The 72,089-nt window shown below is 39.6% G+C and overlaps 4 protein-coding genes across 21 annotated transcripts in view; 3 read left to right on the top strand and 1 right to left on the bottom strand.

Moving 5' to 3' along the window:
• Positions 1–14,658: 14,658 nt before the first annotated feature.
• LOC123754954 (immediate early response 3-interacting protein 1) lies at positions 14,659–18,264 on the top strand. Its single transcript, XM_045737302.2, has 3 exons — positions 14,659–14,791; positions 16,522–16,623; positions 18,060–18,264. Exons 1-3 carry the CDS (start codon positions 14,701–14,703, stop codon positions 18,113–18,115), a joined length of 249 nt encoding a protein of 82 aa, XP_045593258.1. The 5' UTR covers positions 14,659–14,700; the 3' UTR covers positions 18,116–18,264.
• Positions 18,265–23,189: 4,925 nt separating this feature from the next.
• Positions 23,190–35,282, bottom strand: LOC123754953 (ubiquitin domain-containing protein UBFD1). Of its 2 annotated transcripts, none has more exons than XM_045737300.2 (7): positions 35,146–35,282; positions 33,500–33,660; positions 31,749–31,875; positions 31,278–31,429; positions 30,263–30,391; positions 27,919–28,107; positions 23,190–27,374 (listed from the first exon to the last, which is right to left on the bottom strand). In XM_045737300.2, exons 1-7 carry the CDS (start codon positions 35,165–35,167, stop codon positions 27,273–27,275), a joined length of 882 nt encoding a protein of 293 aa, XP_045593256.1. In that variant the 5' UTR covers positions 35,168–35,282; the 3' UTR covers positions 23,190–27,272. The 2 variants fall into 2 exon arrangements, with proteins under 2 accessions (XP_045593256.1, XP_045593257.1); XM_045737301.2 differs by having other exon boundaries at positions 27,130–27,374; positions 35,033–35,160.
• Positions 35,283–35,339: 57 nt separating this feature from the next.
• On the top strand, positions 35,340–52,750 carry LOC123754951 (uncharacterized). 17 transcript variants are annotated; one of them, XM_069332895.1, is made up of 13 exons: positions 35,340–35,492; positions 37,469–37,562; positions 38,299–38,457; positions 39,089–39,158; positions 41,201–41,462; positions 43,179–43,407; positions 43,925–44,061; positions 44,327–44,450; positions 44,970–45,112; positions 45,550–45,690; positions 47,158–47,399; positions 51,641–51,667; positions 52,092–52,750. In XM_069332895.1, the coding sequence occupies exons 1-11, from the start codon at positions 35,422–35,424 to the stop codon at positions 47,381–47,383; spliced, it is 1,656 nt and encodes a 551-aa protein (XP_069188996.1). In that variant the 5' UTR covers positions 35,340–35,421; the 3' UTR covers positions 47,384–47,399; positions 51,641–51,667; positions 52,092–52,750. The 17 variants fall into 17 exon arrangements, with proteins under 17 accessions (XP_069188996.1, XP_045593251.1, XP_045593250.1 ...); XM_045737295.2 differs by having other exon boundaries at positions 43,173–43,407; XM_045737294.2 differs by having other exon boundaries at positions 38,284–38,457.
• An 8,775-nt stretch (positions 52,751–61,525) lies between these two features.
• The window catches only part of LOC123754950 (uncharacterized), a 33,847-nt gene continuing 23,283 nt past the window's right edge, over positions 61,526–72,089 (top strand). Inside the window, exons 1-3 of the mRNA XM_045737291.2 lie at positions 61,526–61,713; positions 66,836–67,036; positions 67,205–67,982. Of these exons, the coding sequence (XP_045593247.1) occupies positions 61,666–61,713; positions 66,836–67,036; positions 67,205–67,982 (1,027 nt within the window). The 5' untranslated portion in view covers positions 61,526–61,665. The remainder of the gene's footprint in view (positions 61,714–66,835; positions 67,037–67,204; positions 67,983–72,089) is intronic.

The raw sequence follows: 72,089 nt of genomic DNA, 5'->3' as shown, positions 1-72,089 counted from the left end.
CCTCCAACTGGGGCCTTCATCACGCATACCAACCCCTCCAACTGGGGCCTTCATCACGCATACCAACCCCTCCAACTGGGGCCTTCATCACGCATACCAACCCCTCCGACTGGGGCCTTCATCACGCATACCAACCCCTCCAACTGGTGCCTTCATCACGCATACCAACCCCTCCAACTGGTGCCTTTATCACGCATACCAACCCCTCCAACTGGTGCCTTCATCACGCATACCAACCCTTCCAACTGGGGCCTTCATCACGCATACCAACCCTCCAACTGGGACCTTCATCACGCATACCAACCCCCTCCAACTGGTGCCTTCATCACGCATACCAACCCTCATTTTGGGGCCTTCATCACGCATACCAACCCTTCCAACTGGGGCCTTCATCACGCATACCAACCCTCCAACTGGTGCCTTCATCACGCATACCAACTCTTCCAACTGGGGCCTTCATCACGCATACCAATCCCTCCGACTGGGGCCTTCATCACGCATACCAACCCCTCCAACTGGGGCCTTCATCACGCATACCAACCCCTCCAACTGGGGCCTTCATCACGCATACCAACCCCTCCGACTGGGGCCTTCATCACGCATACCAACCCCTCCAACTGGGGCTTTCATCACGCATACCAACCCCTCCAACTGGGGCCTTCATCACGCATTCCAACCCCTCCGACTGGGCCCTTCATCACGCATACCAACCCCTCCGACTGGGCCCTTCATCACGCATACCAACCGTGCAACAGATCATTGATGGTCCGCTGACATTACTGGTTACGCATCACCCAAAGGTCAGTCTGTACACACATGTACACACTCACAAGAACTGTACACACACACACACACACACACACACACACACACACACACACACACACACACACACACACACACACACACACACACACACACACACACACACACACACACACACACACACACACACACACACACACTCAGGACAGCTGGTATACCTTGCAAGAAAAAATAAAATTACTCTACAGTCACCAAAGATTATTTGAGAAAGGATTTCTGGACTAATGGTGACAAATGGCGGGTTAAGAGGGCCGGAAAGAAGCGAGAAGACCTCAGATACAGGGTGTTGGCCCACGAAGCAGTTACGCAAGTACTTACGAACCTGTTCATCTTTTCTCAATCTTTGGCGGCTTGGTTTACAATTATTAAACAATTAATGAGCTCCGAAATACCAGGAGGATGTTTATAACAATAACAACAGTTGAATGGCAAGTTTTCATGCTTGTAAACTGTTTAATAAATGTAATCAAAGCCGTTAAAGATTGAGGAAAGATGTACACGTTCGTAAGTGCTTGCGTAACTGCTTTCGTGAGTCTGGCCCCTGGAAGACTTGGGGCTAGCCATGAGCCGCTCTGACACCAGAGACACACATCACCAGGACAAAGATGGCAACATATTCCTTACTGGTAGATCCTTCACAAACTTGGCCAAAGGACCATTCAGAGCGAAGAATATATCTTATATGGGTCTATTCTTGAGAAGGTTGACCTTCCATGGAATCCCTGCCGAAAGAAACATTAGAAAAAATCAAAGGATGTGGAACAAGGCTCGTTCTGAAGCTAAGAAGACTAGAGTATTAAGAAAGACTGAGGGAACTGGACATTATTACACTGGGGGAAAGAACATGATAACATGATGGGTAGACATGATAACGACATTACAAGATTTTAAGAGTAATTGGCCACGTAGAATGAAGAGCTATATACAAATTCAGGAACGGTAGAAGGTGGGAACATGTTAGAAACCGGAGACACACGCGAGTCCCAAAGTTGTCAGATAAAACGTTTTTCAGTCCAAGAGTCGTAAATAATGAATGGTGCTTCAGTCTTAACATTAGTTGATAGCAACCCTGGCAAGATAGACATGGAAAACACAGACACTCAAGACAGAAACATGGCTAGCTGATCTACTAGACACAACACCGAGAAACTCTCCGAGCCACACGAAGGAGGTGATATAACAAGGCAGTTAGAATAGACATTAATTTTGGGTCAGACTTAACGAATGTCAAAGTCGATGGTCCTTGGGATCGATCACTGTGTGTTGATCTTCACGTGTCGTATGTAAATGACAGCGAGGAGGACCGAGGGAGGAAGAGGAGCAAGAAGAAGGACGTAGTGAAGAGACCACTCCTAGTGGTTGATTCTTACAGGAGTTAGCAATGAGACTGAGCAGAGGTGTGGAAATATTTACAAATATGTGCAAGGAAGCGTGCAAGGAACTATGTCCAGGAGGCCTTCACAACACAGCATGACCGAGCTGTCAGAAATGGAAGACAAATAACTATTAGATATACAGCAAGACAATACTTCCTGAAACTTAATACTGTGAGGACTATGGAACCAGACAAGACCTCGACATGACTACTAAGAGAGAGATGAAGTCCTGTACCGGCCATTCTCAAAGATAACAAGTGACTTGAAAAAGGTGATTTACTAGAAAGCTATTAAACAACCAACATAGTGCCAATATATCTAAAATGAAAATAGGAATTAAATTCAAGGACAGTATCATTTACATGTATACAATGCAGTTGACGGAAAAGATAGTAGGCCTAAGAGAGGGATTAGAGAAAATCCAGCATAGGTTAAGTGAGGAGAGAGAGAGAGAGAGAGAGAGAGAGAGAGAGAGAGAGAGAGAGAGAGAGAGAGAGAGAGAGAGAGAGAGAGAGAGAGAGAGAGAGAGAGAGAGAGAGAGAGAGAGAGAGAGAGAGGTGATCATCCCAGGTAAGTATTGGTCTACGTTCTACATTACTGCGCAGTTGTTCATCTCTGAACAAGGTCACGTCATCAATGTTTATATAGCCCTTTTGGGAGAGTGATGTTGGATAGTGTAGCGTGTTGTGCATGGTGACTGATACTGTAGCAGTATGCTCATACATGCTCATACAAGAAGACTCATTTATGCCAATGTTTGTAGATGATGAAAGTTGTTATATAAAATTATGTCTGGAGAGGAGGCATATATAGGCATATATCTGGAGAGGAGGCATATAAGATTGGCATATATACAGGTGAACAACATCCAAAAGTCTTTGCGGACTCTGAGCAAGGAGGCATTAAGGTAATTATTTAACAGGTGTGTGTGAGGACACTGCTGGAGTATGCAGCACCGGCACGGACTCCCCTACATGAAAACTCACACATAAAACATCAACAAAAAGTTGAGACACATTCCTCAAGATTGGCTCTATGAGCGGGAGTCCTCGACCAAGAGGAAATGACCGCGAGAAATATATATCTTGCTACACTACCTTGAGGTTACCTTGAGGTGCTTCCGGGGCTTAGCGTCCTCGCGGCCCGGTCGTCGACCAGACCTCCTCCCACTAGAGAAGAGAGAGTGTAGTGATCGCGACATGGACGTTCCTTAGACGGTATACTAGAACCAGTGAAGACATTGAACACGACCAAGAACAGCAGAGGTCCTAGACGGAGGAAAGGAACGGTGTCCAATCACTTGGACCATCGGGGATCGAACGCTATTCTGCAAGAAGCGGGGTCATAAAGAAACTATCAATGGAAGTCGCCAAATCGGTAAGACTATATGTACCAATCCTAAAGAAAATATGATGAAAACAGAAGGCCGGGAGCTAATATATATTACACAACAGACAATTGATAGGACGGGGACCAATAGCTAAGGTTCGACCCAGGAACCTCTAAGCTTCCCAAGACCACACACACACTCTACAGTCACGACTCGTCAACCTCTAAGATGCAACGATCGTTTGACGAACTGTGAAGCCGCCATATTGACGGTAGTTGGTATTCAAGGCGCCAGACGGGTATCCAGCACATGTGTTGACACACCTGCTACCTCACACAGGTGTTCTGTACATGTGGAAGCACACGTGTCGCACCATATACACGTGTGGTGTCGCTAGGTGTCTGGATTACTAAGCCATTTAACTTGCATATAATTTATTTACTAGGCTAGTATACTGGCAAGCTGGTGGACTGGTAACCTATTGGAATAGTAACCTGTTGGACTCGAAAGGTGGTTCTAGTAAGCTAGTGAACTGGTAAGTTGGTTGTCTGGTAACTTGGTAAGGTGCTTATATGGTAAGTTGGTGAATTGTAAGTTAATCGTCTGATAAACTGGTGGATTGGTAACTGGTGGACTGGTAACTGGTGGACTAGTAAGCTGGTGGAGCTGCAAGCTGGTAGATTTTCCGGTTCGACATACACAGCATACCATCAATAAAATATACCGCTATCATACATCTCTCTCAGATGAAGAAATGCATTTGAAATACAATAAGCCAATAACAAAAGTGTTATTACCCAAGCACCGTCGAAACCAGTGGATCAGGAGCGGGTCCTAGCCTCAAGTATTAACATTAAATGAGATTATCGCTCATTGAGACACCTTAACCAGTCCCTGTTCGAATGAGCACTTCCCAACGGCGACAAATTACCAAATGTCACGTCAGTGTTTACAAAGGTTGATGCCCCAAAATGCCAAATAGCTATACCACTGAGCCTCATGTCTGTGCTGGGGGGAAAAGTTGTAGAAATCTATTGAGAGAGACAATAGGTGTTTTACAAGGTAAGGTAATTATGAGGAGAGGATTGGTAAGTCTCTTATGAGCACTGGGAAGGGATACGAGGACAAGGAGCTACGAGGAAGGTTGCTGGAAATCCTCTCACTCACACACTTAGTCCATTGGGGGATCGAACGCTGGTCCTGAAAGATATAAAGCCGTCGCTCTACCGACCAGTCCAAGTGGTGTGCTAGGATTTCAAAATATAAAATGAGGGACAATAATAATAATAATTTAGCCACAAGACGGTACATTAGGTTGGTAAGATTACGTAAATTTGATATTAGTCATTGTTGTAAAGCCTCTAAGACGCATAACGCTTGTGGCAGGTCAATAATCTAACACATCAGGTTAAGATGAAAGAGAACATTGCAGCAAGGTTATACATCAACAAATAACTACAGTATCAATTGAGAGCGGCGATTACACAGGTAAGGATATATGGCATAAGTACTAATATTGGGGGAAGTGTAGGTCAGGTTAGGTTAGGATACAGTGTGAGGTTTGAACCACAAGTTAGGAAACTATGAGGATGAAATTAGGTACTTTTTGGTTTTACTTTTCAATAGGGTATGGATTGGAATTTTTTTAAATTCATCAGAGAGTGAGTTCCATAGATCTGGGTCCTTTATTATGCATGGAGTGTTTGCACAGATTTAGTCTGACTCTGGGGAGTCAGACAAAGATAAGAGGACACAAAGATATATTCAGATATATCTGAATATATTTTAAGATATCAAAGATATATTTATTTCTGGTGTGGTGCTCATGGGTTCTATTACACCTATTAAGGAAAACTTTCAGATCAAGATTAGCATTTAGGAACAAGGTTTTCTACCTGTACTTTTCTACCTTTTATAGCACAAGAGAATGTGTGGAGTGAGTGTATGTTTAGCATGTTAAGGGACTTAAACAGAGGGGGGGGGGCTGTGAGTTGTTTGAGAACAATTTGTTATAGTTCTGATAACGTCAAGATAAAAAGTCTTCGTTATTCATTCTTTATAAATGAATAACGGAAGCTAGTCGTTAAAATACGTGTCAAAACGTTTAAAAAAACAAGACAAGGAATGTGTAAATATAGAGAGAAAAGATGGAACACGGACACAGTAGATTGTGACAGGTGATATAAATATATTTATATACCGTATATATATATATATATATATATATATATATATATATATATATATATATATATATATATATATATATATATATATATATATATATTCCTGGAAAACACCTGGTGACACAAATACCTGTTCCAGGGAAAGATAATATGTGAGTGCAAGAGTTCCAGGGGATATTCCGGTGCTACCGGACCCCTGGATACGAGTCCCAGAGGACTTCTAGTATATGGACTCGAACCGGAGTCACCACCACCACCTTGGATCTTCATATACCCAATCTGGAAGCGTTTAGGACCCTGGTGGAGCCCTCTTGGACCACTCTGCACTTCTCAGTGAGCCCTGTCCGACCATTAGAGCCCTGTTGGACCACCGTGGTACCGGTGGGGGCGTTGTGGCTCAGATTTTGCTACTCAGAACGAAGTGTCCATGTAGCACGGGCTATGGTGAGCCCGTAGGGTTTACCGGTGGGGGCGTTGTGGCTCAGATATAGGGCTCTTGGACAGGTGTGTGGGGTTGTGGGGGCCAGATGTGGTTTGTTGAATAGGTGTGGGGTTGTTAGATAGGTGGTTTGGTTGTGGGCCAGTTATGGGCTAAGGCCAGGTGTGGAGGTGGATGGGTTGTATGACAGGTGTGTGTGGAAGAGTAATTACAGCAGGTGATTTCAAGTTTGATTCGAGTGATGAATGTTGAGCACATGTGTGTTGAGCACAAGTGTGTGTGTGTGTGTGTGTGTGTGTGTGTGTGTGTGTGTGTGTGTGTGTGTGTGTGTGTGTGTGTGTGTGTGTGTGTGTGTGTGTGTGTGTGTGTGTACTCACCTAGTTGTGTTTGCGGGGGTTGAGCTCTGGCTCTTTGGTCCCGCCTCTCAACCGTCAATCAACAGGTGTACAGGTTCCTGAGCCTATTGGGCTCTATCATATCAACACTTGAAACTGTGTATGGAGTCAGCCTCCACCACATCACTTCCTAATGCATTCCATTTGTCTACCACTCTGACACTGAAAAAATTGTTTCTAATATCTCTGTGGCTCATTTAGGCACTCAGTTTCCACCTGTGTCCCCTAGTGCGTGTGCCCCTTGTGTTAAATAGTCTGTCTTTATCTACCCTATCAATTCCTCTGAGAATCTTGTATGTGATGATCATGTCATCCCCTAACTCTTCTCTCTCCCAGTGATGTGAGGTTTAATTCCCGTAGTCTCTCCTCGTAGCTAGGTGCTAAACACGCAACTTGGACAAAGAATTCATCAACGACTTAAATATTCACTTACGAAACCTGTACATCTTTGCTCAATCATAACAACTTAGTTTGTATTTACGAGACAACTTACGCGCTCCGACGCGCTACGAGGTTGTAAGTAACAACAATAATCTTGGGACGGGAACGACCTCGTAAACTGTATTATAAAAACAGCCGATATAATTGAGAAAAGATTTTGTACCCGATGTGCAGGCTTTGTAAGTGAACACTTAAGTGCTTGACGAGTCCGAGAAGATACTTACAACATACGTGAGACCGTCGCTAGTGTATGCAGTCCCGGTATGGAACGCCGAATAGAAAATAATGGTGTTGGTAGTGTGGGAGCGGGCCCGTGTGGTAGCGGACCGGGAGCCGTCACCCCCCTGGTGGGAGAGGCTACGTCAGCCTACCCACTAATGGGTCACATATGTGTAGTTACCTGCGTCACATGTGTAGTTACCTGCGTCACATGTGTAGTTACCTGCGTCACATGTGTAGTTACCTGCGTCACATGTGTAGTTACCTGCGTCACATGTGTAGTTACCTGCGTCACATGTGCAGTTACCTGCGTCACATGTGCAGTTACCTGCGTCACATGTGTAGTTACCTGCGTCACATGTGCAGTTACCTGCGTCACATGTGTAGTTACCTGCGTCACATGTGTAGTTACCTGCGTCACATGTGTAGTTACCTGCGTCACATGTGCAGTTACCTGCGTCACATGTGTAGTTACCTGCGTCACATATGTGTAGTTACCTGCGTCACATGTGCAGTTACCTGCGTCACATGTGTAGTTACCTGCGTCACATGTGTAGTTACCTGCGTCACATGTGCAGTTACCTGCGTCACATGTGTAGTTACCTGCGTCACATATATGTAGTTACCTGCGTCACATGTGCAGTTACCTGCGTCACATGTGCAGTTACCTGCGTCACATATGTGTAGTTACCTGCGTCACATGTGCAGTTACCTGCGTCACATGTGCAGTTACCTGCGTCACATGTGCAGTTACCTGCGTCACATATGTGTAGTTACCTGCGTCACATGTGCAGTTACCTGCGTCACATGTGTAGTTACCTGCGTCACATGTGCAGTTACCTGCGTCACATGTGCAGTTACCTGCGTCATATGTGCAGTTACCTGCGTCACATGTGCAGTTACCTGCGTCACATGTGTAGTTACCTGCGTCATATGTGTAGTTACCTGCGTCACATGTGTAGTTACCTGCGTCACATGTGTAGTTACCTGCGTCACATGTGTAGTTACCTGCGTCACATGTGTAGTTACCTGCATCACATGTGTAGTTACCTGCGTCACATGTGTAGTTACCTGCGTCACATGTGTAGTTACCTGCGTCACATGTGTAGTTACCTGCGTCACACACCCGTCCTCACGCGCCCCGGACCCCAAACACCCATTCATCAATGTTAATGTCATATTTATCCCAAGTTGGTATTCCTCAATGATAAGTTATATGATTATAAGTATGTCTAAATTTGCTTAGGTTAGGTGTTTATGTTCTGTTGGGAATTATTTATATTTGAAGTACGCGGGTGAAGCATTTACAAGCCTGAGATTCGAACAGAGGTCGTCAGTGAAGCAGTGTTCGATACATGTTTAAACGTGTTTGATACATGTTCAAACGTCATCAGTTGTGAGTCACGAGCGGTCCGTCTTCATCAACAAATGCCAAATTTCATTCCAGCCAGCCGCCAAATTTCCCAGTTTATTAAAAAAAAAAACGCTTTACACCCGGCTCACAACTCGCAGGGTGAAGTCGCACCTCCACAGATCTCCAGTATCAGCTCTTGATACTGGTAATGGCTCAAAAGGGCCACCCCTTGCGGGCTATTCATGCCCGTGCCACCTCTTGGGTGGCTTAATCTTTATCAATCATCGGCTCACAACTGATGAAGTTCGAACATGTCTCGAACAGGGCTTCGCTGGCGACCTCTGTTCGAATCTCAGGCTTGTAAATGCTTCACCCACGTACTTCAAATATAAATAATTGTCAACGGAGCCTAAACACCTAAGTTAATCTTGGCCTAACTATACACCAAATACTGATTTACATGCCCGTGCCACCTCTTGGGTGGCACGGGCATGAATAACCCGTAACTCCTACCAGCCACACCGCCTGGTCATGTACCACCCAGCCACCCACACCCTCCCAGGGGAACATTGCCTTGCTTGACCAGACCACACACTAGAAGGTGAAGGGACGACGACGTTTCGGTCCGTCCTGGACCATTCTCAAGTCAATGGTTTACAATCTTCCTCCTCGACGCATACAATATCGACACACAATTCCGCGAATGGCGCCTACGATGTCCTCGTCCTCCTCCTCCTGTTGCTCGTGGTGTGGAGACATGTCTTGTGGGGTACCGCTGCCAGCCTGGTTAACCTAATTCCCTCCAAAAAGGAACTGAGTTTACACACGAGTCGCGACTCTTTTTATATATATAGTTACTGGTAGACGAGACATAATGTTGACGCCAGCATAATAACATGCGTGATTCTTGGGGAGATACGAAACACGTGCAGGGGGGAAGAGGGTGACGAACGCATGCGAGGGCGGGAACACAACAAGGACACACAGGGAACAAAAGGACACACAGGGAACACAACAAGGACACACAGGGAACACAACAAGGACACACAGGGAACACAACAAGGACACACAGGGAACAAAAGGACACACAGGGAACACAACAAGGACACACAGGGAACACAACAAGGACACACAGGGAACAAAAGGACACACAGGGAACACAACAATGACACACAGGGAACTAAACAAGGACACACACAGGGACCTAAACAAGGACACACAGGGAACACATGCAGGCACTGGCCGAGAGCGACACAATACATATTTCATATTAAGGTGTTAGCTGCGGAAAATTAACCTCTGGCAGACGCCGGGAGCAGCCCGCCGGCGCCCTCCACCAATCACCGACCACCACGTGGGCTTCGGGGCCGCCTATCGATCACCGACACACACAAAACTGGTTCGCCGGTTCGCACGCCCTCACTCGTCCATGGGATGCCAGAGAGGGCGGAGGTATATATATTGGCTGCGGAAGCCTCTTTACGGGCTCGCCATAGCCCGTGCTACATGGACATTTCGTTCTGAGTAGATACATCTACAACATCAACAACCTTGTTAGCCACGAGGTTGTACTTATAAGGGGTTTCTAATTGAATTCATTAAACAGTGAATTGACTATGATTGAACCTGTGTTCTGCTTTTAATATGAATAAAACTGTTGTACCATACTCATCCTGTGAGTGGTAGTTTATTGTGTACCCCATACTTCTCCTGTGAGTGGTAGTTTATTGTGCACCCCATACTCATCCTGTGAGTGGTAGTTTATTGTGCACCCCATACTCATCCTGTGAGTGGTAGTTTATTGTGTACCCCATACTTCTCCTGTGAGTGGTAGTTTATTGTGCACCCCATACTCATCCTGTGAGTGGTAGTTTACTGTGCACCCCATACTCATCCTGTGAGTGGTAGTTTATTGTGCACCACATACTCATCCTGTGAGTGGTAGTTTATTGTGCACCCCATACTCATCCTGTGAGTGGTAGTTTATTGTGCACCCCATACTCCTCCTGTGAGTGGTAGTTTATTGTGTACCCCATACTCCATCCTGTGAGCGGTAGTGCAAAAAATAGATTACAAAAGACGAGAACGTTTGGGTCTGTTCTGGACAATTATCAAGACAATTGTCTTGATAATGGTAGTAGAAGATGGTGTTGAAGATCACACACACACACACACACACACACACACACACACACACACACACACACACACACACACACACACACACACACACACACACACACACACACAGTGATAGACTTGTACTGTGATTGTCAGCTACCTGGTAATTGGTAATGGGGTCATACTGGTGAGTAGAAGGCTCGTTATGATGTGTAATGGTTCGCAGTGACACAGGTTTCGTAATGGGTGGAAAATGGGGGTTCATAGAGGGGGGGAGATAATGTTTGGCTATCGATGTGTCTGTGACAACTATTGATTTTTACCCCTTTATGCCTAAAGAATAATATTGTTTAAACTTGCAAGACAAGCAACTGTAAATTGAGCATTGGCAGAGATGGAGGATTTGTGGCGTGGGTACAAGAATGTGTGTGTGTGTCGTAATGGTGGCAGGGAGTCACCGCCTGCTAACGCCAATGTCCTCAATATCACACGTTTGTGTGTGTGTGTGTGTGTGTGTGTGTGTGTATGTGTGTGTGTGTGTGTGTGTGTGTGTGTGTGTGTGTGTGTGTGTGTGTCACGAAAATAAACACGTGATTAAAAATGTGACAGTGTCAGACCACGGAGGAAAATTGGAACAGGAATTTCCCCCTAAGTACTTTCGTATATTAATACAAAATACTTCAGACTCCTTCTGAGGATGTATTAATATACGAAAGTACTTAGGGAAATTCCTGTTTCAATTTTCCTCCGTGGTCTGACACTGTCATATATATATATATTTCGGGCAGGTCTTTAATCTAAATTTTCACACACTCACACACACCCAGCCTGTAACAGCTGTCTTAACACCCAGGTACCTATTTACTGCTAGGTGAACAGGAGTATCACGATGAAAGAAACTCTACCCATTTGTTTCCGCCTCTGCCGGGTATCGAACCCGGGACTACAGGATCACAAGTCCAGCGTGCTGTCCGCTCGGCCGGCCAGCTCCCATGGCTCCTGTGGAAGGTAAAAGTCCACTATGGGCTCACCACAGCCCCACTGTGGACTAAGGGTCCACAGTGGGGCTGTGGTTTGCCCCAATTGTGGGGCATACCAGAGGACCCTAAGTTAAGGATCCTCTGGTATGTTAGGTGAGCAGGACATTCTCATAAAGTTTCAAAACTTCATGAAAAACGTTAATTGAAAGTTTACTCTTCTAACCTTACCGAGTAAGCCGGACGACTCAAGCAGAAAACGGGACAGTACGTCACTTTTGTGAGTCGATTTCATTTCAAATTACGAGGCGAGTACACACAGTGATGCAATGCTTCTGGTATAGTATGATATGCTGTGGTATGATATTGTATAGTATGCTGTTAACCAGGCTGGAAGTCTCTTTAGAAGTCGAGGTTCCCTACCCAAGGGCAAGGTTGTCCGGCGGTCACCCATCCGCCGCTGGTCTTAACAGTGACAATGTCACTGACGGCGCTGAGGGGTAACTCAACAGGACATTCCACAGCTGCGCCACATCACTCACACCAACACAGACATTACCCCTCACGGTGACGACACAAGTGGATGGGAGGGAGGAACCGGGAGAAAAGATAGGGGGGGGGGAAGAAAGTGAGGAAAAAGAGGGAAGAGGAGGACAGTGAGAGGAGGTGAGGAAAGTGAGGGGTGAGATGAAGGTGTGCAGTGAGGTACTAGACATACCGTGTGGGAGGTACTGGACAAATGATCGATACTCACACCTGTATTATTGGACAGTGTAGCCAATTAATTGTTTACGGATTGGTAGTCTAGTGGGATGGAGTGTGTAGCCTTGAGGGTATTCACCTAGTCACCTAGTTATCACCTAGTTGTCTCCTAGTTGTTCTTGTAGGGATTAACTACAATGCTTAGGTCCCGCCTCTCATTCCTTAATGGACTGGTATATGGTATATGGACTTTTCCCTCTACTCCTTCACTTCTCTGAGTACTCCCTTTGTTTACTATTCTGACGCTGAAAAATGATTTAAAATAGTCTCTGTTGCTCACCATAAATTGCTTCCCTTACGAACTGTTGAGAACCAGTTCTTGAACCATTTGTGCTATCAAGAACTATTGATATACACATTAAACTGTGTAACTAGCTTATTAAGAATGCTGCTTGCTTAGCTAAATAAATTTAAGGGGTTCAGTTCAATGCAATTTAATTTCTTTCTTTATTATGCACCCCATACCCATCCCGTGGGCGGTGGTGTAAAGGATTACAGAGGCACATAATCGGTTCAGGAACTGAACCCTCTAGTTCGTTTAGCTAAGCAAATAACAATCTTTTGACGCTAGTTACACAATTATTAATGTTATATATACATGTACACACTCTCATACATACATGTACATATATATATATATAAATATATATACGTATACATATATACATACACATACATATTTAATCACACACATCAATAATATTTTGTGCCACAAGTGATCAACAAGAGGCTCACAACAGTCACTATACAAGGCACTTTACATCTATAGTGAGTCACACAGTTACTAGTCTTGCCTGCACACCCACCCAACTGGGCGGCAGGTGAAAGGAAATGTGCCCAATTATTTCTGTCCCGCCCGGGATTCGAACCCTGAATTTTCGATTATGCGTCGAGAACGAAGCCGACTGTACTAGAGGGACCGTCATGGGGGAAGGGAGACAGGAGAAGTGATCTAGTGTACACCATAAAGGGAAGGTAACTTCAGGAACATAAGAACAAAGGCAACTGCAGAAGGCCTATTGGCCCATACGAGGCAGCTCCTATTTAAAACCACCCAATCCCACTCATATACATGTCCAACCCACGCTTGAAACAATCGAGGGACCCCAGGAGTCTGAGAGAGAAAAAAGGATCTGCGAGAGGATATAATTCCAAAAATGTCTCCAAAGGCATACATAAACAGGATAACACTGGCAGCATGTGAGATGCTGACAAATTAGAACGTCATTTAAAAGGCTAAACTAGGGACCTTTCAAGCACGGGAGACATCTCCCGTCACGCAGAATGCAGTCGCACCTCCACAGATCTCCAGTATCAGCTCTTGATACTGGTAATGGTTCAAAAGGGCCACCACTTACGGGCTATTCATCCCCGTGCCACCTTTTGGGTGGCTTAATCTTCATCAATCAATCAATCAATCAAACTTTTCAAGCCAGTCTACACAGCTTTTGTCAGCCCAATACAGGAATATGCTCCACCAGCCAGGAACCTACAACTTGTGAATCATAAAATAACAACAGAAAATATAACGCTGCGCGTACTAGTGGCTTTACAAGATTGTAAATACTGTACTATTTAATGTATTTTCACAAACCCAATGTACCTTCTTGTATATATATAAATAAATAAACAAATAAATAAATAAATAAATAAATAAAGCTTTGCAACAAGATTAGTGCCAGAGTTTAGATGGCTAAGCTATGAGAATAAACTAAGGGAACTGTACCGCAGAACCCTGGAGTAGAGAAGAAACAAGAGGGGACATGATTACATCATACAAGATACTACTGGGAATGGAAAAGGTGAACAAGGACAGCCTTTTTTAAAGTGAGAGAAAATAGGACGAAGGGACATAAGTGGATTGGAAATGCAAATGAATCGCCTGCATGTAAGGAAAGTCTCTTACCCAGTTACGGGCTATTCATGCCCGTGCCACCTCTTGGGTGGCTTAATCTTTATCCATCTTACCCAGTACGGGTGGTCAACACGTGGGAGACACTGATCAAGAGGTTCTGGAAGCCGCCTCCAGTGTTGTCAAGAAAAAAAAAAAAAAAAAAAAAAAGTTTGAGAAAGAGGTGATGCATCTTTGTAAAGTTACAAAAGTTGCACAACTTTTTTTAGTTTAAGTATTTAAAGTGAGTTTAATGCAATTTTTAAGAAATCTCTTCGTGCTTTTTACTACGTATTGTACTTATGTTTTAAATAGAGTAAAAATAAGAGCATGAGTTTGTCAATAAAATATAGTTGTGAGAAAGTGTGTTTGTTTACTTCCACGATGGCGTTCGGGATCTACAGTCTGCTGGAGGCCATCGTCCTCTGTGTTAATGCTGTTTGTATCCTAAACGAGGAAAGATTCTTATCAAAATGTGGGTGTAGAGCACTATTGGCAGTTTGTGATATATATATGTTGTGTACTATTAAGGTCAGGGAGAGAGTCGGGAGGAGTCCGCCTCCCAATGTTTGCAGCATTGTGTCAATTGTTTTTTCCTGAAGCTGGTGTTATTATTCTAAGTTAGATTTGATTTTAGTTTGTAACTTTGGCTTGGCTTAATTAGGACACCATTGAAAATTTCTAACAGCACTTAGAATTGAGTATTGTGCACCCTGCTAGTGACGCCATGCTATTTTCAAACTCAAGTGCATTTGTGTTATTCTGGTTGATTACATAGATTGTTATAAAAGTTGTCCTGTATTCAAAGAGTGCATTCCCTCATGGACTAGTTCCTGAATAACATAGTACTCCCATTGACCTTTTTCTTGTTAATACAGTACTGTATCCCAATAATTCAGTATCATATACATTGCAAAGATTTTATCATCTAATAAAATCACCAATATCAGTGCATATTGAAGTGCTCATTTGTAGTAACTTGCGTCACATTCAACCATCGGTGTGGCACTTCAATATAATTTTTTAGATCAAATCTTTTTTTCATTATTAGGCTTAATTGTGGTATTTGTTAAAGCTCCTCAGAATAGTATTCCAGATTTTGCATCCATTTTGTATTATGATATTTTATATTTTTCAAAATTGAGAATATACAATGAAAATACTGTAGTTGGCTCAAAGTAACTAAAACTTTAGTTGCTTGAATGGATCAGTATTTGATTTAGTAGGATAAGTTTGGTAAAATAAACATGGTTGTAAAATGCTTTTCTCCCTACAGATACATGCTGTCAAGGAACAGTTGCTTAACTGGCTGAATATTTTATATCCTATTTAGCATTTTTCTCAATTATTGTTTAACTTGGTTTATATTTGGTCTTTTAATGATGTAGAAACTAATATAAATAATTTAAATACAAGTAGTGTTAGTCATACATACAAGTACTGTATTGTTAATTATCAACTTGCTTGCATTAATATTTTGCTTTTTGTCTTCTTTAATATCAAGTTTTTTTCTGTACTGTGCTACTGCCAGCATTATACTTCTGATACTATACTGTACCGTACTATGAGGAAATCTTTGGAGCTGCAGATTGGGATCGAACCAGCATCCTGGATCACTTCAAATGCATGTTGTACCCATGGACCCCTATCTCTTGTACCCATAGACCCCTATATGCTAAAGGTTGCATCACCTAGAGTCTGCCCGAATCCACTAGGAATCTGGAGGCATTGAGGTGGTAGCCAATCCAAGTTTTACTGTAACCTGCATACACTTTGGTGTAGGTAATGAAGTTCTCCACTAAATGCTCCCATCATTATCTACACCAGAGTGTATGTGGGTTACATGTACAACTTGGACTTGGTACCAGCTCAGTCAGTAATGGTCTAGGTGGACTCCAGGTTATGTAACCTTTAGCATATAATGGTCCATGGATATGGCATATGTCTGAAGTGACCCAGAATGCTAGCTACATCCTGTACTCTTGCTCCAAAGATTTTCTCATAGATAGTGTACGTCACATTATTACAATTTAATTGTGTTTACGATACTACATTAATACTGTACAGTATAGGCCTGTTGATTAAAAGTGGCTTTGTAATGTCTTGAGAGAAACATTGTATATTTGTATGATTCTCATATTGCATATTTACAGTTTCCTTATACGTATTCAGCTTTTTTAATAATACATAAGTGTTTTCTTGCAGTGCCCGGATGGGGCGGTTCACACGTGCATGGCTTTGGTGAAGAGCCTGGCGTCAAGACACAGATCTTCCACTTTATTCGTTCCATCAAGACAGTTATGAAATGTGAGTTTCCTCTTTCTTTGTAATTATTATTATTGAAATATAATTTTTAGTATAGTATGTTATTTGCTCTTCCAGATAGACATTTGTTTCACATATTAAAGTAAAATCGTCAATCTCTGGACATTGGTGCTGACAAAAACTTAAATGTCTGCTTGGCACATAGAATGAAACCACAAAAATGCAGGGAACTCTTGTGAATATAGTTAAAAAATATAACAAATTTAAAGGTATTGAATCTTACATAGCATTATCAAGTGATTAGACAACCCTACAGATAATCTTATTTCCACTTTTCTATCATATACATGCTGTAGTATGATTCTTTCCATAAGCACTGTTCATGAACAAGTGCACTTTCTTGCTATTTCATCATTTGCATACCACATATGCTATGTATATCCATATTGGCATAGGATAAAAACCCACACTTGTGTATTTGTGAAATTTATGTAAGGAATTTATACAAAGTCTTTTGCACTCTCCTGAGTGCTTTGTCAAGGTCTGAGTGTGTGATTAGGACGAGACTTGCATCTCAACATCTAATGAGGCTGTTATACTAGGTCAGATCATCTTGTCCTTCTTGACCAGGTCACCTCTATTCCTGACCTGTGATGTGCCTGCGATAATATCCTTATGGAAATATGGTCATTTGCCCATTCTGTAATCCTGCTATTCTGGGAACTGGAGTTGTTATTAATAGAGGTGTTCATCTGGATGCTAGCCATCGTAACCCTCTCCATACCCCAAGGAATGGGGCTAATGGGACTATTTTCATTCATCCATTTATTGAGATCTTAATTTTAATTCACTCAATCATTTTCCTAGTTAAGCTATTCTCTGAAGTAAAGCTTTGTTTGCGTGTAACTTGCAAACACCAATTTTGTGTACTCTCACAATCCACTGCACCAACTTGTATATAAATAAATAAATACCTTTGCAGGGTGCTCACTCTGGGTGTGGTCCATCGATATTCATTTCTTTTGTTTGTTTATCTTGTGCTATTTATTGATATAAAAAAGCTTGACTGTTGCATTATATAGAAATGTTTTGTGCTCTTTTTATTATAAAAAATGCTTTTGTAATATGTCTTCAGAGGCAATAATGAACATTTTCAGAAGAGGAGAATGTTTCCTACCTTGATCTGTTGTTTTGTGACACCAGCAGTATTGGTGCTCAGCCAGGATAGGGTTTATATTTTTATTTGGAGACTACATCATTCCTCATTTAATCTGTTTGCTTTACTGTGATGTCTGTGAATTTCCCTATATTTTATATAGGCAAATTCATATACTGTACTGTATATTTATATATACTATATGTATATATATGAAAAGTATAAATTTTCCTCTAAGAAAATCTATGTAACAGAAAATGTATTTGATCTTTCCCTTTTCAGATAGGGATACCTGAATGTACTGCTTTGTTTTCCATTTCAGATCCTCTCATTCCTGTTAATATTGCCATAATTATTTTTAAGCTCATCTTCGGTTGATGAGCCTAAACCAATTCCTCCATTTGCATATTGCAAGTGCTTGAACAAGGACCCACAGTTTACAAAAGAAGAATGTTTCACTATCTGTGATGCTCAGGAAACTGTATTTTGGATGACTGTATTGTTTTTGTAATAAAGATAATTTTTTATATTTGATTTTTTTTGTAATGTGCTCCATTAGGTGTTTTATTTTTATGAAATGTGCTGTACACTCATAAGAATTTTTTAAATTCCATTCTAATATGTTGAATAAAAAGCAAGAGCTAAGAGGCATGTAGGCCATTTATTGGATTACATTTTTACATTGTGGGCCCTTTATTAAGCTCCTGCTACATACCAAAATGTCTCACGAAGAGGCAGACGGTAATGTTTTCTCTCGTACACCATGATTGACCAATTTTATGAGACGTGAAGGCCACCAGCGACTCCTTGGGTCTCAAAGATCCAACCAGCGACCATATCTTGTGGGTTTCAGGGTCCCAGGTAATTGCCTATTATTTTGGTGCTTGCCAAAATAACCTAAGTGCTGCAGCATGTCTGCTTATAGTGTATGGCCTCGTGCTGGAGGTCCTCTATTATCCTGTCACGTTTGATTGTTAGGTATCTCGGTAGAAATACCTCAAGAGTTGGTAACAAATTTGCTCAAGTCATATTGTACTGGCCTAGTCCTTTATTCCAATAATTACTGGACTTTACTTTTCAAAAATTTATCTATGCAATTCCTAGTTAAAGCCTTCACATATTGGTGTGAACCCTATTCATATTGGGTCATGTAGCCTCCTGAAGTCAGACTTTTCAAAAGTAGGAAAAAAGGCATATCAGTGAGCAATATCTAAAATTAATAAGCATAACTGCACCAAAATTTTGCAGGGGTTAAGCTTTGGCTCTTTGATCTAGACTGTCAGTCAACTGGTGTACATGTTCCAGAGTCATATCTGTATGCGACTCTGGAACCTGTACACCAAGTTCCCGAGTCATGTAGGTATGACTACAGGAACCTACAGACTAGATATCACTACAGTATATGATCATAGTCATACATTGACTATCATATCTACATGGTTCCATGCTGGGGCTGCATACTCAAGTAATGGTCTCACATAATTGAGTATAGATTTGAAACCTTCTTTGTTTAAGTCTTATGTTTGCCAACTTCCCATATGCTGCTGGTGTTATGGTGTTATCCTGTAAGCATGAACTCCTTGTGTTAGTGTTGTATTTATGTCTACTCCCAGGTCTTTTTCTCTTGATGTTTCTTGTAGTTGTCTTTCTCTCATGGTATAGTTACAAGTCCTTGCAATGCACTAAAATAAACTTGAGAAAGTTCAGAGGTTTGCAACTAGATTAGTACCAGAACTAAGAGGCCTCAGCTACAAGGACAGGTTGAGGGAACTTGCCCTCACAATTCTAGAGAGAAGGAACAGAGTGGATATGATTACTACATACAAGGTTCTTAAGGGGTTAGACAAAGTGGACAAAGGAAGCCTGTCTAATTAAAAGTAATTATTTAAAGAAGGCACCAAACCGGGAAGGCTATGTAGCACCATCATATGTGCAGAAGAATCAGAGGGTGCTGAATATCACCAAGGATGCCAATACGAGAACAGAAACGCACAAGGCGAACTATATCAAAAGCATCCGATTCACAAAGAATGTCTAATTAAAAGGAGACTGGGACATCAGTGGATGCTGCACACAGTTGAGTCAGAGATGCAAGGAAGTTCTTGTTACTTGTATGAGTGATTGGCAAGTGGAATGTATTGAAGGAAGAGGCTATTGAAGTCAATTCAATCCACAACTTTAGGAAAAATTATGGTGAAAACATTAATGCTAAGAGAGGTAATTAATGCATCAGGTATAAACTGCTAAGAGACAGGTAATGAACAGCTAAATCTCACTCCCTCATGGTCACTGATAGGTAATCACCATACAGAGCAAGTTCTTAAGACGTGGCAAAGATGTGCATTAGTGACACCATTTAATTTATCTTATATGAATGTGTCCATAATTTTGTATTATAGATACTGTAGCAGAGATTTTAGCCTTTAAATTCCAATCAGCAACCATCCAATATAAAATACAGACAAGGCAACACTACAGGTAAAGGCTTGCTAAACAATTATGCATGAAGATTATCATCACATAGATGAGTATTAAATATAATATATTAGTGTATGTCACACACATGCAAAGGGGATAGTGAAACCATTTTGCACTTTGTCAAAACATCTAAAATGTCCATATATTATACTAGTATTGTATTTAATGTCAAGGTTTATGCCAAAGGCTAAACTCTGCAACAACTGTACATTATATAGACAGTTCTATAATGTTCAAACCATAGTTATTCCTCAGGTTATTACTCCCTCTGCATAATTCCTGAGGGCACACTTTTCTTTTTCAATAATCACAGAACTTCAGATTCCATCTTCCCTTAGTTAAATACCATGTAACAGATCTGCACATGCATATATCCAGGGTTTCAGTTGTATTTGTCCTATTTTGTGCACCCCCTCAATTCTTTCATTGATCTCTAATATATAGTAGGTTGATAATATATTGCAAAGGCCTGTTAATTTTGAGGAATGTTTCTGAAAGAGATAGTTTCTTTTGTCACGTGGGACAGGGGAGTTATGTAGCAACTATATTTAGTAGTAATATACTTGCTCCATATTCTGATTAGCTTCAGTGTAGATAATTTCATGTGCCTGTTAATCCCACTTATCCCCAAGGAACTCCGCTTTCCAGGAAGTTCTACATTAATCCCAGGTTCACTAATTACAATTAACATCTTTTCCAAAGTGTACAACTAATTACAATTAATATCTCCTCCCAAACCTGCTAGATGTTGATCAGTTTAGCAAGGTGAGAAGCTTGTAATACAGTCTTTGTTACAGCAGTCTGTTATTGGAAATATAATGGTGCTGTGATAGCCGAGATGAGGCTTGGAGCTGGGCAGAGAGCTTGAGTGAAGTTGGGGGTAGTGTCTGTAGAGCATAGTCCGCATGCAAGCAGGGTCGGGAGAGCTCGCATGCATGATGAGAGCATGGAAGCTCGAACCAGCCAGACTCTGGCTGTCTGCTCTGTGAGGAGGAAGAACTAGACTCAACGAGTGTTACATTGTTGCTGGTGAATGCTACTTGGTGTTGAGGATCTGGGCTCTCTCCCAAGCACCTGTACTAAACCACTCTTGGAGTTAGACCGACTACGATCTGTTGTCAGCGGCTTATAATATAAGCTTCTCACCTTGCCAAACTGACCAATATCTAGCAGGCTGGGAAGAGATTAATTGTATACTCGGGAATATGTATTAATTGTAATTATTGGACCTAAGATTACTGTAGAACTTCCCAGAAAGTGGAGTTCCTTAGGGATAAATTAAGTGGAACGCACAGGCACATCTAATTACAGTACAGTATCTGCATTGAAGCTAATGAAAATATGAAGCAAGTATATTACTTCTTAATAGTAGTTGCTATATGCTAGTAATTCTGACCAAGCTGTCTGGTTGCAGTTTTCCTTTTATGTAGGAACAATGTGTTACTTTATACTGTACAGTACACATTAAGACAGGAAGAACCAGTACCAGGAAGACAGACCAGAATCGGACTTCGTTTGTGCTCGGTGTGGGAAGGACTGCCACTCTCGGATTGGCCTCATCAGTCACACCAGACGCTGCACCAGAATTGACAACTAGGGCGCAACTCCATAGTCTCCGGAGACTGAAGGATGCCTACTACTACACATTAATGCTTTGAATTTGTTATTGAATTCTGAGCAGGTGTAACAAATGACAAGGTTTTGAAGAACTATGATCAAGTAAAGCTGAAAGTTTGGAGACTAGGTATGAAAGCTGCTGTATATTATTTATTATAACCTAGTACTGTACTGTATTGTCACCTCAATCTTGCATTCAGTTATAATTTTATATAAAGTTCTTTCTTTTTATGGTTCTGACTTGATACTGTGTGTGATGTCTAAATGGCTAACAGTAAAATTAGGAAAGTGTTAAGGGCAAAATTTTGAAATTCTATACAAAATATGAATAAAAATAAAAGGGAAGAAGGAAGCACAAGTTTGTTTAATCTGTGATAGACAATGTAAAGCTTGAGAATGCATAGACACGGGGTTAAACAATTACAACAGTCCTTCCTTGAGCAACCAAAACAGATAGCCATGATAATTTTGTAGCAAGGCATAGCAAAACCCCAAAGTTACAGCCGTTTGTCTGCTACTCTGATACAGATTCAGTAAGATATACATATTGTTTGAAACACCAACATCTGGATTAATAATATCGAAGCTTTCTTGAATTAAACACACAGTATTTATCATATCTAGCCTTACACAGCCTGTATATAAATTAGTTTTATATTCCATCCAGGGTAGCAAATTATCAATACATTGATAAATCTTTCATTACAACTCATTTCAAAGACGAAGCTATCAACCCTCTAATAGACGTGACCAAGTGGCAATACGATTGTATATGCCAGAGATAAACGTAGTAATTGCTGCCAGCCTGGTCATAAATATGGGTTCCTCCCCTGACTAGATGCAGCTGTATGCTAATCTTATAAGTAATTATCAAAAACCTAATCTTAAGAGGATGACAAGTCAAGTTAGAAATGATCACCAGTAAGAAGCTAACAAAATTAATGATACTATTTTTGCCAAACCGACAGTAAGAGGGACTATCTACAGATGAGTTCCATGACACAGTAACCATGACTATTAAACTAATTTCTCATATGGTACTGTGTATTAACTATTTCCAGTCATGAAAGATAAATTCATTTAGCTTGGTACAAATCAGGTTTTTAGCACAACAATAAATGCACTCTTCTCCATATTATTATGCAGATGTGCTTATACTTGCCAATTTTGAATGATTATACGCATAGTTTATTCAGTAGTTAAATGTCTTCCAAAAAAATTGTAAATGAGAGAATCGGCCTAATTTTTAAAGGGACTTTCACGATCCTTTGAATTCTTCACAGTGGTAATGGTTACTTGGTAGTCTACAGTATAGTACTCAGATTTTATCAGAAAAAGTATTATATATATATATCTATTGTTATTAAATCTCTTTATTGTACAAAAATTTAACAATTGCCACAGAAACCTTCCCCGTAATCTGAAAATATCAAAACTATATGATATACTACACAATTATTGATAAATGCCAAGCACGGCACAAATTAGTTAAAGAAAAAAATGAATGTTTTACACAAAATACATGAAAATTAGCACAGAAAACAACAGTAAATATATTTGCAATATTGTTTTCGTATTCTGTACACAGTATGTACTGCAAAAAGAAAACTTCACAAGCGAATCAGTTTGAAAATTTCAGATCCCCCTCCCAAAGCAAACAAGGTATATGCTAATAAAAACTATTATGAATATTCTAATCCTTTCGAACACTCTTGTCCAGTGTACCTTTGAGCAAAGAAAAAGACGTAGTCCTCCAACACAAACACAGACTCGGGCTTACCAGTTTTCTTCGCACCTTTTATGGGCTTCTTAAATCTTTATGAAAAGCTTCCCATTTGCAAAACAAAGCAAGATTCTACACTTGCCAGTCATGATTCATAGAACTAAAATCTAGGATGAACAGCTGTATTTTCTTGGAAAGAAACAAATATTTTTTTTTCTTACAAAGCTTTTCCCATACAAAAATGTAGAATGTATGCTGCTATTCGGGCTATCATTTTGTTCAGAATGATTTGAATTAGACCATAGACGTATTCCCATATTTTTGTATATAAACACACAATACAAATAAAATGTATATTTGCTTATTTACTAAACATCACTATTAGATATAGTCTGTCTAGTAGCTGCAATCACAATTATTTTGAAAGTGCAGACAATTAGATATATAAAAGGTGCAAAAATAGGAGTAATTCTTTTAACACAAACCATAGGACACAGCTTTTCGACCTAACTGCCGATCGCAGCAGTTACCATGTACACAGTTCCATACCGCCATACACAAGTTACCCATTTCATCAATGACAATTGTATTTACATTCTTTTCCTTAATATTTACTGCATAGTCACTATCATCTCACTAAATGTTCAATATTAATTAAACAAAATTCATGTCACAAGAAGCAATGAAGTTGCAAGTTCCATTTGCCAGGATAGAACAATATATGGTATTTATCATTTGCATACAAACAAACGACTTATATTATCAAAGTCATCCGTTAACAATACAAAAATGCAAAACAAGGCTTATTCTGTCTGGTATTTAATCTCTACATGAAAATAAAGTATTGTACCGTTATATGTGCTTGGGTGAAGTGCTTGACAGGCTTCAAAGATAGACACGCTCACTCTTGCAAGTGTTACAAATCTTTAATATGGTCATGTGGGAAGAGGTGTTAAGACTGCATGCAAAGGCCACAAACATTTAAAAGAAAATGGGAGGTAGGTTAAGGCAGGACAGATTTAACGAGTAAATATTTGCAGAAATACTACAGAAATCTCCGCATGGGTTTAGGTCCTTCACCAGTCACCATGTTGTACAACAGGTCATTATGATATACAGTACAAAATTAAGAACTTTATATTATAATAATTGCATTTACCTCTGAAAAGTGAAGTGAAAAACACCAATTTTATTATGCATGCTGAAGTGTTTATGTATGCCTGTTATCTGTGAATATTTGCACATACCCAATATACTTCGAGTCATTTCTAGTATTAAAGCTTTAGTCTACTCTTACTATTTGCCTAATTCATACAAATCTGTATATTTTTCCATGCTTCCTAGTCATCTTTGAAATTGGCTGAAGCTAAATTATTTAAAATGTACTTCAATAAAGGCAATAATAAGTCCCATTTGCACATATAAATCTCTTTCACCCGAGTGTCAGTGATGATTGTTCCATGTTCACATCTAACTAGAGTACATAATATTGTTGTGATAAGATGTCCACCTCTTAAATTATTATTTAACTTTAATATTTCCATTAACCAGTCAGTTCAAAAATTTTGCCACTAAATATTAATCTGGAATACCTTTGAATTTCTTGTACCAAAGAATGCACTTACTAAGTGTTACTCATTAAACCTATATCACAAGTACAAACCCATTCACAAATTGTCCAAATTTTAATTACAATAATATTTAAAGTTAATATTAGCTTAATCCTTACAGCAAGTCTGAATATATTATGCATCAATATCCACTTTCTATCAACAGTAGACTTTAGTTGCACTAATGACCTTTGTCAATTGCAACATATGCCTATATAACTGAATTACTATGTCTAGGAATGACCAGAGTAATAAGCCATATACATTAATAATGTAGCAGAACTTACCAAGAGGCAGCACAATTATAATTGCACCAATCATTAATTGTGTGTGTGTCAAATGGATACAAAATAAACTTCAATATCCTGATAAAAAATGTGTTTGTATCACTGAAATTTGGTACTGTATTTAAATGTTTATGTAACTAGAAGCTCTTTAAATATAAATATATTTTATACACATACATTACCTTTTAAATGTCAATGTAACCAACTGCCCATAAAAATATCTTCCCTCTAATGCCCAATTTTAAGTTCAGTGCAGTACAGTACATTTAATGTCAACATCAAAGAATTACATTAGTACTAAAGAGAAACTAAGCATGGACTGTAGGTCTGAATACTGTACATGGATACACAAGCTACATATTCTGGCAAGCTCTTAATGCAAATGCTAGCTAATGACAGCTGCTGCCAGTACACAACACAAATTTGAAAGGCAGCATTATAGTATCAGTAATTATACACAGAATACTTTTCACCTTCCCAGATTTTATTACACATCTCGCCAGATATTTTTGCCCTTGGATTTCTTTGCACAATTTATTTAAGCATGTCCCACTGCACCCTGCTGTAATCATCGTCATAAATAATTAGCTCTGAATACTTATCTTTAGTGCCATTACCTGCTTGCATCAAAATTGTATATTTTCTTAAAATACAGTACTGGTATCAAACGTGGGCTGCACCATGTTCTCACAGTAGTTACTACCACACGGTCTTCCTATTTATTTCGGTTTTCCTCTACATATACATTATATAAAATAGTGCAGTACTTTTCTGAGGTTATAAATAACCAAAAAATAGCCATTAACACTATTTCATAGAACCATAGAATACTTTAGCCACGTTATTGTGACTCATCGCCTGCATATTTCATAGAAGGTAATAGACTTATGATATTTTTAGAAAATGCTTGGTGGGACAAAACATGTACAAGGTGCAAAAAATATTTATTAGGTTACTTAGATAAATTCTGCACAGAAGTTATTTAGGTTTCAGCTTAAGAGCACATGCTAAAAGACCAGTGTTGATGAAAGCTAAGGTACAAAAATCTTCAATTCAGGTATTTTAGTGTCAATCTTTTACACTTTTCCATAATCATTCTATTTCCCTGAAATTATCACAGCACAAAGTAATGCTGTATATAAAAAAACACTAATTTATAACTTTTCCTTCTCAGCGACTTTGTTATATTATTTTCCTCTTTTGCAACTTGTGATACATTCTTTATATTGTTATGTTAGATTAAGCCTTGTTTTGTAATTATTTATTTCTTAAGCACCATGTGATAAAAATCTTGGCCCTAATCCTCTCACAATATGAGCAATATTAAACATGTGGAAAGCTTTCTCAAAAATCACCTTGCCCAACACAACTCTCATCCTTCACCCCCATATGGCCAATAACAACCCGAGCATTGCAGATGGAACTTTCAGCCTCCGACAATAAACTATTACACACACACACACACACACACACTTCTCTCGCGCTACCGTCTTTAAGAACTTGCATGGCACGTGTACATATATTTCAAGCCATAAACATTGAAGCAATTGAAATATGAAAATGGGTAGAACAAGAGAAATTGTCATCCATCTAACTGAATTCAATTCAAAATGCACAACGCAAAGAACAAGCAAAGCACACTGCCATGAAGGGTAATATATCAAGTCTTATTGGCATGCTTTACCAACTTTCCTATCTCTGATGTTCAGTGCTAATGCAGGCTCCTTAAGTTCCATCTGCTCTTACTAAGGCAAAATTACATGATTTTTGTGAACCAATAAAAATGTGTTGGTGATGAAAACCCTAATGTCCCCTAAATATTACCACTTGCCAAGAACCGTCTCTCTGATGGCATCAACATACTGTGCAGGAACCCAATAGATCCAGTAGCGTGAGGCTTCTGTAGGTCCTAGCTGCAGTCCCTAAAAAAAAAAAAAAAAAAAATACAATATTTGCAGTCTTAGCTGATACAATTAATTTAATAATTGTGAGTAAATAATATTTACCTATCAGACAGAAGTCGGGTGAAAAAGGTACATTACACAATCTTCAAAGTAAAATACCACCACCATCATTTCTGTATCCTGATCCCTTCCAAGTGCTATATACTGCAGTCGTAATTGCTTGGCGCTTCCCCCTGATAGTTCAATTCATTTCCCGTTGGCACAGGATAGACAAGCACTTGCCCAAAGATTGGAGAGCAATATAAAAAAAAAGCTAGCCGTTAAGAAAACCTTTTTACTCAATTACTTCCCAAGTTAAGATCAAACTGGGTACAAGAGACACGATTTGTACTATCAGGGTAGCGAGACATGCGTTGGCATTGCAGGGTCACCTTCAACAAACCTGAAGGGAATGCCATCAAAGGGGACCTTGCTAAAAAAAAAAAAAAAATACTTTATTCACAATGATATAAATGACTTTTTAATATAGAGTTTAAGTCTAAAATGTTAAAACATTTCTTACCATTATGTGATATTGTTCGTGACCTTCTATTGCTTCTGAAACAACTTGCCGGATGTGGTTCATGTTGATCTTTTCCGTGCGTTCCTTAGTGCCAATCCATATCTGATCTAGTTCTAATTTAAATGTAAGTCGAACTTTTCCTCCGTGTTTGTTAACCATTCCAGATAATGGATACGATGGCAAGACATCCTGAAGAATACTAGCATATTAAAACAAGAAATTTTGCATTAATATTAGACTAGAATAAAGAGTTTTATTAGAATCACAGGGAATGATGTGTACGGTGTCCAATCAATCAGGTTCAGAAACCATTTAGTATGAATTCCGAATGGAGAGAGAATCACATGGTCACAATTTTCTTGTCCTAGAGAAAGCTTGGGCTTGAAAAACGACATTATTGTAGAGCCCAAAACATTATTTTATTGATTCAATCTCCCTATCACTGGGAAAGGTCTTTTCCAGCAGTTGAATGATAAAGGTTGGATTATTATTTACTGTATATGTTACAGCCAAAAATAAGAATGGGTTTGAAAAAATTATCATTGATACATCACATTAATGTGATTTCTTTGTACACAAGACTGAGTTTAGTAATGTAAATACAAAAATTAATTAATCACTGCATACTTTTTCTATGTATCATCTGGATATTACATGCTACAATAACACAAACATTTGAATTTTGAATAACAAAATTATTTTAAATGAAGATTTGAGTGCATTATCAAAAGTACTTCCTTGGAGTAGTACACTCAACTGGGAAAGCACAGAGAATGTCATGGCCAAATGCAAGTGACCTTACCACTGTCCCATAGCAGTGTGCAAAAAGAAGCCCAAAAGCCAAGACAAGAGTTCAAGGTGAATGCTGTCCAAACAAAAGGCAAGGACAGGTGAGAGAAAACCATGACTGAAGTCTAATAAGAAAGCCAAATGATCACAAAAATTGTGCAAAGTCCTAACCTGAAGGTAAGCATAATGGACCACACCTCCAGCATAATGGTTAAAGAAATTGTGTGTCTCCCATTACCCTGTGTACTGCATACACAGCATTTTGTAAAATGGTAATACAGTAAAATAATAAATGTTCAAGTACAAGGGTCTAAGAAATAAAAAAAAAAAAAATGTAATGGGAAACTCAAACAGGAAAATCACCACTGCTGAAAAGCATAGACTCCAGAGCTAGAGACCAACTCAAGTCAGGACAATGACCAATGCCCCACAGATGTTACTTTGAGGTCTCCCAAGGAAAGAGGGATGGGGTTGTGGGGGGGGGGGGGCAAAAAGCCGGAAAAGGGAAGGGGCAACTCTCTGGGCTCACTGCCTCCTGGCAAAACCTCAAGAGGGAAGAGGGGTTGACCCATCAGCACCAGTCTTTGACCCCACCTCCACACACAATGCTAGCACCCAATTATATTTAAGAAGGCGATGAGGCATTCTCAATCATCTTGAGAATGGTCCAGGACGGACAGAAACGTCGTCGTCCCTTCACCTTCTAATGTGTGGTCTGGTCAACATATTTAAGAAGCCACAGCCAAAAAAGGCTGTAAAGCCGAGCGGCTTCAACTGCTCAATAGTGGCAGAGTTGGACGTTAGGGTAATGACTCAAATGGCGAGTACCAAAGACTCAACAAATTTCTAACAAATGAAGAGAAAGACAGCTGCAAGAAGCCAACAGAAGCCAATGGCGGGACTGCCAGCACCAACACTTCGGCTCTTGAGCCTGCAACTAAACAAAAGCAATGTAAACCACAGTTCAAGAAGGAGGTTCTGACAAGATCATCCATACACAAGGGCAAGAAAGATCTTGTACCCAAAAATATAGAGGAATGCTGGAGGCTGCAGAGGGAGTTATTGGGATCTGAAGAACTAGACATCACACCCCTGTAGAGCTTGTGTATAGTATTGGCCTTAGAGTCAGGAGATAATTACTGATCATAGGAACTAACACCTCCCCCCCCCCATCAACCCAGGACGTACCGAGATTAGAAATTAGCCGCAAATGCCACTTACAGTACTCGGCAAGCCCCAACCAACTCCCACTTACTGGTGGGGTTTGGATGACATGATGTGCTGACTAACTCTCTCCACTCTCTCTTAGCACCAATATGACCCAACATGGATAGTTTGAAAAGTTTTATGCTGTGTTGATGTAGTCAACCTGCCCTGATTCAGCATAGACCCATCCTAGGGTTAGGATGGTATTTTCTTTAGGAATCGACCAAGTCACTACTCATAAATGTGCTTAATAGCTTCACAAGTTATGCAATACAGATATTTTCACAATATATAAATTTAGATTGGTACACTATTTTAACATGCACAATTTTCTCTCTCATAGTGGTACCTTACTGTTCTTAATTCCTGGCATAACATCATCCGGTAACCCTTTATCAAGGATCTTACGATGAAGTTTTTGTTTGCTGAGAGGTTCTTTTGTGGTGGTGGTGGTACTTGGCTTCTCAGAGGATGAGCTCTACAGGTAAGAAATAATGTATTTTAATGTTTAAAATATGTAAAAATACATTACAGATATTCTACTGATCAAATTATAATAGAAGAAAGTATTATGGCTATGGGAGAGATTAAACTTGCATCTCTGGATGCCCAGAAACACACCCAACCTTACTGTACCATGATGAGCTTAAACATGTCTTAACCACAAATTTTCCTAGGCTTACCTGGAGTTCAGAATGCCCATAATCCAGTTCTATTATGGGTACCAGCTGGTGCCTTCCAAACATTACATTATTGTACTTGCATTGTATGACTTAAATCTTTAATTAGTTTCTACATGATTTCAATAAAATAAGAATTCAAGCATATCTCAATTTACAGGTATACTTTTCCTTATCTAACAATTCCACTTTAAAGTATTGTATGACCTTGGAGGAGAGCAAAACTATAGGAAAATAAAAAAATAGTTCATGCACTTTAGATAAAAATGCCATGTTAGGTTTTATAATTCTGAACACTGAAGGGTTGTGTTGACCAGACTACACACTAGAGAGTGAAGGGACGATGACGTTTCGGTCCATCCTGGACCATTCTCAAGTCGATTGAGAATGGTCCAGAACGACTTGATCGCCTTGAGAATGGTCCAGAACGACTTGATCGCCTTGAGAATGGTCCAGGACGACTTGATCGCCTTGAGAATGGTCCAGGACGGACCGATACGTCGTCGTCCCTTCACTTTCTAGTGTGTGGTCTGGTCAACATACTTCAGCCACGTTATTGTGACTCATCGCCTGCACTGAAGGGTTTTATTATTAGTATTAAGTTAATAAATAGGTGGGTTTACTAATACATAATACCAGTCTGCCTTGATACAAGCAGAAGTGTAAAAGTTAATGCAATCTTACATCGGATTTGGGAGTATTGACACTGACAACATCGTCGAGCTTAGATCCCACAACCATAACTTTAGCCCCCCGCGTCACACCCAATTCTCGAAGTGTCTTCTCATCTTTTGCTAGCCCTTTTATCATTACTTTCTGCATTGCTGGTAACACGTCTAAAAAAAAAAGATACAAAATTATACGTTCAGTATATGGAGCTACATGTTTCTATATACTGTGCTGTAATATGCTTCTGTACATTAATAAATTTTATTTTGACAAAATACACACATTAATTTTAAATGTCATTCTTCATTGGTATCAGTCATGTGCATCTCAACAAATTTCATCAAACTTGTTAACTTTGAAAGCAATACCAGGTACATGACACTACTTATTGACTTTATTTCAATTATAGACGTGTCTTCATTACACAACAGAGCAAAGCTAAGAAAACTTGCATGTACCCAAGTGAAATGCTGCAAAAATACTCACTAATTATAGAACTTAGGTGTTCCTTTAACTGCTTGATTGTGCCGTCTAAAGGAAATTCTATATCATATTTTGTCTTATTATAGACAAGTTTAAAGCTTACCGCTTCCCCAGATGGTAGGGCTTCAGACTGGAGAAGAGAAAAATGTATTATGAGTGCAAAATACAGTATATACACAGTAAAGAGCAACTCTGCTTTCTCAGAACTGTGTGTGCAGTGCACCTGGGCCTTTCCTGTCAAATATTCCAGCATGTGGAGTAGAACAGTTCTGGCCAAGTGGGCTTGGGGCATCACAGAATGGAATGCAGTGTCAATAATTGTAAAAAAATACTAGAGTACTACAAGGTTCAGTTCTAGCACCAGTAATGTTCACTGTCTATGTAAGCAAGCAACCAGAGGGAATACGGAATTATATGAACATGTCTGCTGATGATGCTAAGCTACTAGAAAAAAAATAAACTTAGACAATTGTCATGCTTGTCAAGATAACCTGGACAAAAGTGTATGGAGCAACATTTGGCAGATGGCTAAATGATTGGAAAATGTTGAATGAGAAGACAGTGGATGTCAAAACCGTAAGTAATTTCAAAACGTCACATGACAGATGGGACATTACAAGAGCAATTCTCACTTATATTTGCAGAAGAAACTAAATTGTAAGATAGTCTGAGACTAGGATAACTGCCTTTCCTACCAAAACAACCTGGACAAAGTAAGAGCAGGTACCATGTATCTTACTGCCAAATCTTGTTGGTACAGTATCTTAGGATATTGCATTTGTTATAGAAAACTTAACTTTACATCAGAGATGATTCATATCAAATGCCACAATTAGAGGACTGTATTGAAAAGTAAATTGGGAAGTGTTAGCAAAGTAAACTTGTCAAAGAGCTACCGACATGTCCCAAATGAGAGCCAAAAGGTAGTACATTTATGGCCCCGATGGACTCTACGAATACCTGTAGTAAATCTGATTTGTTCTACTGTCGCAGCCTGGCCCAATTTTACAGTGGAAATGCTTGCTTCTACATCACAACATTGTAATATTATTTTGAATGTATGTAAAATTATGATATCCAGATGTACAGACTTGTAGCAAACTACATTAAAAATAATGTAGTAGCTACTTAAATTATGCTCCAAAATTTCCACATTTACAGGAATCCCACATAACACTAATTATCCACAAGAATTCCTTACTAAATCTTGCCGTGTACAATTCGTTTATTAAGAACATCAAATAAAGGATATGGAAGTTCAATATGTATACAGTATATAACCCTATTATAAGAATACTGTAATGGAAAAGATGTAACAAAAGTAAATTTGGAATATTTTGCAAAAATTTAATCATTGTGTTTGTACAAGGAAAATATTATGCCTTGTATGTATGTGAACATACACAGTATATTGTAAATAAGGAACAAACACAAGAATACATGAAACTGCAGGCCTAGTGGCCAATGTGAAGTAATTCCTACTTATATACAGTATGCGCAAACTCATTCACATATGTTGAACCATTGCTTGAACCAATCCAACGATCCCATTTCTATCATTAACCAGTAATTTGTTCCATAAATCAACAACTCTGTTACCAAACCAATAGCAGATCAGGTCTTTTTTTAATCTAAACATGCCAGCTTTGTATCCATTGTTTCATGTAACTTTTGTCTTTATATATTTAACATCTTGTTAATATCCCCTTTGTTATATCCAGTCATTCATTTAATAATAGGTACTGTATACTCACTTGAGTATCTGGCTTAATCTCGTTTGTGTCAGGTTGCACGGCTTCTTCTAAACTCTGCGGCCGACTATTTGATGTGGCACCATCAGCTTCACAAGAACTATCTGCGTGCGTCTTGCTGCTTTCACACTCCTTACTGTTAGATTTCTCATCACTACTGGTTACTGTATGAGAAGATAATTTTGCTTAAAATACAACTTCAATGTACAAAGTATGCATACACATTAGTGTTAATTCCTTCCAGGTCACCCCTAGTGAAATATCCTGTTCCCTAGTCCCCAATTGCGAATAACAATAGTTTCGATCCAGAGTGAACAGATTGAAGAATTTAAACAAAAATAAAACTGTCTTCTCTCCTCTGGCTCTAGTCTCCTCTCTTCAAATAAAGAATAGCTAGAATTACTGTTCTATTGAAATATCTTTACAGTAATTTAAGTTTAAGAAAAATTAATCAATTCCTGCCAATGAAAATAAAAAATCTCTAATCTTGTTTTTCCTATATTTTATGTTAAGTGGATAAGAATGGTGATCTGCACTGAAATGATAGTCATTCATCACTTTTCCTATGCTACTCTATTCCAGGTTAATTCCTTCCACCTCATGAAAATTTAAGAAAATAAAAAATAAGTCTATACAGTACTTAAGTATGAAAAATGGAAAGCTAATATTCAGCTCTAAAACTAAACAAAGTACTAGTGTATTAAAAAAAAAAAAAAAAAAGCAGGAAGCAAGAATAAATAGTCAAATATTTTGACTAATTGTTTGAAATAAAATGTATGGTTAGCTCATTCTTTCAGAGGTAACAGGTGTTTAAATCCCATACGAGCAGAAGTTATTTTTAACAGAAATGGTCATAATGCTGACTGATTAGTAGAGCCACCAGTCTTGAGCTGCTTCAGTGTCAACTCCAGTAGATAGATAGAACCCCTGAAAGAAACCAGTTGTGAGTAAGGAACAGTGGCACCCAAAGTCTCCACACACCCTTCAATTAGAATTAATAAAACTTTACCCACCAGCATCCTCCAACCGTTTCCCAGAGTTGCACGCCAAATGACCTCTACCCAGTAATGGCACATATCTTCAGTATATGGGATAGGACATAACTACACAAGTCCAAAAGTAAACAACACTGCTAATTTTTATTTGGCTATATTCATTTTAAATTTTGACTAAGGGTGTTATCCATCATACACTCTGTGAATATTTAACTTGGAAGCAATGTATATATACACAATATTGAACATGAAATGTATTAGGGCCTACTTTTATCAGTATTCAAGTTAGTCTACCAGCAGGGTAAAATAACTTAAAATTTAGACTTAAAATAAAATTGTCCTATATCACATCCTTCTAGAAAATACCGAGGGGTGTAGTAAGGGTTTCCGTGCATTAAGATGACCACAACCACCACCAGAGAACCATCCCAGAGGTGGAAGGCTGGCAGTGACCTGCCCTGGCTGCCTCCCTCGCCGCCTCCACGCACCTTGGCATCAAAACAGCTGATCACCTTGCCATGACAATCATCTGTTGCAATACCTGGCTCTCTCATTATTAGCGGCTCACTACCACATCCCTTCAGTCTATCAACGTCAAAATCGAGAGGAAGCAGTTAGTGCGTGTAGCCAGACGAAGCGTGAGGCAATAATCACCTTCCTTCTCCTCGTTGGACATAGTGAGTGCTGGAGGCGACTGAGCCACGGCCTAAAATGCGTTGTCGCCACCAAAACAACAACAATCACATGAGCTCTTGTGTCAACCCCAGCTAAACATTCCCCAAATCCTCTCTGCAAGGTCTTCCACTCTCCTTAAATTACACTATAAAATAACCAGTAACCGCTGGGTTGTCTTGATTTATTTTTTATAATTTGGCGAGACGCCGGTGAGGTAGCCTCGCTTGACTGCTATTATCGCTGCCACAAACAAACATGGCCGACGCAAGCTTAGATGACATTATCAAGCAGAGGAATATTCGTCCTGGAACTACACAAGGAAATAGGTATGGGGCATGAGCCTAGGTGTATAAGATGCGTGACATAAGGGCCCAGCTGTTGAGGTATTCATATGGGCCATCAACACCATCGGTGGAGGTATATTGAAGTGTTTCCAGCCAGGATCGTGTTCATGTGCAAGTCGTGTTTCTCGGGCTGTTTTAAGTCGACCAGAAATTAATATTGCAAGGCGTAATTTATAGAAGTGTATATGTATAATAATATCGTGTATTAGATTTATTAATGATGCATATGATTTGTGTACAGTAAGTGGGATATGTGAAGGTGTGTGAGGAGCCAGTGTGGTTCAGGGTACCCAACAGCAAGGGGGGCAGTGCCAGATTTATTTATTTACAAGAAAGTACTCGGGAGGAAAAAACCTTCGTGCAAACTGCCATGTCCCATAAAGAAGAAAATACCAGGGATTTATACAAAAAAATTGTGGTTTAAATACAATAACTTCCTACTATATATTGAGTGAGAGAACTTAAGAATTATGAAGCACTGTAGCAGACATATTGGCCATATACCAGGGAGAAGCATCCAACAATTTATTCTATGTCAGTGATGTCATGCCTCATTTGTATTAAATATATACAAAGCATAATTTTTTTAGTTCGGTACGTGTGTTTGAAAAGTATTACTGGCATTGATGGGTGAAACGCTTGGTGGTTAATAAACCCTATTCACACTAGGTAAGAACCATTAAAATCCACTTGCTCACCCCTTGTAGACCTATTGAATCTATTCTTAAAATCTGTGAATATTTGTCTCAATAATACTAGGTGGCAGCCTATTCCATTCGACCATAACCCTATTTTAAATCCAGAACTTCCAGCATGTACCTATTGTTGTGGGTTCTATCATATTTGAACAGTTTTAAAACTACTTATATCCCCCTTTATGCTGCTAACCCACATGAAACTTGTAATATCCTTGCATTCTATGTCTTGAGTGTATATTTAGACTCGATTCTGTCTTAGTAGAACAGATTTATCCATAGTAGAGTACAGCAGAACTCTTTCTTAGTAGTGAGCACTAAAATTTGTACAGTAAGAGCTTGGTAATTCAGATTCTGATTACCTAAATGTCTTTAGTATTCTGAAGGAATTTACATTGGAATTTTTTATCTTTTTAACCCAAATAAATTCATGTTAAAAGGTTATGTGGAATAAGAAACTTAATAAGTTCAAGTTCTTGGCCATTTTCTAAGATCTCTAGGAGAACCAAATACATATAGTTTTCAGGAAAGGGAAAATATTTGCTGGGTAAAATGAGATATGATTCAACCAATATCCAGTTTAATTACTGTATCCCCCTAAGAGTTATTTCATCCAATTAAGATTAGTTAAGTATGAACACGCTATTAGAAATTGCATGAAAAAAATTAAAAGTACTCTGCATGTACAGTATATATCAATTGTAGCTATGCGATTACCTTGCGAATGATTTCGGGGCTCAATGTCCCCACGGCCTGGTCTTTGACCAGGCCTCTTACTTTATATTTTATATTTCTTTATTATACAGTAATATTCAGTTAAGAATACTGTGTTTCATATTTCTAGCTGAAACTAAGTACATGTAATAAATTTACATTAGTATATTTACAAAATTGCCATAATGTTTTTACTTAAATTCTAAGTGTTCCTCATAACAATACCGGCTTAAGATTTTAAAGATTGTCTTTCAAATGCACTTTGAATTGGCCTTCTATCTCAGTTAGGAGCCAAGCGAGGTGAATTTGAAAATGGGGTGTTCCAGTGAAACTCCAAAATAGGAAGGAGGGGGGGCATAACTTTCGAACAAAATGTTGGATTTATCTAAAAAAAATTGGGGGTTTATCTCAAGATTTTTTTTGGGGGGGTTGATTGAAAACAGTAGTCCAATTTATAGGATAATTGAGTGTCAATTTTGTTTGTGCATGATCTGTCATGGAAATAGCCCTTATGCATTTTACAAGCTTAAAACTTTCTTTCATTTTCAGAAATGATGTGAATGGCGCCATAGGAAGAGGTCGGCCACTTGCTAAAGGTCGCCTGTATCAGTCAGTTTGTTCAGATCTGGGAATTGAGCCTCAGGTGTGTAGTTGAGTTTCAACATACAGAATATAGATACTGTAATTACAATTTTTATACAGTGATATCTCCGTACTCGAACTTAATACCTTCCAGATTGATGTTAAAGTGCCAAATAATTTTCCCCATAAGAATAATGTAAATTGGATTAATTCATTCTAGACTCCAAAAAAAATACTTATAAAAACATTTTTACTTGAATTTAACTTAATTTTACAAGCCTTGCCTGCATGAATTATACAATAAATAGATGAAATAAATGCAAATTTATTCTTGCTTTACCTGTACCTAGGAGAGTTGATGGTACTGTATATATGGAAGGTAGTGAAGAGGAGGAGGAGAGATGTTATTGTTTGGCAGGGGAGTCTCAAAGTTCATATTTGTTTTTGCCTGCATTTTAAAATGTTCTGAAGTGAGACATAACATTGTTATTCAACAGACTTATAACAGAGTTTGCCACAGCTAGAAGCGTCCTCCCTTTCCTCTTCTATCTCCTCCTGAAGACGATTCTCAGCTGTCGTGTATCAGTAACATGCACTTGTACTGTTGAGTGCCAAGCAAACGGTCAATTACCAAGCATTATTTTTTCTAGCATGAAGTGTTTTAAGCGCCAAATTGTGTGAGCTCGGAGCTGTTCGAGTGCTGAGGTATCACTGTATATTAGTATAATTATTTTTTGTAATTAGCATTAAGTTTATTTTAAAAGTAATGTGCATATTCTTAGGCAGAATTTCTTCAGGTGGTCGGTGACGCAAGGAACAGAATTATTGAGAAGAAACGAATGCGGTTTCCCGATGCTCGAGACCGCCTTGCAGAAATTGCCAAACAGGGAGATGCCAGGGACAAGATTAACAATATTAGGAAAAAGACAGGCACTGTGTCCAACAGAATAAAAAAAGTAAGAATTTCATGTTTTGTATTGTTTTAATACATGTTATGAATTTAGATGGGCCCTGGAGGAGGGGCTCCAGGGACCCATCCTCCTAAAATAACAAATATAGTGGTCGAAGTAAACTCCATACACAGCTTCACATATACAGTACATACAGAATCTTAAAGCACAGGAAACCTGTACACCACATTGAATGTTGTGAGGCTGAACCAGAGAGCTGAAGTGCAACTTGATGAATACTGCACCTGATAATATGATAGTGGTGCACAGCTATGGATGAGGCATGGTTTGGTAGTAATGGTTTACCTGCAGTATTATATAATGTGGTTATTATAGTCATTGGACACAGTAAATGCAATTTTTTCTAATACAGTATCTATAAACCTTTGCTATATTGCTCTCTCTTGGTCTCGGGGCTGGTGTCTCCCCCACCATATAAAATTGGGATACCAGGTAATAATGTTATGTCAAGGGGTATATAAAAGTACAACAGATCAATGGGATAAGGATATTTTAGTGTAAAATGCCTATAATTCAATAAATTATGCATGTTGACATTATATTAAATTTGTTATTTAACTATGCACTTTGTATGGAGCTTGATATTTCCTGCAGTAATGTATGTCATTATTTACAGGTCCCAACTGCATGGAAGAATACTGGTACCGTTGTGGAAAAAATCATACGAAATGAAAACCGCCCATCAGGTTAGTTGTACTCTCAATAAGGCATCATGTTAACCATTACAGATTTATATTTTAAATTATTACAGCAGATACTATTAAAGACAGCAGCAGTTTATTGCTAACGATATATTCCATAGCGACCACCTACCTAAAATATTGAAATCTATACTGTTGAGATTTTTTTTACTTGCTGTACTACTTGATAAGTTATTGAAACCTCTGTAGTGTATGCATGCTAGGACATGTAAAGAAAGCTGTAGACTTAAGACAACTAGAAGATGAAAGGGTTGAAGTAAGAAACAAAAAACTTTATAGCCAAATAAATGAGTCCTTGCCAGACAGTAGCAAGTGGTGGACCTAGGTCTAAGGTTCTAATACTTGAAGATTTCAAGCATGTGTGTTGGGTACATATATTGATATATGGAATGACCTCCGTGATGGGAAAGAAACATGGCGAGAAAATTTAGTCGGCAAAAAGACTATTATTTTTTCAGGGAACACATCTCTAATCCAACAAAGGAAAGATTGAAGAATTCACCCAAAATTAGGCAAATTAGAAATGCACTGCACCTTGTAGTATTGTAGAGCTAAGAGAGATCACACCAAAGAATGGGACAAGAAGGGTAAGGATCTTCCCGCTCATGGTTGCTGTTATGAATCGGATGGGTCAAAAGGTCATAGGGGAAAGGCAATCTGCCAAGAGTACTGGTGTACTTGCATATATAGACAATTTCTGGAGATAGTCAACAGAAAAAAATTATCTTTAGAAATCTACAACACAGATGGAATAAACTGGAGAATTGTATCCCGAGATACTCTGGTTCACAGAACCAGATACGTAGCATTCACAGAACCAGATAATCGGTCTCTCAAATTTAGTCATTGAACCTTCTTCATCAGGTTCAAGTGAACCTGGCACTTCAGCATCTCACCTTTAAAGCTTCTTCATAACTTACAAGTACAACCCATCATGGTAAGAATACCAAAAAATTACTTTAGGGTAAATAGTCTATTGCATTTATTTTCTGTGGGGAGCCCTGTCAGCTTCCCGAAGCTTTCCATACTGATATAATACTATACTGTTTAGGGGTCATCATTCGCAGAGTTCTTGTTGCCTACCGGGGACCAGAGTCAAATTAAAATACTCCTCCACAATACCCGTCTCGTATTTCTGACACATGTGTAGTGCCATTTGTATGGGGATCAGGTGTCGTCTTTCATAGTATCCCGCTTGCCGTCGTCTTCTCTGCGACAGTACAAAGTTTCTTGGTGAACTTTCCGCCATTTGCTTTATCTTCGTCAAGATTTGTTGGTGTTGAACAGGGTTGTCTTGTCCTTTGCTTTTTCTGGATTGGCATCTCGTGCCAAATGTTGTTGCCTCTTATCGTGCGGCATTGACGGAGCTGCTGCAGCTTGCATTCCGGATGGATGTCACTTCCGCCCCGTTCTGCAGGATTTCTCATGCGTTTAAAGATATTGGTTGAGCACCTGGAGAGGACAAACTTTGTAGCAAAAGGCTACACAGGTATAATGGAAGAAAGTGTTTGATAATGAGTTTTGCAAAGAATACATCTCTTATGCAGGTCAAAAGACAATGGCACTGTACAAGTGAACAGTATGCCATAGGCACAATCAGAGAACACTGTATAAACATCAGAGGTCCGCGATTGTTCAACGTCCTCCCAGCAAGCATAAGAAATATTGCCGGAACAACCGTGGACATTTTCAAGAGGAAACTAGATTTATTCCTCCAAGGAGTGCCGGACCAACCGGGCTGTGGTGGGTATGTGGGCCTGCTGCGGACCGCTCCAAGCAACAGCCTGGTGGACCAAACTCTCACAAGTCAAGTAGTAGAAGAGTAGAAGAACTCCCAGAACCCCATCAACCAGGTAACCAGGTATCAACCAGTATATTATACACTATTTTGTACATACACAAATTCTCCATTTGTTTGTGTGAAAGACTTTACATTCTTCTAAATTATTAATGTGTTTGTATGCGAGTGAATAATTTCCATTGCAACATGGAGTTGGTGTAAATGCTTTCAATTTTGTACTCGACAGATTTAGGAGGTAAAACACGTATGCAAGGAGCTTTCTTGTTGCGCACCGTGGCTGGCAGGGATGGAATTAGTGGGAAAAATACAACAGCCCGTACAAGACCTGGTGCCCTGATACGAAGTATGCCTAACAATGGCAGAACGCAGTCTTTCTCGAGAGCTGGTGACAGTAGTCGTTATCATCCATTGCCAAATAATCCACATGTTGTCACAATCAAGAATGATAAAGCTGATTTATTCAGCTCTTATAATCCAGAATTAAGCAGGTACTGTATAGTTTTATTTTTTGTTAATATGGTATTTATTATTATTTCCTGGTAGCTTGGAGTTTCATTTCTTATATAAATGTACTCGGTTGTATAATCCAATTTAATTGCATAGCATTTCAGGCTATTCATTCACAAAGTATCATTTCTCCCAGCACATCATAATCAAACTTTTCAAAGAACCATGTAAAATTTAATTTTCCTGGCTTGCCTGGGCATAAGGGATTGATAATATATAACTTACAGAATGAATATTGCCCAAATATAGAATGACAAGTGTGGATATTGATCACTACCCTGCAATGCAGTGTAACTACATGTTGTGTGGTGCAGATCTTGCAGATGGATTTTCCACGTCATTTAAAATGCAGGCTGTACTGTACAAAAGATAAAATTGCAATGGAAGTTTTTAATCTAAAATTTTATTGTAATCTTTTGTGTGAAAATAACAATGTCAAATTTAAAAAAAATATTATCTTCAGGATAAAGACTTTAAAGCACTGTTAATAGTGAAAAACGTGTGTACCTTGTATACAATATTGCTCATTCGCTGTAGACCTAGTCACTTGACATGTTACTACCAAATGAATCTCAAACATTGTCTGAACAGTCTCTAGTCAGAATGAAGGGAACCTACTATTTTGTTGTACAGTTTTTTCTTATATATATTTTAATGAGTACAGTTATTAAATATAACAATTGATAATAAGTGTGTACAATATAATGATAAAAACTGTGTAAACGTGTTTTGCAGGTTAAACACTTTTGAAGATTATTGTATGTGGCTCTAGAGGTTTAAGTAAGTTTGGTCACCCTCCATAAGTCATTGGGAATTATAAACAAAAAAATCCTTAAATATTTCTTATGCATACTGAGAGCATGTGAAGGCAAGTTGAAGATCACAGCTGGAAAGTAGAGTGTCCTGGCATAGTGCAATGATAGCAATCGTGCATGACTGACTAATGATTCATTTAGATAGACGGGTATAATCACATGATCACTAAGCAGTCTATCATCACATAATGTGCCACAATCGACTTGAGAATGGTCCAGGACGGACCGAAACGTCGTCGTCCCTTCACATTCTAGTGTGTGGTCTGGTCATCATAATGTGCCACAATTTTGACTACGGCATCAAAATTCCCTTGTTTAGTCAAATTAAAAGCACAGTAATATTGTTGCCTCCTTTGACTAATGAGCATCAGCCTTAATTAGTTGGGTGGGGTTGCTTTCTTCACAACACTCTTTTGGTAGCCAAACCACTTCACATTTGACACTTGTTGAAACATGAGATTTGGCTGCATTATGATACTGGTATAAAAATTAAGTTTGATTAGAAAATGTTTTACCATAAGTACCTTGTACTGTAGTTACAAACCCAACTTCAAATTTACAAATGTATTAAATTTCCTGCTTGAGCTCAGCTTTAAAATATTAGTGTATAGTTAACCAAGGATGGTGGATTGTGCTATTTAGCTTAAAATTTGGTCACAGAGGGAATAAACTGACCATTGGTTTGTTTAAAAATTACAACAAATTTTGTATTTGACATTAACAAATTTTCAGCAGGTCTAAAGAATTCAATTTAAATTTTAAAATTTATTTACATTACTGTATTAAAAATACATGTTTTTAAATTCCCAATAATAAAAACACATCTAATAAGGAGCACTACTTGCATCTAATCACCCTAATGATTTTGTTGTGCAGTTACAGGCAGCAGGAGATGAGACCTCCACGGATTAAGTTGACTGCTCGCAGCCCTCCCTATAGGGCATTGCGACTCGAATCTGCACTGTCACAAAGTTATGGATTGAGTCTAGGTGGAATGCGGTCAGACATTATGTCAACTGCGCGGTCTCAAATGTATCGTCCAAGAAGGTCACCAGAATTAGAGGAGATACGACCAACTCGGCTGAAAATCACCACGGCTAATAATTACAGAGTAATTTTTCTAGGATGTTTGTTTATGTTTACAACCCAATGCTGCGTAATGACTCGTTGTGGCCTCAAAAGATTTGTAAGAGTTCATCATGAACCTGTTAATACCAAATTATCAAAGTTTATTGTGACTTTCGTATCATAGGTGAAGTGTAGAAAAGGCCGAAATTTGTAAAAGAATCTTTTTTAATTTTCTTTAAAGAAGAGCTTCAAAAACCTTAAAAGTGCAAAGTACAATGTGTTAATTATTAATTCTGACATTTATTGTTAAGATTATTGAAAACCCGTATGGTACATGCAAGTATTTGAGAAAAAATATTAGATAAAAGATAAAAAAAAAGTTGATTAATTGAGAATGGTGTGATTATAAATAAACAAATGTATATATATGTTTCAGTTACTTTTGATTCTTCTCTTGAAAGCCATTGAGAATACATAGTGTAGCGCGCACAATAATTTTTACATTTGTGTAACTTGTGGAAAAAATCGACTATATAATTTTTTGTATCTTATTGTAACAGGAACCCAGTCCTCAGTATAGTAGTGAATGGAGTCCACAAGCCAGATTACCAGCAAGGCTGCCATCTAGAACACTTGGAGGAAGGCTTCCTGCTGAAATTCCTGAAAGATTAGCAATGAGAGTTCCAGCCAAAAAGAGGTACCTGGGTTAATGTAGAGGAATCTTGTTTACATGTTGGTGTTTTAGGTGTAGTGATGTGTCTTGTGAGGTGGTGCCAATGTTCCAACAAGGAGTTTTAGAGTTCCTTCTTGATAGTCAAAATATTTTGTATTAAAACATTCTTTGTATCACGTGAAACATCTAGATAGGAATCTCAACATTTGCACTACCAAAAACTTTAGCTTTATATATTTTTGTGTCGATAATTTTGTTTTTGTTTTAACATGTTGATCATTATTCCTAGACCCTTGTATGATGATGATGAGGTGGAGCCCCTTAGCCGCCCCAAGAAGACGCCACCTATCTCATCAGGTCTAATGGCTCGTTTAGACCAACCACAGCGACCTGCTGCACCACAAGGAGGGAAGGTACAAACATTCACATACAATGTTAATTGGTGCTGAGTTTATGAATGGCCAAGTCAAAGACATTTAGAATAGAATTCTAGCACTTGCATAAAATTTTAATAGTTTGGTGTATGGTGGAGAGTCAGACTATTCAATAGATAGGCAAATGTATATGATTTATTGAAAGAAAGTTGTTTGATAAATGTTGTTGGAAGAATGATTGTAGGTACTGTAGTTTAGAGTGGAAACCCTGTGAGAGAAGAGACGAATAAATGAATCGCTACACGGCTTCGTGTAAAGTGTATGTAATAGGATAATTAACTAACTGCCTTAGTAATAAAATACCTGTTACCTCTGTGGTAGTTGATGTGTTTTGCTTTATTTATCCCAATTGACAACGGAACGAAGCCTCGTATAGACAAATTTGTTTCTGCTGTGATCACAAATAACTTTTAAAGACATTAATATTTTTAGGGTTTGGCATATAATTAAGAATATTTTTTTTTCCCCAATAGCTAACTTGTGTATATATTTTATTAGGTTCTCGTGACCAATTTACATCACTGTGTAAGTGTAGAAGATATGGAAGAATTATTTGGAACCATTGGACCAATTCTGTCAACTCGGATGGTTCGGGAAGGTGTTGCAGAGGCCGTCTTCATGCATGTTGAGGATGCTTATAGGTAAGTGCGGGAGGATTAAACACCCACAAATTTGGGCTTACGTTTTATCAGCTAATTTTAGTAACAAAAGGAATATACATGTTATTTCCTAATCTTGGCTAATGTTCATTAATTTCCTATGGGTTTGGTACATGTTTTAAGCTTATAGTCTGCACCTGCAGCATTAAACAAATTTAGCTTTTTTGCCATAAAACTTTTGACATGTGTATATATAGGGTGGTGGGTCCCTTTTCATAATTTGGATCATGAAGCAATACAGTATCTCAAATGCATAAGTGAGCTATGCCAAAAAATGTACATATTCTGTAAACCAAGATTATCCTCCTCTCCCCCCCCCTCCCTCTGCAGTACATGGCTCATAGATATCTTTTTCATTTAGATTCATCATAGTATGTCATTGTTACAATTTTGCACTTTTCCCTGATATTGTTCTGTAGGTCAGTTGAAGTGTTCAACAATCGACAGCTTGATGGGCAGCCAATGTGTGTGACTGTAGTAAGCAAGAAGACCACGTCTGCTGCTGCTCCACCTCCTGCACCTCCTAGATCACAAACCAAATCTGTTTTGAAAGCTGCTAGGTAAGTATTAAACCGGCATTCTCATCCTCCTTTCCTCGTAAACTTTCTATCCTACTTATCCGTTTCCCAACTCTTCCTCCCTTTTTCTTAATATCTTCTGTTTCCCTTCTTCCACTGTTCTCCCATCATGTCTCACCTCTTGCTGTTATTTAGATGAGATTATCTAGCTAGATTATTTACAGGTATTGGGACAACCATGGCCTAGTGAGTTGGGGACTGTGTATACAGCTTATCCATGGCTTGAAATCTCCTTACATAAACAGCAGTGCAGTGCCTTTCCTGCCATCATGTGCACACACAGCCTAAGACACGTTCACATTATCTTGGGAGGTTGCCACCCCTTTGTTTGGGAAACCATAATGCAGATTTGTATTTTTTCAAATTGCCATTTTGGATATATATTCCTGACAATTCTACAAAAGTTGGAATTAATTTTGTTTGCTGTACTGTACGTAGTACAGGTATTCGGAAATAATGAAGAAACTCTGCTATTTATTCCTATACAAGCTTCAGTCTAGAGACTGTATTCGTAAACATAAACCTGTATGGGAAATGTTTTAAGATAGATATTTTAAATATAATGGAGTCCCTTTTGAGTGAATTTTCTACCATTCCTTTGGTAAGATTCACCATGTTCATAGTACAAGATCATGCAATCAGGCACAAGGAACTTTCTAAACTATCCCTGGAGTCATAAGGGAACTAGTGGGAGTCACTGGATGAAAAACAATGTCTGAGACCTTTGACTTGTGACTAGCTTCTCTCTCCATTTTCTAGTCCAAGAAAGAAGCCTGATATCTATGGGCCAAGATCCTGAAGGGTCCTTACTAAATTATGCCACCTTTATAAATAGAGATATTCCAAGAACCTGAACAAAGTCAACAATCTTGACCCAAAATATTACCCCTTGCACAACAATTGCCTTACTTCCGGCAAAATGTGTTTAAAGTTGTATTATTTGACAAATCCACTGTTGGTCACCACCATTACTGAACCCTGAAGTATGATGCATAGTCTAAGAGATTTATCAGGAGCTCACAAGGACCTTTAAACACATACTCGATGCCATTTGTAAGCTTAGCCATTAGTACGGAATTCAAAGATTCAGAACAGTGAAACCAGTTCAAAGTTGGCTGATGGTCGAGACTGATCGTTGTGTGAGGTGCTGCTGCCTAGTGGCATTCTATGGAGGTATTGAAGCAGGGTTTCCTTGACCACCTATGCTGTCTACAAACAGGTCTGTATAACTTCATATGTATGAATGACCTTATCAGTACATCTGGGCTCCATTAATTTGTTCTCTAGTGGTTTCCTAGAACATTATGACCCTATTGGGACAGTTTTAAAAATTTCCTATTATACCAATGCAATATATTGGTCTGCCTTATTATGCATAATCCTGTCCTGTAAACAGCACATCTTGCCTTAAGGTACAGCATTTTAAAGTTTTTCTTATTTTTTTTCTAGAAACTCTTTATCCAAGCAGTCACCTCTTTCACCCCATTCCATCAAGCATATTCTTCAACAAACACTGGGACTCCGCTTTTACGGATCTTCGGGTGGACTGGAACGGATCCAATCCAGTCGGGAACCTCGGTACAACAGAGAATGGAAAAGTTCTGGTCGAGTGGCTTTGCATCCAGCCGAGCAGAGACTTAATGAAATAGTTACAAATTTACTTTTTCCCAAGTGATTTTGTTATCAATACAGTATGTACAAAAAATTCATTCTATCATTTGACGTAATAAAAAAAATAATTGTAGTCAAAACGTAATGCATATCATTTATTGGTGAAAAAATGACTGAGAATGTTTGCAATGGACATGGTCTGCCACAAATCGATCCGTTTGAGCGGAGTTGCACTGTACTGTACTGTTAAAATAAATTTTCTGTTAATCTACCTTTTGAACCAGATGTAACTCTTGCTTGTTGAAAATATTTGTCTTGGTATGATGCCAAATCTTTCACATTCATTTAAGAATATCACTTATCCTCAACACCTGAACCTAGGCTAATGTAGAACCCATCTCAGAAGTAAGAGCATTCTTCCCTCTCAAAAACAATATTACCATAAGAAACATAATCTTAACAGAGTTCAATGGGTCCACATGGGCTTACACACAAGATTATCTATTCTCTTTGTAACTTTGGCAAATTTGTTCATATTGATCAAAATATATTTTGACACTGCTGATGTAGAGCAGCTCGCTCACTGTCTGCCACTGAAAATTGCAAGTGATAAATTTCCATATAAATTTTACAGAAAAGGAACTCGACATTTTCTATCCTGCTGTGGTGTAAGGACTGGAGACTGGGAGGAGTCTAGTTTGATTCCTTGTCACCACACAAACCATACCACCTTATCCCCCTTACTTTTGCCTGCATTTCCTAACCTGTTACAATATATTCAACCTAACCATCTGAACACTTACAAATGGTCCTCTTCGTAACATAAGTCATGCAAAACCAGCATAGTTTGGTGATGTCATTGCATGTTTAGGGAATAAAGAATGTAATTTGAAGTGATCAACAGCATTGCTTAATAAAGTGATCAGCTGTGAAAGGTTTAAGTCTTCAACACAGTGTGATGACAAGCACTGTCAGTAGACATTCCTTCTATAACTTTAAAATTATTGTACTGTATCCTTGATTCCTTAGTCTACCAAGATGCAGCACCTAAACAGTTTAAGACTGCTTGCTTTTTCATTAATTCTTAAATTCCTTGGCTTATATTTTTACCAATACTTTATTATCTAGGTTACCCCAAAATATCAGACATGTTTACAGATGCTAGCACTCGTAGCAGTTTCACTGCTGAGCTTCCACTCAACCTCCACAACTCTCCATTAACATCATACGCATACATCTTGTGATAATTTGAACTACCCCTATTAAAACCTTCCTGTAGCAGGATAATTTCCCCTTTTTTTGCTGCCCTTGTCCGTTTATTATTATTATGGTGATTATTCCTCTATTAATTTTTATTGTGGGGCAGGCCTTTAATCTCTTAACTTAATCATTCTTTAAAAAATAATCCACTTTTTTTTTTACCTGGCATAATTTTTCATTTTTCTTAACCCAATTATTCTTAACCTTATTTCTATCTGACGGTATACATGTTGAGTTCTTTTTTTATGTTCACGAGTGCTATACTTTTCATAGGAGCCATCATAGAGCTTTGCTGCTTATAATTCCTATCTGTACAGTAACTTTACAATAACATTATGCTTCCGTGAGAAAATATTGCAGCCGTGCAATGAAATTGAAGTCACAGCCCTGGGGCCAGATTCACAAAGCAGTTACGCAAGTACTTAAGAACGTGTACATCTTTCCTCAATCTTTGACGGCTTTGGTTACATTTATTAAACAGTTTACAAGCATGAAAACTTCGCAATCAACTGTTGTTATTGTTAAAGAGCCTCCTGATGCTTCTGAGCTCATTAACTGTTTAATAATTGTAAACAAAGCTGCTAAAGATTGAGAAAAGATGTACAGGTTCGGAAGTGCTTGCGTAACTGCTTCGTGAATCTGGCCCCTGGACACACTTTATTTCCATAACACGGCTTTCAATATTTTCTTGTTCACTTCTGTGTATATATTAAAATATGTACATGAAATATGTAACAGTTTCTTCTTGATTTTCTGTAAGTTCTCTGAACACACTCCAGATATTATTCGTTCACATGAATCATTTTGGAATTCAGTACAGTACCTCATTTTCCACACATCTCAGCATTTATATTTATTGAACTTTGTGATGTAAGAGTGCTTTCCTATCATGGAATGATGTGTATGAATTGTGCTTTGAAAGAACACATTAGTCTTAATGAATTATAGTTCTAATTTATGCTAAATGCGTTCACAAAAAAATAATTTATAAGTTGCATGTTTTCCTAGCCTTGCTTGTGATGTTTCATTCAAGCTCACTTCAGTCATTTTTATGCAGACAGTGAACCAGGACAATAACAGCAGCAGCAACTTTTTGGTCATGGCTTAGCAAAAAAAAAATCAAGTTCCTGTTCATGGTAAAAATACTTTTCACATTTCTACTCAAGTATACAGTACTTGTCAGGGAAACTCAAGATTTTTCTCTCTCTTCCAAACCCCTCCGCCCCGTTTTGTATGCCCTCTCCATTTTCACTGATGTACACCACACATACACACACACACCGCGGGCCTATAGCCACGTGGGCAGTGCTTAGTATTTGTAATCCTAGGGTCCGGGTTTGATCCCGGTGGAAACAGATAGGCAGAGTTTCTTTCACCGTGATGCTCCTGTTACTTAGCAGTAAATAGGTACTCAGTACCTGGGAATTAAACAGCTTTTATGGGCTGCTTCATGGGGGTGTAATTGGGGGGGAGGGGTTAGTAGTTAGTAACAGTTGATTGATTGACAGTTGAGAGGCGGGCCAAAAGAGCAGAGCTCAACCCCCTCAAGCACTATTAGGTGAATACAGGGGGTGGCCCTGTGGCTGAGTGGACAGCACCTGGGACTCTTAATCCTATGACCCAGAGATTGATCCCGAACGATGGTGGAAATACCTAGGCAGTTTCTTTCACCCTGATGTCCCTGTTACCTAGCAGTAAATAGGTACCTGGGAGTTAAACAGCTGTTATGGTCTGCTTCCTGGATGTGTGTGTTTGTATGTGGAAAAACAAAAATCAGTTGAGAGGCGGGCCGAAAGAGCAGAGCTCAACTCCTGCAAGCGCACCTAGGTGAATACACACAGGTGTGGTTGTTGGCATACAACAATGGCCATTAACTAATTCTAAGGAAATATTCAAACTTTAATGAAGTAGATAGATGATGAAAACAGCAACTATATGTACTACTACTCTTAGGTGACATTCCTGTATACAAATATTTTGCTCAGTTCGCCAAAATCCTTAGCTAGGCTCATCTTAAACCACACCAAACTCATGGAAACGTTCAAATTTTTAATGCATTAATTTTAATTTACTCTAAGCTCATTCAAGTTCTTATTGTTATCTGCATTTTCTTGTATACATCTGCATATACTGCAAAATTTAGGAATGAAGATTTGTAGCATTAGCTTTATCTTTGCAAGTGAATTGGACATTGTGTAAGGAATGATAGTGTTGGAAATATCGTAGTAAACCATGAAAACGCTTAACTTTTTTTTATACATATTTAGGAAACTTAAGTTCAATGATAAAAAAAGATGTTATAATCCTATTTTGTTGTGCAGTAGCTTGTACAATGTTCTGAGTTCCAGGAGGATCATAAACCTTGATTTTGCAATGTTCCTCGTGAGTCACATGTCACCTGCTATTATCCTTGGCCACCTGTAGTTTTCACGTCGCTTGTCCTGCATCTTTTTGCTCCTGTATCGGCATTTTGAACCCGTTGACTTGTGCACCACGAACGATACTAAATAGCCTTCCATGTTTGGTGTTTTCTTTTGATAATTCCTTACTCCTCAAAAGTAAGGTTACTGAATTATTTAGTCTATTTGGGTATTAGAACATACTATAGTAGGAAGTTTTCTTCTTATTGATACATAAAGCCATTGAAACTATATTCCTCCAACAGTATATGAAAGAGTGATAGTAACAGTATATATATTCTTGTATGCTTAAGAGCATAAAATACTGTGCAGCTATTTTTTTTTTTTTTATCTGCTAGGTTTCTGTATTAGTGCTCAGGCTCTCTCCGCCTTCTCTTGGTTGAAATATTTAATAAAATTTAATGAAACTGTTAACGTAATTTTTACAGTTATCGACGTACTGTAATCCTTGAAAATTTAGTTGTGCTTTTTGGGGTTTATTCACTTTCGAAAGTGTTTTATTGAATTTGGAATAAAATGCAACAATTTGAGGGCATTAATAAGATTTGTATTGATAAATTATCATGGAAAACTTCTGAAGTTTGGGACATTAAAGTTACTTCATATCCTAATATTTTTTTTTCTTTTTCATGGGACGATAGAGGGCGCACTGGGTACTATATCTGAGAGTAAGTGTAATTTTTTGCTGTTTTCATCAGTTTTAGTGAATGAATATGGCATTGCTATCATTGGTGAAGGGAATTTCATACCTCCAACCTCCCAAACTAACTTTGGCCAGTTTTGGAGGGCAAGGGAAAACTTAGATGGTGTAAGGAGGGTACTGCATGCTTCATTGGTAATTTGTAGACTGAATCATTAGCACAGTAATTTAGTAAACACTGGAGAATTAAATGCATTTTTTTAATACAAATGATTTCGTTTTTATTCAAAATATCTATACTCGGCATTATCTAACATGAAGTATGTAATATATAGCTTGAAATGTTTTGTATTATATCTGCAGTGATTTTGTTGTATATTATAGTAAATATAGAATATTGGCCATCATTTATATAGCAACATTCTAGACATTTTAAATCTCTCTCCATTCAGTGGAAGCAGTACTATGAGCGGAGGCGTGCCAGGTTTAAGAGGGTTTAAAGCAAATCATCAGGTAGCACCAGACATCCCTACAATCCACCAAGCACTCTTCAACAGGTCGCAGGGTCATGTATCCAACCATGTGTTTCTTGTCAAGCTTCCTAAGCAGCCTGCAAGAAAGGATGTTACCTGAATGTTTGGCAATTGACATAGGATTGTAATCATTGGGCATAAATGCACTTTGTGGACTACAACAACATACCCTGCTTAAGTTGAGAGGAAAAATGTCAGATGAAGGGTTTTTACAAGAGTTCTTTGTGATGATCCGAAAGAATATATTATATTATAATTATTGTATACCTTACTGATTAAGAATTAATTTTCTGTACATTTTCTTTAATTTAGGGCAGTAATCAGTAGAGTGTGCTTAAAGGTTAGCCAAGTGCCCTGTACTGAATACAGCATATCTAGATTGATTTAGAATATTGTACAAAGTCATTTCTGTGTAAGCTGTTTTTTCTTCTTTTTTAATAATTGTGTAATTTAAGCTAATTTTGACAGGGCCTTGTTTTATCAAAAAATATTGGTAAGAAATTCCTCTAATGTTTAATGTATGACTTTCTTTACATTTGTAATGTATGCAAAAATAAATAAAATATTACCTACCAAAAGAATGAAACTAATTTGCTCCTGATAACATAGTTATGATTGGTACTGTATTAGAAAAGTAAAGAACTTTGTTTTTATATTTTTAGCAAACTAATAAAAAAAACTTCTATTCTTAAATTGAATATTAATTCCCTTGAAACTGTGTGTGTGTAAGTTTCATTTTGTATGTCATTCATGAAATTTGCACTTAATAAAATTCATAAAGAACATCTAATCTTGCAAAACTGTACTTTTTTTTTTTAATCACTTAACAGGAGTAACAAAAAATCAGTTATGAATTGTGCTGGATGGAAAAATAATTGCTTGAATCAAAAGATCTTGAGCACTATTTCGTCATGATTGCCCACGTACACAGGAGTTCCAGTGAGGCAAGTCATATCATTCATGCAGTTATAATTAACATTTTTATTCAGAGGTATTGTACTGTTAATTATGAAAGGTAACAAACTCTTCCTGTGTGTTTCACCATGACTGCTACTGATGAGACCTTGACACTTGAAATATACTCCAGGAAATACAAAAACACATACTTTTTATAATCATTGCTATGTATGGGAGTTTTATGTATTCTGATTTATCACTAGAATTAGAATGTTTCTAATAGCATTAGAAGAAGCAAGGTTTCAGAATCTTGATTTGGCAATGCTACCATAGTACGATATTAGGATTTGGTTGTCATTATGCAACTTTTTTTAATCTCCTGCTCCTTAAAGTTCACTATGAGCTCACCATAGCCCATGCTACTTTGAACTTTTGTTCCAAGTAGCTGAATCTAAAACAACAACATCCTGCTCCTTATTGTCTGAACTACATTATCTTGGTTACAGTAGGATGTTCTATTTTTCAGGAAAATAGAAGTTCTTTTTCTCAATGTCCCTCGCCCTTGATATTGCTCGTCTTATGAGATTTTGTTCTTGTATTGCTCACAAGTGATATTTAGAACATTTTGAATATCCTTCGACACAATACAAAACAGCTTTCCCAGCTTGGTGCCTTCTTTTGATAATTACTAACTTCTTAGATCCCAGTCTCCCACAGTGCTATGTAGCCATTTTTGTTTGATAATTTCTCAGTGGCCTTCCTTTAGAACCATCCTCATCCATTGCCAATATCTGCCAGTAGTTTCTCAGCTTTCTTAAAATGTTAAAACAATACTGTATACCCCCACTAACCTAAAACCCTCGCCCATAGAGCACACCTCGCACACCTTGCCCTCAGCGTGTAGTTCTTATCTAATCAAATACTCTAAGTGCAAGATGAAGTTTAAGTAAAGTTCAGAGGTATGACACCAGACTTGTCCCAGAGCTAAGAGGTATGATTTATGAGGAAAGGCTACTGCAAATAAACCCTGTCACTGGAAAACATAATATTTAGCAGAGACATGATTACCACCCACAAAATTCTTAAAGGAATTGACAGGGGTAGATAAAGGCAGACTATTTACCACGGGTGGGTATACCTCGCCCTCCACCACAGAGTATACCTCGCCCTCCACCACAGAGTACACCTCACCCTCCACCACAGAGTACACCTCGCCCTCCACCACAGAGTACACCTCGCCCTCCACCACAGAGTACACCTCGCCCTCCACCACAGAGTATACCTCGCCCTCCACCACAGAGTACACCTCGCCCTCCACCACAGAGTACACCTCGCCCTCCACCACAGAGTACACCTCGCCCTCCACCTGCACCACACAGAACATGAAGGCTGGGAGGAGTGGAGGTGGAGTTGCCAGAGGCCGATGATCTCAGCCTGGGCTCACAAAGTTATGACCGTCAAGGGCGTCTCTTGGTCACTCCGCTCCTACAAGTTGACCGCACTTAAAGTTCAACACTCTCCCTGAATTATCAGATTTGTTATTTTGTATCGTCATATTGTAGTGTCAATAAATGTGAGTAGCCTTGATCCTCCCCTAACTCCCTTACACAGTATTAAACCTGTCCCTACTCCCTTACACAGTATTAAACCTGCCCCCTACTCTCTTACACAGTATTAAACCTGTCCCTACTCCTACTTACTCATGCCTAATCAAATTTTGCTACAATGTACCTGATTGTACCTACAATGTACTTGAATTGTACCTACAATTCTTCTTACCTGATCTGTTAGATTAAGGACTTGCCTGCTGGAAACGCTATGTTAGTGGCGTTGCAAGAATGTAAGAACACCAATGTACCTTCTTGTATCTAGACAAATAGAATAAAACTAGTGTGTTAGAGACTACGAGAAGGGCATAAGTGAAGTGGCAGCAATACTGGAGTGGAGTGCGTGCGGGTGCTGGAGTAGACAACGGCCAAGGATCGGAAGTCAGTAAATACTTGAGCAGACCGCTCGCTGCCTGCGGTCAGGTCCACCTCAGCGAGCACCCTACACCTCCCAGCCCACACTCCCACACCCCTTCCCCCCTCATACACACACACACACACACACAAGAGATGGTAACAAGGGGAAAAAAAAGAGATGGTAACAATGAACAGCAATAGATCAAGAGGGCATATCGGTGGACGCTCGAGAAACAGCTGAGCCATAGTGATGTTAGAAAGTTTTAGCGTTAGGAACAGTGGGGAAATGGAATATGAGCTAAATGAGAAGGTTGGGGAAGAAACACTTCAGTCATAATATCAAAAGTAGATATGACAGAGAGATAGGTCAGAAGTCTCAGTCCCTTCCTTCGTCTCAGCCCTTCCTGCCTCTCAGCCCTTCTCTGGCTGTGTGCCCAGAAGAGTTTTAAGGAATAGAATACAAATGATGATGGAATTACAAACAAAACAGAGGAAATAAAAGAAAGGGTTAGTGAAACAGAACCTGATGTAAATGCAATAGTGGAAACAAAAATAAATGACATGATCTTGGGTGAAATATTTCCAGGGGCATATCAAGTACTGTATTAAGGAAAGAAAGAAAGCAAAAACACTTAGGGGGACTTGCACTCTTAGTAAAATGAAAGTGAAAGGAACAAGAATTTCAAAATACAAATGGTTACGCAGGCTCCGGCAGCAGATGGGAAGAAAGATAGTGGTCCTGGCAATTTACAACTCTTCAGCAAACAGAAGAATCAGACAGGGAAATAATGACGACAATAAAGCATGCATAGATGAACTACATAGAGCTGGTGGTGACTCCAGTGTTGCCAGATTGGGCTACAAATAGCGAATTGGGCTACTTTTGAGAGCCCCGCGCTCCCGAATTTTTAATTTCGCTACTTGCTACTTTTTGTGCTAATTTAAAAGCAAGATGTGCTAATTTGGGCTATTAGAGTTAAGAATGTATGACTGCGAATTACATGAAAGTAACTAAGCTATAAATAATTGTAATTAATAATAATTGTAAATATTAATTAATACTAAATAATATTATTTAATAAATTAGTCCCAATTCAATGCAGAGTTTTCTTCCAAGCACAGAAACTTGTAAATATAAATGCAAGATAATAGATAGATTGATAAATAAATAGACAACTTTCAAATATTGCACCAAGTAATGGCGAGAGGAAAAAAACTAGACATTATACATTACATTCGAAATTAATAATGGATGAATGGTAATAAATTGGTGTATGTTTATTTATTTATTTATTTATATGTTTGTATTATTATTTATTTATATGTTATGTTATATGTTTGTAAGTATACCAGACAAAGTCCATTTAATGGCAGAATTTAGCCATTTTGTGTAAAAACTTTTATATCTCATATTATTAATTATAACAGTAATCGAAAAAAGTCATAGTTTGTATATACAAGAGATGAAACAGAGAGCCATGAGCTAGAGCGATGTGCTGAGTCCATAAGGAGGCCGAGCTTCCAGAAATACCTTCCTGTGATTGGCTGGTGCGGGGAATACCAACACTCTTTTATGAATAAAATTTAAACTAAGAAATAGGTCCTTGTGCACAACAACAAGGTTGTTGTGAAAAAGAACAACCATTTCTGTTTTGCACCTGACAGAAATCTCCATCTAACTGAATAATTTACTGGAATAAGAGGGCAGAGCAGAGTATCATTATTTGTGTCAAGGCAACCCCCAATAATAACGTCACAAGTTAGGTAGCCAACCAATTTTTATATAACATCTGTTATATCCTGCAATACTTAATTATCACTATATTAATATTTTTAAATACTTAACATTTCACTTTTTAGGTAGATTAAAGTTGAAGCAGAATGTCATAAGTAAGGATGGTGTGCTGAATAAAGATGATTTATTAAGTGGATGGAGCCTTTAGCTGATCCCTTCCTGTGATTGGCTGTTGTGTGAATGTCAACAAAGAATATCTACCAATGATATGCCATTTTTAATGCACCCCATACCACTTGTGGGCGGAGCTTGGAACCTCCTACCCGAGCACAACAACCCGCCTTATGGGTTGCTGTTTGACTATTTATAGTGCGTTGGAAAAAAATAGAGATGGCGTTAGTTGTATTTTGCAGGGTAATTTGTTATAGGTGTAATTTGATGTCAACAGATGGCGTAAGCTGTATCTTATGGCTAATATTGACCAGCCAGTTGATAGTGTTCTCTTCTGCCGACAGATGGCATCAGCTGTGTTATTATTACTTCCGAATTCCCTTTTAAACACTGATCTATAAATCCCTTGGCTTATGATAAGGTTTCATACCATTTATGATAAGTATTAGATAACTGGAGTTCTGCAATTACTTTTATTTATCAACTGTTCAGGATATCATTATATAATGTCTGGTTAGGACGTACTGCTCTCGATTGATGAAGATTAAGTCACCCAAGGGGTCCGTCTAATTACCACAAGCTACCACAAACTACACAAACTTCAGAAAGCTTCCTGGCAATACGTTAGTAATGAATAAATATGATATATTAAGTTAGGCTGACCTAACCTAACCTAACCTATCCTAACCTATCCTTACCTAACCTAACCTAACCTAACCTAACTTAACCTAACCGAAGCTTGGATCGTCGACTTGATTTGGCGTCACCAGTTTTTTATTTTCGTCTAATTTCTTTATAAAAAGATACTTTTTCAGATTAAAATTATGTTTTTTCGTGTTGTACATTCAGCACCAACATTATAATGAGTAAATATATCATATTTATTCATTACTAACGTATTGCCAGGAAGCTTTCTGAAGTTTGTGTAGTTTGTGGTAGCTTGTGGTAATTAGACGGACCGCACCCAAGAGGTGGCACGGGCATGAATAGCCCGTAAATACTGCTCTCGTAATATTATTCAGGGGGGTGGGGGAACTATCAAGTGAAAGCGCCAAGCCATTACGATTATATAGCACTCGGAAGGGATCAGGATACGGATTTGGGATGGAACGGTGGAAAGGAATGGTGCCCAACCTCGTGGGCGGTCGGGGATTGAACGCGGACCTGTAGGAAACGAGACCGTCGCTCTACCGTCCAACCCAAGTGGTATTATTAAAACAACAATTTATGCATATAATAACAGCATTTCACACTAAAAATTCTTGGATATATTGAAATTTGGTAGTGAATTCCAATCTAGGAATCTCCTATGACTAAACTACTTTTTAATCATTTTTATGTACTTACTACTTATTATTAAATTATTAAGTTTACTATAATAATTAAATTATTTTGTTTAATATTTAAATTAAATGATAAAATAATAGGTAATAATAAATCATTGTGTAGGGGGACAGGCAGCCAGTGTATATATACATGTTAAGCTTATACCAAGGTCCCACAAAGGTGCCACAAAGGTGCCAAATTAAAGACTGGGAGCTGCCAGGGCGGGCCCAAGGGCTGCTGGCGGCCCTGGCCAGGCTGAACTTCCGTGCCCTTATAATCACCATTGTTTAATAATCTTCACAGGGAGAAACAACTGTAAATATAGGAATAGTTTATTACAACATACACGGTAAAGAAAACAGCTCGGAAACTAAGGAAATAAAGCTGTCGAAAAAAAATTAAAGTCCACTTCAAGTTCAAGTATGTTTATTGAGACAATAAAAAAAATACATCTCAAAGGGATAGAGTAGCTTAGGCTATTTCTACCCCCTCTACTTCAAGTCCCTCAAGGGGCGCACAAATTCAGTGAGTACAAATACACAAATCACAATACAAGATTCCCATTTAACATAGCAGGTTAAAATAGGAAGCACAGCATATAAGTGTTACAAGTTACAAGGGATATATATATGTATATATATATAAAATGTGTGTGTGTGTGTGTATGTGCAGAAATAATATTAATAAAACAATTAACATCGTGTAGTGTACTCTATATATCAAAATATATTACTTTGAAACCCATATCATTCACTAAAAAAGATTGGGATACTTTTATTACAAATCCGCTACTTTTAGAGCGTCAGCTCGCTACTTTCCGCAACGTAATCTGGCAACCGTGAGTGACTCACTTGAGATGTTGTACCCTCTACTGGTGTATCCTGATCCTACATCCTCTATTTAAATTGTATGCACTTGTCAAATTTATATTTTCCCTCAGTATCTTGTATGTAGCAATCATATCTCTCCTTTTTCTTCTTTCCTCTTGTGCGGTTGAGTTTCCTTATCCTGTCCTTTAGCTGACCCTCTTTATTGTGGTATTACTCAAGCTGTAAACCTCTGTAATTTCTCAAGTTTTCCTGTAGGCATCATAAAGAAGTGGCATCTATGCCGGTGCTGCATACTTCAGTAATCATTATATATATATATATATGGATTTAAAAGACTCCTTGTTCAGATTTTTGATTGATCGTTTTATATGTGCCGATTTCTCATATGCCGCTGATGCTATCCTGTTCCCATGAGATTTGATAATAGTGTTGGGATTATATCCACTATTGGGTTCTGTTCTTGCCTCTTCCTTCAGGAATAATTTTCTTCGGGTCTCCTACCTCTCCCATTCCCACCGTCATTACTTTACATTTCTCAGAATTGAATTCTAGCAGACATTTATTTGTCCACTTCTGAAGTTTGTCAAGGTCTTCCTAAAGTACTTTATAGTCCTCCTCCATTCTTACTCCTTTCATTAACTTTACATCATCTGCAAGCATTGACATGCACAAGTTCTGGTTGGACGTTAACATTAATTAACATAAGAAGAACATAAGAACAAAGGTAACTGCAGAAGGCCTATTGGCCCATACGAGGCAGCTCCTATCTATAACCACCCAATCCCACTCATATACATGTCCAACCCTAGTAAGAAACCCTTATTAGAAGCAGTAAATGTCCGTGGAGAGGGCTCTTGGGGGGGCCCACCTGACCGTTGTGGGTATGGTAGGGGAGGACATCTCTGCGGTGGAGGAGTCAGCAACCGCTCCTACCTTGTTATTTCCGGTCATTGTCATGAGCTCCTGTCAGTTTTCTCCTTGAGAAAGGTCTGGCCATGGGTGAGCCAGGTGTGGCCACGTGTGAGCCAAGTGTGACCACGGTTGAGACAGGTATGGCCATAGGTGAGTCAGGTGTGGCCACGTGTGAGCCAAGTGTGGCCACGGTTGAGACAGGTATGGCCATAGGTGAGCCAGGTGTGGCCACGTGTAAGTCAGGTGTGAATGAAGTTAATCTGCGTTAATGTATGTCTGGTGCTAAGGTCTAGACCCTTTCCCTGTGTTTATTATTGACACTGCCTGCCATTATGCTTGTTCCACCTTCTGGCCTCCTACTAGACCAGTTGTGCATCTTCTTAGTCTCTCTGTCACACTGCCCATCAGTCACCACAATCTGATGAAATTAATTACTTTGCGTTTCTTTGGATTAATGTCCAGTAACCATCAGTACTCCCATACCCTTTGTCAAGGTAGGTCCTCATGTAATATTGTGCAACAATGGCATGTGGGTCCGACCAACTCTTGTAGGTATTATTTATGTAAATTAGAAGCAGTATTGGTCCAAGTATCAAGCCCTATGAACCTCATTAACCACGTTCCTCCAGCCTGTTACATCCTCTCTTACTGCGGTGCATTGAGTCAGATTTCATTGTTTTTCTTGACTGTAATTGAGAGAATATATATTAATTTTAAATATATTTTAGAACGACAGTTTTTAGCAATAGTTTTTGTTCTCAATAACATCACAACACAGGTTGACATGTATATAGGATGAGGAAAGGCGAGTAAAATTGGTTATATAAAGTTAATTATATAGTTCTTATTTTCTCTTTTAAACTGGTTGAGAAAAGTACAATTTTGTATGTTATTAGGGAGGTCATTGTACAGTTTAGTACCTTGTTTAGTACCTTTGTAGAGCATTTCTGCTTTGGTCAAGTCTCACTCTTGGACTATAACAAATATCCACATAACCGTCTGCCCGAAACGCTGCGCGTACTAGTGGCTTTACGAGATTGTAAATACTATGCTATGTATCCTCACAAACCCAATGTACCTTCTTGTATATAAATAAATAAATCCCCGTATGCTACGCAAAGGATCTCTTACAACCTCTCTATATATAGTCCTGTGGATATTCAAGAAGATTGTAAAGCTCATCTACCACTATAAATGTCGCGAGTAGCCTATATTATTGTGTGAGTATAACTATGTGATGTGCAATTTGCACTTGTGAGTCATAAAGCAACATGACACAACATGCTAGTAACCTTGACTCACGGCTGCCAGACGTAAAGTGTTTTGTTATCGGTTCCCTTTAAAAACATCACAATTCTTTCATAAACTTCTAGATGCATTTTTACATGTTATGTATTGATGTAAATTATAAATAAGTAGTGATAATTTATTTATTCGTAACCAAAACAAATGTTTTGGATAATGATGGATGGTGTATGACAGTTTGGTTCGTATGTACAGACGTCCCAATGGCCAGGAGTTAGTGTAGTCTGTGACGTAGTGGGTGGAGGGTGTTGGTGAACGGATCGAGATGTTTATTTTTGCTCGTTGAAGTTACGTTGAGTTTTACATTCTTAATTGATTACCTACTGCTCAACAACCAGCCTGGAAATTTGTTTATGATCCGGAAGGAGATTGTCACTTCTTGCAACATGTCTAAAGAGCGAGTAAGTAACTTGAAGTTTTAAGAACGTTTGGCGACTTACTATAAGAGTTCTTTACTCCAGAAGCCTTTATCCAAGACACTTCTTGGTACGTATGTCCCTAGACTTGTATAGAATTGCTGCCTAATGATTTATTACAGAGTTAAAGAGGCGAGGAGTGAAGCCTTAATGCTTGGTACACATTGGAAACTGCTATGGCATAATTCCCATAAACTACGCGATCATTTCACGGGGACTTCCTTATACCTCCGTTGTATGGTAATTTGACTGTATTGACTATATGAGAGTTCCAGTTAATGTCAGGCGTGATCAGTGTCGTCGCTGGTCGCGATTTGAAGCGCATAGACTCCTGGCTAACAGTTGATGACGTGTATACTTGAGTACTGTGTTGTTGAGAGACATTGGTTGCAAAGTTCTACTATCTTATAGGGTTATTAGGCAGTGTTAACGACAGTTGTCTCGGTACTGTCGCTCCTGAGCATGAATTAGTGTGTGGAAATTAGGATTAAGGACCTGTCTGTAACGCTATGCGTGCTAGTGGCTGTACAAGAATGTAAGAACTCTTGTATATATAAATAATAATAATGCCAGTGTGTAAGGGTATGTAGACAAACACCTGTTGTAATGTTCCGTGTTCTTGGCCGTGTTAAAATGTTGCTGTGCTCAGAAATTAAAATAAGTTTATTGAGGTAAAATACACACAAAGGGATGAGGTAGCTCAAGCTATTCTCACCCAGTACATCGTGTTAATACATACATAGACACACATCACAAGCAATAAACGTATTACCGAACATTCTGAGAGATAAACATATACATTTTTTCCTTTACATAAGTAGCTATGCTCAGTGTTCTTGAATTGTCAACACTAAGATGAGTGTTAGCGAGTGTCCATGCATAACTGTACTTAACCTAAGTGTACTGAGATTGTTACACTTGGGTCTCGCTTCTCAACTTGCAACCAACTGGAAGACAACGCCATGACGTTGTGTTACTCTTGGGGGCAGTGTGTACGTGTTTTAACGTTATAGTGTGTTAAGGGACAGGAAGCCGTAGAATTATCAAGGTTCCCAGGCCTATGCCAATTACTGACCTTGCCCCAGGATTCAACCCACAATAGTTCCCAACTCCACCATACCTAGTTACTACTAGTTGAACATGTTCCTCAGGAACATGAACATCGGGTATAGAGACGTGTTCATTCTTCTCTGTACTGTCACATGTATAGAACAAGTGACCTTTTGGATAGGACCTGACTGGGTATGGTAACGTTCCGGTGTTCTCTGGTTGGGTGTCAAAGTTGCGAAGGCTGCTGCAGCAATCACTTTAATGCACTTATTTTCTACAACGTTTTCTTAGTCTTCTGGCCATATACTTGTACTGGACAAGCGCTTTCATTTCATAATTACTTAACTCTTCTGTTCTAAAGACTAAACCACACACCAGATGATGTGGAGACGACGACGTTTCGGTCCGTCCTGGACCATTATTAAGTCGATTGTGATAATGATGACGGACCGAAACGTCATCATCTCATCTTCTGGTGAGTGGTTTGGTCTTCATATCTTCAGCCCCGTTGTGACTCAGCTTTTCTGATAGTTAAATTAGGGGTAATAAGTTACCGGTCAGTTTCGCACAAGATGAACGAAATGTGTGTGTAATCTTTTCTAACAATAACTGATGACATTTATCCATATTGTCTTGAATAGGCCTAACTAGATTTGAGCGGGAATAGTCGGGCAGAAGCGGACTAGGCTCCCACTCCAAATAACACTAGGTAGCCTCATTTAAATTTTTAAATTTTGCCCCGAGGGGCGAGTATATTGGGCAGCGCCACTCATCCTGTGAGTGGACACACCGCCATAGTGACAGTATTGGGCAGCACCACTCATCCTGTGAGTGGACATACCGCCATAGCAGCATGTACAACACTCCCCAATAGGAAGAAAATCCGCTGGGTTGTTCATCCTGTTACTTGTACCCAGACACAGATGGGACTTGCTTAACTGTCTTAAGTGAACAGCTCCTCAAACAAGATGATTATCATCATCAGAGACAGGGTCGTCGGACGTTCGCTTACTTGTTTCAACACGTAACTTACATCCTAAATTTTACCTGTGTTTTAGGGGGATGACTGATAGACGCTTGAAAACTTTTTACACGATAAGCATTTAACATAAATGTCTTGTACTGTGTAAAGGTGAACGTAACTTACAATTAACTTACATGTCCTGATGCTATCTTGCCTTCCTGTTACCGGAGAGTGACTTTGGAGTGAGATCTTGCTTTATGTCCCGCCTCCCTGCCCGCCTCCCTGCCAGGTATATACCTGCCCGCCTCCCTGCCAGGTATATACCTGCCCGCCTCCCTGCCAGGTATATACCTGCCCGCCTCCCTGCCAGGTATATACCTGCCCACCTCCTTGCCAGGTATATACCTGCCCGCTTCTCTGCCAGGTATTCCTGGCGCACTTATTACATTTCTCATCGTTCATGTGTTGTATTGTTCCTTGAATTTGTGAACAGAAGTGGTTTTTAAACTTCTCTCAATACATTACACTTTCCGTCCACTCGTACAAGTTACGGGAGTTTCCTTACATGTCTCATCAGTTTATGTAAATTTTACTTTAGATAAACTCATTTCATTAATGTTACTGTTTTTGTCCAAACAGGATTTTTTTTTTACAAACGCTTCACAATGTCACATTAATGTGCAACTGCCCTAGTTCACTGCCTTTATCGTCTTGTTGCAAGCCATCGTCGTTACACACACAAACTGATGCATTCTCATAAAATAAATAAATTAACACTGATCAAAATGTTTCTCTACTTGCCAAGTACAGAAAAAATGGAAGACAAACCAGTCGGTTACATCATGTTATAGAAATATAGACCTAATTGGTGGTCGTATTTATTATCTGGATATACAGTATCATAACTTCCGTCGAATAGTCACATTAGGGAACAGTCATACTGGCTTAGTATTTTCTTGTCATAGTTACCTTAGGGGCTTATAGCATATTGTCATGTGCCGCCTCGTTACTTACAGGGTTCTTACTGTATATTCAACAGTCATTGTGTAATCTGGTGAGCATCAGCTGCGCTAATGGCAAACAGTCATTACTACTCTCGGAGTACAATGTGCACATGTTCTTGTGTTACTGAGGGAGGGGATGTAATCCAGTGTTTCCTTAGCATTGCTTAGCCTCGCCGTTCTGTCATGTGCTCACGTGCGGACTAGGCTTGCCAAATTTTAGAATTTCACTACTAAACACACTAGTGTTTATTAATTACCCCCCCCCCACTATTGCCCATTAATTTGTCATCCGTGATTAGTCCTATTATGAACTAGGTCCCATGTTAATTACTACGCAAGCTCATGCACTTTTCACCAGTGCACGGCTTTCATTGTGGGAGTTCCTGCTAGTCTTGGGTGACTTTGGGTGGAATTGTAAACTTTTGCTAAAACACGAAACTTGACAGTTCACCATTAGAACCCATTAAATGATTTAGGATATATGTCCTCTCCGGATTTTTTTTTCTCAAGTTACACTAGATTTTGTTGCAAGTAAGGTTCACTTATTGTGCACCCAGAACCCATGGTGTCAGCGGTAGTGGAAAGGTTGACGGTTGCATACACAACGGATTCAGCAAGTATTTGACTCCATTATTAGTTTATATAAGCAAGTTACAGTATAGCACTGGTGAATTAGTAAGCATAAATCTATACATCGTTTATTTATAGCGTAATCTAGTTAACTTGTTAAGAGCAGAATGCACATTCAACTACCGTCCTCTATCACCGCATTAACTTTATAAACAATCGCTGTCCATTAAGTACTGGGTTATTCATGCCCGTGCCACCTCTTGGGTGGCTTAATCTTTATCAATCAATTGACAATTATAATTTAAAATTTTACTGGTATGAACTCATGGGAGACCTCACAGGCGCGTGCATGATTGGTGATGGGGAAAAGGTCTTCTGCATAAATCAATTCCAGTTGGTAACCTCGACTCGCCCACTGCGATTTGTCATTATAAAAAGCTGCGTGCGCACCATAACCCACTGTATTGTGTAACTAAACAGAACTCTAACAGTGTCCATAGAGGACAAGTAAATATATGTGGTGGTTATCATTACATATTTATGGCCACGTGTGTGTACACAAAAATACTGGTTCTTCAGGGACTGCTGAATTGAGTTCACTGACATAACGCATCCCGTCGCCTGCCTCTCCAATATCAAGCGCCCCATCACACCACATCCGCACTTGAGGACGCCCACCCTCGCCAGACTTCTCTATCTGGCCCCCAGAGCGGCTGACTGGGGCAGTGAGGCACGGTTTGGCAACTACCAACACCCAGCCATTATTGGCCGGACTGGCAGCTATACTGGTGTACGGACACCATGGGTTTGGGGTGCACAATAAGTGAACTTTACTAACAAAAAAATCTAGTCTAACTTAAAAAAAATCTGGAAAGGAGCTATATCCTAGATCATTTAAAGGGTTCTAATGGTGAACTGTCAACTTTCGTGTTTTTAGCAAAAGTTTACAATTCCACCCAGAAAGTCAGTGAATGCAGTGCACCAGAGATAAAAGTACATGCGCTTTCGTTGAAAATATTTTGGGACTCGCCATAAGAGATGAAGATCAATGAAGAACAGAGGTGTAATTAATAAAAATCGCGAGAACGGGCTGGCTAAAAGTGATTTCCTTCAATTAACACGGCTCAGATCCACTGCCGTGAACACCAACTTGGTTTGTAATATCCCTCCAATCCTCATTGACCACTGACATGGTATGGTGCCCAAGGGCAACCAGTTTATAATCTAAAAGAGCGGCCTTGGCTGTCTCTTTGATTCTCATTTTGCCATTTTACCCGAAGTTCTCTCTCTCCTTGCACCAGCTCAGGCGACTCCAGTCAGCACAGAACCCGTCTTGATATTCCGAAGAGATTGTAAACTAAGACTACATTGCCCAAGCTGTACTCTGGTCCCAGTAGCTTAGAATTAAGAAAACACTCAAGACTTGCAGACAAAACAAAAAAGATATACACAGCTGGGTATGTAGGAATATTGTTTTGCAGCGGTTATGTAATTAATTTTTTCATTGTGGTTCCAACAGAGTGATAGTGCGGTTGAAATGGAAATGTGGGGTGTAGATGACAGCGACCATGGGATGATGCGGCACGTCAACCATCCTGACGACGACGATGACATGGCTGACGACGTGTTCGAGGTGTCGATGGTGGCCGAGAACCACGATGATGGGAAGGAGCGAGGCTACCAGCGGACCGCCCCAATACCCGCCCCCCAGCGCAACATGGTAAGCGCCCTCCTTATGTCTTCACTTGCCTGACTTAATGAGTCATTATCTTCACGTTGACTAAGTGCCTAATGAGTTTCATTATTTTCACTTTTAAGGGAGTTTAAATTGTTGATTTTAATGTTGTATTTATCCATTGCAAATATTTATGGTGTGTGATTGCTACAGAACGTGTTGAGCGGGCCCAGAGGTAAGCGCGTCAGTGAGGACAATCAGCGAGGACAGGTGTCGCCCCACCGCCGCCCCGTCTATGATTCCTGGAGCGTCAGCGGCCGCCAGTACACTGGCTACGGAAACACCAGCATAATTACCCGGCTCCACCCTTCCTTTTGTATCAATGATGCTCCTGAGCCTGCTCACCCACCCACTCCGCCTACCACACCCACCTTGGTCTTGACGAATTTGGCAAGTTCACCGACTCCTGCTACAGAGGACTCTGGGGGGATGGTGACGCTGCACTCGCTGGGTTATGGTCACGACTCGGGATATATTCCTTCGCCCTCCTCCGCAAACTCCTTTACGTTTTCCAGTGACGAAGATGAACCTAGGCCAAAAGTGGCTACCGCCCCCCAAAAGGGTGTTACACCGCCCATAGCCATCCCGCACGCCCGTCGTCGCCCAGCCCACCACTTGGCTAATAAAGAGCAGCGTCACCAAGACGAAACTAAACATGAAGTACCACCGAAGGAAGACTGGACGCCTGTCCAGCGGGGACGGACCCGTTCCTGTCCAGACCAAATGAGGCCTCCCGTGTTGCCCCGTGCCCCCGTGCCAAGGTTTCCCCTCACGCTGACCCCTAAACCCAACCACGGCCGGAACTGGTCAACACCAGCCACCACTCCTGACGGTCAGCCGCTCTTGACCCCCACGTCACCAGAGGCCAGGTCCAGCACCTCCAGGGCTTCAAGAGATGCCATCATTGATCTGACCGAGGAGGACGGAGGTGGTGAGTACACAATTATTTCAGAGTACAAGTAGCTAGCTGTACTGTCTTTTCTTCATTTGAGTCAAGTCAGTATCATCATTCTAAGGCTGTCTTGCCCATACTATAATTGTAGAAGCCACAGCACTCTTATAATGATTTTCATCGTATAAAAACGTACCTCACCAACTATCCTCAGTTATAGCTAGGATGGTATTGTTTGTAAACATTTGGCTTCCCTCGCTGCATAGCCCTGCCACGTAAGACTAAGAGTATGGTGGAGCAAGGAAGGTTGCTACTGACGGACCACGTAGCTTCCAGGAGGCAACGTCATAATTATATTAAAAATCCTCTGAAGGAGAGGGGGGGGGGGGTAAAATGACCTTGAGCCACAGGACGACAAATACTAAGCACGCCTGCGCCAGACTATCTACCATGGCCCAGATTCACGGAAGCACTTACGCAAGTACTTACGAACGTGTACATCTTTCCTCAATCTTTGACGGCTTTGGTTACATTTATTAAACAGTTTACAAGCATGAAAACATCCCAATCAACTGTTGTTATTGTTATAAACAGCCTCCTGGTGCTTCGGAGCTCATTAACTGTTTAATAGTTAGAAACAAAGCCGCCAAAGATTGAGGAAAGATGTACAGGTTCGTAAGTGCTTGCGTAACTGCTTGGTGAATCTGGTCCCATATCCTGATGCCAGGGGCGCGCACTCAGTATAACCCGTCCTCCTAATAGAGCGTCGCATTTTGACCTATACTTTACTTTTGGCCAACAACTACATACAAGAAAATGGCGGCGGCTCGCGAAATTGACATAATGTCCCGTTTCCTGTTTTGCGGCCTCTGGTAGGTTAGGATAAGGGCACCTTAATACGACAGTTTCTTGACGTTGGGAATGGTGGCGGGAACGGGCCGAGCAGGACACACCCATATACAGCACAACACATGAAAGCTGTATTCACAATATTTTAAAGAAATCAATACAATTATCTCAGAGTTGGTTTACAGCAGTGTAAATTAACCTTACATTTTTAAGCATTTTTTAGCCATTTTTTAGCATTTTTTTTCTTACGTATTAAATAATATTTAGCATCCAAGTTTGTTAAATATTATTAGCAAACTTGAACTAGAAAATGACCGTAGAGCCAATATTGTTATTGTAGGAACAGTGAGACATTGTATTCACACTGGGAATGTGTGCGTCTTGGAAGCCTACTGTGTTGGTCCTAACGTTTATGTTCGTAAACCTAATAGTTGTGAATGTTGTTGTTTATAGATTCAGCTACTTGAAACAAGTTCCAAGTAGCACAGGCTATGGTGAGCCCGTAACTTACCTGGCACAGGCGCCGGGCTAGTTTTGCAGCTGGAAATTCTTGATATTAGCGGCGGTTGAAGTGGTGTCAGCTTGGCCGTTACCTCTGACTCCCATTTGCACACTTGGACTGCAAATCATATTCTGTAAAATTGCTTAAACAAAATTGTATAATGTGAACGTTAATTTTTCAGCCTTCAGGCCGCTTTATAATCAGTTTTACATTGTCATTAGATGACCAACAAACCATTTACCCAAACAGTTAGCTAACTGTTTTAGATTCAGCTCCTGGGAACCAAAAGTTCCAAGTAGCCCGGGCTATGGTGTGCCCGTAGTGGACTTACCTGGCACAGGAGCGGGGCAAGTAGCCCGGGCTATGGTGAGCCCGTGGTGGACTTACCTGGCACAGGAGCGGGGCAAGTAGCCCGGGCTATGGTGAGCCCGTGGTGGACTTACCTGGCACAGGAGCGGGGCAAGTAGCCCGGGCTATGGTGTGCCCGTAGTGGACTTACCTGGCACAGGAGCGGGGCAAGTAGCCCGGGCTATGGTGAGCCCGTGGTGGACTTACCTGGCACAGGAGCGGGGCGACCATTCTGCTGTACAGTTATTTTATACTTTATTATCCTCCCCCCCCCTCCTCGGCCCATCCCTCTTTATCGCCTCTGTGCCAGTATCACCCCCCCCCCCCGCCACAAGACCAGGGCTAGTGCCACCTCGTGTGCTGCTCACACCACCCGTCACTCATTACTCCACTGTTCACATCCTTAGATGACCCTCTGCTCATATTTCTTAATAAACCACATTTCTTTCAAACACAATGTATACACACAAGGGGGCGCACGCACGCATTCTGAACAGTCATCCGGCTATTACCCAGCTAACACACATTCCTCTATTAAAATAACACCTGTCACTTGATATAAAAAACACGAACATGATTATCCATTTGTCTCAAACGTCAGAAAATAAATTCACTTATGCGCCACTAGTGCGCGATGTCCGGTCGTTCCTTTGTAGTGGAGGCTATCTGACGGCAATCGCAAGCTGTAAGTCCGAGTCCATCCCATCTGTGATCTGCGCCCCTCTGAGGCCACCAGCGCCCCTCTGAGGCCACCAGCGGGCGGCCTCCCTGGGAACTACTGGTGATGCTCTATGGTGTGTGGCGACGGCTGGCGGGGTCTTGTTTACGTCGACACGTGAGTTTGCGGGTGAGTGACGGTTCTTTCACTAAGAGCGCCACACAGGTCGATAATGTATTCGTAGAGCGGGGATGCAGTTAGAACTTTTTTCTCGGGAAGGACAGAGATCTATGTCCGATATTAATGGTGGTTTACTGGAAGTTAGCGGAAGGCGCGGCAGTTTAGGGTAATTTTGCCTGCCACGTATTGCAAAGAATTATTATAATTATCTTACGATCTACCGTCCTCCAGCCGCTTCTAATATTCCTTCTAGAATGTGTGTGGGGGAATGGAGAGAAGGAATACTGACTAGTGATTGATTTTCACGGAAAAGATAATAATAGAAGTACGTAAGTGGGAAGGAGGTGCAGCGTGTTTGTGGAGGCTGGAGGAGGCTACACTTTGGTGGCAAGTGTGATCCCGTTCACACCTGTCTGGTAATGGTGTGTAGCACCTTGACACGCTCCTCCGCGGTCTTACACCCGCCTCTTGTTGTTACCCTGCCACAACTCTCACTCGGATGGTCCTCCTTCATGTCCCCTGCCTCAGTGTTCATGAGTGACAGTTGTTATTGATGCGCAAATACAGAGGTATTTATCCTGTGATATATATATGATAGGCTGTAAAGTGTGCCTTGTATCATTAACACTAATAATTAGTGTGGACTAATTACCATATGGTATTCCATGTTCGGATAAGTCAGGTTTGTTTTCATCTTATTGGGTTTCCAGTGGCTGGGCAGGTCGGTAGTTTAGTAACCTTTGCTGGGGGAAATTTCATAAGGCAGTGAATGCAATCATGGCGCAAAGAACGAATTTAACTCTACATGGGTGGCGCGGGCACTCTACTGACTGAAGTTGTGGATGCGGTGTTGAACTGCATCTCCTGGAGCTCATCTTTTATCTATTATTCAAGTACAATAAATGACTTCAAACGTTTGTGCTTCGGGATGCAGTACTTCCTAACTGCATATGAAACCAAGCCCAGGTAGAGCATGTACTTGTGCCTTGCTGGCGGGAGTCGGACCACTACCATAGTGATAACTCCCACTGAAAAAGTTATCACCGTGGTCCTCTGGCTCCTCCAAGTTTGTAGCTGCATTCAACAGTCTCACACCTGATGGTAAACAAGTTTGTTCCCGTCAAATGTACTATTTGTACGAGTAACTTGTGATAGTTTGTCTTTGCTCTACCCAAACACTTGGGCTGGACGGTAGGCGACGGTCTCGCTTCATGCAGGTCGGCGTTCAAGTGGTTGGGCACCATTTCTTCCCCCGTCCCATCCCAAACCTTTATCCTGACCTCTTCTAAGTGCTATATAGAGGTAATGGCTTGGCACTTCATGCTTTACGGGCTATTCATGCTATTCATGCTATTCATGCTTAATCTTTATCAATCAATCACTTCCTCCTGCTAGTTCACGGGAAACATCTCCCGTCACGCAGGGTGCAGTCGCACCTCCACAGATCTCCAGTATCATCTATTGATACTGGAGATCACGGATACTCTGCACGGAAGACTGCGTGGAGGGGGGGGGGGCTTGGGGAACCGGGTAATCTGTACATACACAACCACCACCTGTTCTATGGGTCCTCGACTAGATATAACGGCAATTATTCAGTTTGCTTGTG

The sequence above is a fragment of the Procambarus clarkii genome, chromosome 28, assembly GCF_040958095.1.
Source record: "Procambarus clarkii isolate CNS0578487 chromosome 28, FALCON_Pclarkii_2.0, whole genome shotgun sequence".
NCBI classification, from domain to species: Eukaryota; Metazoa; Arthropoda; class Malacostraca; order Decapoda; family Cambaridae; genus Procambarus; species Procambarus clarkii.
The sequence above is the reverse complement of the archived record's forward strand: the minus strand, read 5'-3'. Positions and strand labels throughout refer to the sequence as shown.

Excerpts from the sequence above, each read along its gene's own strand:
- LOC123754954 (XM_045737302.2), top strand. The coding sequence starts at position 14,701 with ATGGCGTTCGGGATCTACAGTCTGCTGGAGGCCATCGTCCTCTGTGTT. Across the intron at positions 14,792-16,521 it reads GGAAAGATTCTTATCAAAAT|TGCCCGGATGGGGCGGTTCA; the intron begins GTGGGTGTAGAG and ends GTTTTCTTGCAG. Across the intron at positions 16,624-18,059 it reads CATCAAGACAGTTATGAAAT|ATCCTCTCATTCCTGTTAAT; the intron begins GTGAGTTTCCTC and ends TTTCCATTTCAG.
- LOC123754953 (XM_045737300.2), bottom strand. The coding sequence starts at position 35,167 with ATGTCCAACGAGGAGAAGGAAG. Across the intron at positions 31,430-31,748 it reads ACACCTAAGTTCTATAATTA|ACGTGTTACCAGCAATGCAG; the intron begins GTGAGTATTTTT and ends TTTTTTTTTTAG. Across the intron at positions 27,375-27,918 it reads ACGAACAATATCACATAATG|GGACTGCAGCTAGGACCTAC; the intron begins GTAAGAAATGTT and ends TTTTTTTTTTAG.
- LOC123754951 (XM_045737293.2), top strand. The coding sequence starts at position 35,422 with ATGGCCGACGCAAGCTTAGATGACATTATCAAGCAGAGGAATATTCGT. Across the intron at positions 37,563-38,283 it reads ATCTGGGAATTGAGCCTCAG|GCAGAATTTCTTCAGGTGGT; the intron begins GTGTGTAGTTGA and ends GCATATTCTTAG. Across the intron at positions 43,408-43,924 it reads CCACGGCTAATAATTACAGA|GAACCCAGTCCTCAGTATAG; the intron begins GTAATTTTTCTA and ends TTATTGTAACAG.